At 48.0% G+C, this 72,089-nt stretch overlaps 1 long non-coding RNA gene across 1 annotated transcript; it reads right to left on the bottom strand.

Annotated features, from left to right (window-relative positions):
* Positions 1-17,627: 17,627 nt before the first annotated feature.
* Positions 17,628-54,074, bottom strand: LOC136792687 (uncharacterized). Its single transcript, XR_010836842.1, has 3 exons — positions 54,040-54,074; positions 47,953-48,011; positions 17,628-17,737 (listed from the first exon to the last, which is right to left on the bottom strand). It is a non-coding gene; the product is annotated as an uncharacterized lncRNA (long non-coding RNA).
* Positions 54,075-72,089: the final 18,015 nt, after the last annotated feature.

Genomic DNA, 72,089 nt, shown 5'->3' with positions numbered 1-72,089 from the left:
TGGCATACAGAATCTCATGTTTGGAAGAGGTAGGCTATGAAAAGAATTTTTCAGAAAAGGAGAAAACAAGAAAAAGAGAGAAGAATCTCTTCTGGGCATGTTGCTTCTGATGAGAATTACTTCTTTGCTCTCAGATTTTACAGTTACTGAACATTTCACGCTCTATTCTAATAAAACCGTGGATAAATCACCCTTAAGAAGAGAAAGAAAATAGCCTAACTAGAATAGCATGAACTAACGTTTTTAATACGGCTCTGTGAGGCTGTAGTGATACAAATGTGTGAGCGTAGTGGGCATGGCAATACCAATTTGCGTGTAAATAAATCTACTTAAAGGAAGAATTTTAACTATATCAACACATTACGGAAATGTTGACACGAATCAATGAGCTTCTTAATGCAAGAAATTCTATAAAACCTATTGATATTTAATTGGTTAGAATCTAGAGTTGCAAATTTAAAATTTTAAATTATACTATCTATTGAAAGATACCTATACTAGAAATGCATTATGATTTCTCTCAGTTTTCTGGGGTCTAAAAATATTATGTTTTGTCAAAGCAGAGTAGCTTATTTTGTAAATGAGCTAACTCTGAGATTTAAAAATAGGTACACCGTTTCAAATATTGTATTTGTATTTTAACAGCAAAAGAAAACCAGTATCTACTTCTTTTAAAAATCTATAAAAGTATTCTCCTGTATGCCTGAAACCTACAAATGCATCCTCTCATTTCATGAAGCATGTCTCTGTGCTTTAATTTTGGACCCATTTTATACAATGACAACCTTTCCGGGACAGTCACCTGGACACCTCAGCCACGAATGTGTTCTGTGTTTTAGCAAAACATCTGCTGGTGATTCTGGTGAAGCAACACATCAGTCAACCATTTGAATGTTTTAAATTCTTTATGGCACTTGACACAGAGCTGGGATATCAACTGAAACATGCTTACAAAACTTATGACACAGCCCAATTCTCTGGTCTGCAAATGGAGGCTCAAGATATGTAGTGGTATAACTTCAGCTCATCGATTTTTGCTGGAGTTGGAAATCTCTTCTACGAGATGACAGCTGAGAAGAGCCTTCCTCATTTACGCCCCGGGGCGCCCTGTGCAACCTCAGCCTGGAAGAACCTTCAGGACTGTTCAGGCGGTGAGCGTAGGCTGTTTGTGCTGCTGCTGATGACAGAGGTCACAGCCGTGGTCCAGACTGGGCAGAAGTGGGTCCATTTTCCTCTTTCAGATGGAAAGTTTGGGCCAAAGCAGAGAAAGCCATGAGTGCAGAGCCATGAACTTCTAGAAAAGGTACTGGTGTTGGGACAATGGTCTATAAAGAGCAACTCAGTGGCTTGTTTTCAAGGTCAACCTTTTCAGAATTTATTTTAAATTGTCTAGTGTTTCCATTTAAAACTGAAATTCACAAACACAGAGCCACTTTTCTGTCTCTCGTGAACACACCCTTTACAGCCTTGGGATGTGACTGGGAGAACCATGGTCCTTTGACTCCAAGGCCAGTCCCTCACTCTCCTTGGGGGCACAGTCAGCAGGAAGCCACCAGGCTCCCCTCCCCGGGTGCCCAGCATCAGCTGGAAGCAGAGGAAAGTAGCTGGATGGGTCATGTGGGTACTTAACTATATAGCAGAACTGAACATTAACACTAAAAATTAGCATAGGTGTCTTGTGTAAGTAAACAGAATCTTAATGTTTCTGGGACAGGGTAACTCTCAACATTAGCTGTCAGGGTACGGACAGAGGGGAAGCCAACGGTTTTGATGTTTTTGTTACCGTTGTTGCTTTTGTTCAGGTTTATGAATTTTTGTTCCATTCCTAAAAGGATGGAGGGGTCAAGGGCAGGTCCTTGGTTCAGGTAGGCCATCACCAGTTTGCTCCTTGCTGACCTACTTAGCTGTCCCAGCCTCACTTTTCCCCATCTGTAGCATTGGGCGATGGGATGCCTGCCTAGTGGGATGGCTCTGTGATCGATGGGCCAAGTGGAGTCTGCAGCTGCACACGCTCAAAGCATTGGCCCTTAGGGTCACTAAACCACATTGTCTAGAAGGCGTTGCTCTCTTCTTTTTTTTTTTTTTATTACTTTCAAATTTTTTATTTTAATAATATTCTTAGTTTTTTTAGTTTAGTGATTTTATCTTTTTATTATAATTATTTCTTTTTTTCTCCCTTTTCTTCTGAGCCATGTGGCTGACGGGGTCTTGGTGCTCCGACCTGGTATCAGGCCTGTGCCTCTGAGGTGGGAGAGCCGAGTTCAGGACATTGGTCCACCGGAGACCTCCCAGCTCCACGCAATATCAAATGGCAAAAGCTCACCCAGTGATCTCCATCTCAATGCTAAGACCCAGCTCCACTCAACGACCAGCAAGCTACAGTGCAGGATGCCCTATGCCAAACAACTAACAAGACAGCAACACAGCCCCACCCATTAGCAGAGAGGCTGCCTAAAATCATAATAAGGTCATAGACACCCCAAAACACACCACCGGACACGGTCCTGCTCACCAGAAAGACAAGATCCAGCCTCATCCACCAGAACACAGGCACCGGTCCCCTCCACCAGGAAGCCTACACAAGCCACTGAACCAACCTTACCTTCCGGGGGCAGACACCCAAAACAACAGGAACTATGAACCTGCAGCCTGTGAAAAGGAGACCCAAACAAAGGAAGTTAAGCAAAATGAGAAGACAGAGAAACACACAGCAGATGAAGGAGCAAGGTAAAAACCCACCAGACCAAACAAATGAAGAGGAAACAGGCAGTCTACCTGAAAAAGAATTCAGAATAATGATAGTAAAGATGATCCAAAATCCTGGAAATAGAATGGAGAAAATGCAAGAAACATTTAACAAGGACCTAGAAGAACTAAAGAGCAAACAAACAAGGATGAACAACACAATAAATGAAATTACAAATTCTCTAGAAGGAATCAATAGCAGAATAACTGAGGCAGAAGAACAGATAAGTGACTTGGACTATAAAATAGTGGAAATAACTACCACAGAGCAGAATAAAGAAAAAAGAATGAAAAGAATTGAGGACAGTCTCAGAGACCTCTGGGACAACATTAAATGCATCAACGTTCGAATTATAGGGGTCCCAGAAGAAGAAGAGAAAAAGAAAGGGGCTGAGAAAATATTTGAAGAGATTATAGTTGAAAACTTCCCTAACATGGGAAAGGAAATAGTCAATCAAGTCCAGGAAGCACAGAGGGTCCCATACAGGATAAATCCAAGGAGAAACAGGCCAAGACACATGTTAATCAAACTATCCAGGGCTTCCCTGGTGGCGCAGTGGTTGAGAGTCCGCCTGCCGATGCAGGGGACGCGGGTTCGTGCCCCGGTCCGGGAGGATCCCACATGCTGCGGAGCGACTGGGCCCGTGAGCCATGGCCGCTGAGCCTGCGCGTCCGGAGCCTGTGCTCCGCAACGGGAGAGGCCACAGCAGTGAGAGGCCCGTGTACCGCAAAAAAAAAAAAAAAAAAAAAAACTCTCCAAAATTAAATATAAAGAAAAAATATTAAAAGCAGCAAAGGAAAAACAACAAATAACACACAAGGGAATCCCCATAAGGTTAACAGCTGATCTTTCAGCAGAAACTCTGCAAGCCAGAAGGGAGAGGCAGGACATATTTAAAGTGATGAAAGGGAGAAACCTACAACCAAAATTATTCTACCCAGCAAGGATCTCACTCAGATTCGATAGAGAAACTAAAACCTTTACAGTCAAGCAAATGTTAAGAGAATACAGCACCACCAAACCAGCTTTACAACAAATGCTAAAGGAACTTCTCTAGGCAGGAAACACAAGAGAAGAAAAAGACCTACAAAGACAAACCCAAAACAATTAAGAAAATGGTAATAGGAACATACATATCAATAATTACCTTAAATGTAAATGGATTAAATGCTCCAACCACAAGACATAGACTGGCTGAATGGATGCAAAAACAAGACCCATATATATGCTGTCTACAAGAGACCCACTTCAGACTTAGGGACACGTATAGACTGAAAGTGAGGGGATGGAAAAAGTTATTCCATGCAAATGGAAATCAAAAGAAAGCTGGAGTAGCAATTCTCATATCAGACAAAATAGACTTTAAAATAAAAACTATTACAAGAGACAAAAAAGGACACTACCTAATGATCAAGGAATCAATCCAAGAAGATGTAACAATTGTAAATATTTATGCATCCAACATAGGAGCACCTCAACCCATAAGGCAGATGCTAACAGCCATAAAAGGGGAAATCAACAGTAACACAATAATAGTAGTGGACTTTAACACCCCACTTTCACCAGCGGACAATGGACAATGCAAAAGGAAAATAAATAAGGAAGGACAAAGCTTTAAATGACACATTAAACAAGATGGATTTAATTGATATTTATAGGACATTCCATCCAAAAACAACAGAATACAATTTCTTCTCAAGTGCTTATGGAACATTCTCCAGGATAGGTTTTATGTTGGGTCACAAAGCAAGCCTTGGTAAATTTAAGAAAATTGAAATCGTATCAAGTATCTTTTCCAGCCACAACACCATGAGACTAGACATCAATTACGGGGAAAAAAACTGTTAAAACTACAAACACACAGCAGCCAAACAATACACTACTGAATAACCAAGAGATCACTGAAGAAATCAAAGAGGAAATCAAAAAATACCTAGAAACAAATGATAATGAAAACACAATGACCCAAAACCTATGGGATGTAGCAAAAGCAGTTCTAAGAGGGACGTTTATAGCAATACAATCCTACCTCAAGAAACAAGAAAAATGTCAAATAAACAAGCTAACCTTACACCTAAAGCAATTAGAGAAAGAAGAACAAAAAAACTCCAAAGTTAGCAGAAGGCAAGTAATCATAAAATCAGATCAGAAATAAATGAAACAGAAATCAAGGAAACAATAGCAAAGATCAATAAAACTAAAAGCTGTATCTTTGAGAAGGTAAACAAAATTGATAAACCACTAGCCAGATTCATTAAGAAAAAAAGGGGGAAGACTCAAATCAACAGAATTAGAAATGAAAAAGGAGACGTAACAACGGACACTGCAGAAATACAAGGGATCATGAGAGATTACTACAAGCAACTCTATGCCAATAAAACGGACAACCTGCAAGAAATGGAAACATTCTTAGAAAAGCACAACCTTCTGAGACTGAACCAGGAAGAAAGAGAAAATTTGAACAGACCAATCACAAGCACTGAAATTGAGACTGTGATTAAAAATCTTCCAGCAAACAAAAGCCCAAGACCCGATGGCTTCACAGGCGAATTCTACCAAACATTGAGAGAAGAGCTAACACCTATCCTTCTCAAACTCTTCCAAAATATAGCAGAGGGAGGAACACTCCCAAACTCATTCTACGAGGCCACCATCACCCTGATACCAAAACCAGACAGGGCTTCCCTGGTGGCGCAGTAGGGCTTCCCTGGTGGCACAGTGGTTGAGAATCCGCCTGCCGATGCAGGAGACACGGGTTCGTGCCCTGGTCCGGGAGGATCCCACATGCCGCGGAGCGACTGGGCCCGTGAGCCATGGCCGCTGGGCCTGTGCGTCCGGAGCCTGTGCTCCGCAACGGGAGAGGCCACAACAGTGAGAGGCCCGCATAGCGCAAAAAAAAAAAAAAAACCAGACAAAGACGTCACAAAGAAAGAAAACTACAGGCCAATATCACTGATGAACATAGATGCAAAAATCCTCCATGAAATACTAGCAGACAGAATCCAACAGCACATTAAAAGGAGCATACACCATGATCAAGTGGGGTTTATCCCAGGAATACAAGAATTCTTCAATATCACAAACAAGCCAATTCAAAAATGGGCAGAAGACCTAAATAGACATTTCTCCAAAGAAGTTATACCGATTGCCAACAAACACATGAAAGGATGCTCAACATCATTAATCATTAGAGAAATGCAAATCAAAACTACAATGAGGTATCACCTCACACCAGTTAGAATGGGCATCATCAGAAAATCTACAAATGCTGGAGAGGGTGTGGAGAAAAGGGAACCCTCTTGCACTGTTGGTGGGAATGTAAATTGACACAGCCACTATGGAGAACAGTGTGGAGGTTCCTTAGAAAACTACAAATAGAGCTACCATACGACCCAGCAATCTCACTACTGGGCATATACCCTGAGAAAACCATAATTCAAAAAGAGTCATGTACCACAATGTTCATTGCAGTTCTGTTTACAATAGCCAGGACATGGAAGCAACCTAAGTGTCCATTGACAGACGAATGGATAAAGAAGATGTGGCACATATGTACAATGGAATGTTACTCAGCCATAAAAAGAAATGAAATTGAGTTATTTGTAGTGAGGTGGATGGACCTAGAGTCTTTCATACAGAGCGAAGTAAGTCAGAAAGAGAAAAACAAATACCGTATGCTAACACATGCATATGAAATCTAAAAAAGCGATACTGATGAACCTTGTGGCAGGACAGAAATAAAGACACAGAGGTAGAGAATGGACTTGAGGATATGGGGAGGGGGAAGGGTAAGCTGGGACAAAGTGAGAGAGCGGCAGGGACATATAAACACTACCAAACGTAAAACAGATAGCTAGTGGGAAGCAGCCGCACAGCACAGGGAGATCAGCTCGGTGCTCTGTGACCACCTAGAGGGGTGGGATAGGGAGGGTGGGAGGGAGGGAGACGCAAGAGGGAGGGGATATGGCGATATATGCACACATATAGCTGATTCACTTTGTTATACAGCAGAAACTAACACAACACTGTAAAGCAATTATACTCCAATAAAGATGTTAAAAAAAGAACAACAGAAGAGGGGGGTCTGTGCAGACCATGCAATCGAGTCCTCTGGATCCCACAGCCGCCCTGTGGCTCTGCCCCACGCCAGCCCTCACCACACTCACCAAACCCGCAGGAGCCTGGCGCTCACGCCGAGTCCATCTGACAGGTTTCCGGGCTCATCAAGCTGGACAAAGGGCCTCGTCTCACACTTTCCTCCCGTGCTGTCCGTCCTGCGTCTGTCTCTGTCTCAGGTGTGTGATGCAGTCCCTGGGAAGCTTGCATATCTCTCAGGAGCGATGTCATGCTCTACTCTTCTCTGCCTCTCCCTCCCGCCCCGGTACAGGCCTCACACACAGTGCGTTCTTAGCATCTTGAATTAATTTAAGTCATCAGTGTATCTACACCGCAAAAGGTTGACCTCTGGGCCACTTTGGTACTCTTCTTACATGTACACGTATGCATCTGGAAGGGCACATTCCCGTAAAGGGCAGAAAACTCATCACGGTTCCGACATTGATTTCTACCAGCTTGACCTGTGGTGGAGGGACCACCCGGTGGTCCTCGCGAGGGAAAAGCCCTGAAGTGCACCAGTGATGCTCCTCTCAGTGACCCTTATCACCAGTGACGTTGCAGCCAAGTTCACGGTCCTCTGCGTGACATAGAGGTCCAAGGGTTTCGCCCCAGACATGTATTTAACACCTAGGAAACCGGGTTAGATGGAATACTCAGTGGGTAGGTGTTGAAGATTTGCTTTGCACAGAATTCTTTTTTTTTTTTTTTCCGTACGCGGGCTTCTCACTGCCGTGGCCTCTCCCGTTGCGGAGCACAGGCTCCGGACGCGCAGGCTCAGCGGCCACGGCTCACGGGCCCAGCCGCTCCGCGGCACGTGGGATCTTCCCGGACTGGGGCACGAACCCGCGTCCCCTGCATCGGCAGGCGGACTCTCAACCGCTGCGCCACCGGGGAAGCCCTGCACAGAATTCTTGATGCTGGTCCTTATCAATCCCCCGAGGACTGTGCATACTGCTGCTGTGACTGGAAGAGTCCCTGTGCCCAGCTGGGGTGTGGACATTGAAGACTCAGGGCTGCACTGAGATAGTTCCCAGATGCTGGTTCCCTTTTGGGGCTGTGCGAATGCATAACTGTCTCTGTTGACTTGGTTTAGCCATCTGTAAAATGGGGTTTATCTCACCCAAGTCACTGTAAGGTCGTGTGGAATCCTTTAGGCGATGTTTCTGGAAAGCCCTGAGTAGACAACGCTGGCATTGGAGTGCCACGTCTGATCACCTGAAGGCAAGTTTAGGTTTGAGCCCTGGCACTGAATTTCTCAGCTCCTGAGTGTGGAGCCAACTTTAATGTTATTTTAGTGGAGTTGACTTTTTTAAGGAGTTAATTTAATTCTTGCTGTTTATGAAACCCTGCCTCTTATGCAAGCCAAATGTGCAGGCCTGAGGCAGAGGATGAGGTGGCAAAGGGACTTCCAAGAGAGGGACAGAACTTTCTGGAAAAGTTAGAACTGGCACCACTTGGGATGTCTGTGCCAGAGCATTGATTTTTCAGTTCTCCCTTCTCCGTTACTTCGCTCAGCGAGTGAGACTTCGTCTGTGTCTTCCTCATGTTCTGAGCCCACAGACTTCTTTAATGGACTCTACTCATGCCAATCAATGTGCAAAAGTTTCTAGTCCAGGAACTTATCCAATTCCAACCAAACAACAAGGAAAATGCAGCATGAATATTTTGGAGTTAAAGTAGAAACAAAAAGCGAAAGCTAATGATTCACAGGATTAATCGTAACTGCACATCATTTCCTCCTAAAAAGATCTCGTGTTCCTTTTGTGTGAAAGCAGAATATACACTAAAGTGAATTTTAAAATACTTTAAATGCAGTTTTGCATGAGTGATACTTGTCAAAGAGGGTTTTAAATACTTCAGGTTTTAAAACACTACATGAATCAACACATCTCTGCCGGTAGATCCACGGCACTGGCTGATAATGGATAGAATTCCATCTACGTGGCATAATGAGAAGAGAAGCTCAGCCTGGGAATGATCAGATCTTTTGCATTCCAGGGTCATTGCAAAGCAGGAAAAGAGGATTTTAAGCGGTCTGGAGTTACAGCGGAGTTTCCTTACACATTTCTTTATGTTTGCTTTCCTAATTTTTTTTTTTTTTTTTTTTCGGTACGCGGGCCTCTCACCGCTGTGGCCTCTCCCGTTGCGGAGCACAGGCTCCGGACGCACAGGCGCAGCGGCCACGGCTCACGGGCCCAGCCGCTCCGCGGCACGTGGGATCCTCCGGGACCGGGGCACGAACCCGCGTCCCCTGCATCGGCAGGCGGACTCTCAACCACTGCGCCACCAGGGAAGCCCTCCTAATTTTTTAATAACGATTGGTGGTTAGAATCCCGAAATGGAGGCATTAATAAGGGTGTGCAATATAGAATAGCAAAATTGAATTATTACAGTGCTAACAACTACCGTAATTATTTCAACTACGTTTTTAAAAATTCCACTTTACTATTTTCTGTTCTTATGAAAATAATGGATGGTATACCATTTAGTATCTTCCCCAACAACAACAAAAAAAAAGAAAATGAAAACAAAACACCACCACAGCCCTCAACAAAACAAAAAGTTACCACCTTTAGATCCAGAAAGGGGGAGTTTCCAGAAAAAGCTTGAGCGTCTGTGTCCATACAAGAGCTTTCAGATGGGAGGTTTGTATCGCGCCAGACAGATCAGTGAGATTGGCGGAGGGTAATGAATGCATCACTATCTGCTGGGCAGGCCTCCAAGATATTAATTCCTCTGTAATGAAGTTGGTAGAAGACTCTTTGCAATCTTGTTCCTATTTCCAGCGACTCCTCAGAGCTTGGAGATGTACTTCCGTCTGCAGGAAACAATGGCTCCCTCGAATTCCTCTGCCTCAGATCTAATTCCAAACAGGCAGCCCCTCCCTGGAGACCAAGCCCATCTCTTGTCACATCCGTGTCTAGGCTCTGGGTCGGGGGTCCGTGGGAGCCCCGCGGGCAGGGTCTCCTGCATGGCACCGGGGTGCTGAAATAGCAGCGTTTGACACATTTAAAACTTGCTGTTTGTGCAATCACTAAAAACTGCACCATTAGCTGGATTTTCAGATTGCATGAGTGCAGATCATTAAGTGTTATTACAGTATTAATTATTAGAAATGTCCTGTCCTGCCCAAATTAAATTGGGATAGTCAACGGCCTGCGAGTTCCCAATACCACGGATAATTTACCCAGAGATCTGCCACCCTGGATAAGGTGTCTTCACACGCATTTCGCATTCGTTCACATTAAGTACCAGTTGAAGATCCCAGAAGAAAGTGATACATCAGATCTGGCTATTTTCCAATGGCAACCTTGACACAGGAACTTTGGGGAAACGGGCAGGGACAATGTTGGTGCCTAAGTGACAACTTGATACCTAAGTGACCACTGGATGCCCGAACGAGAAGGTGGACCAGCTACAATCAGTATTTTCATGGTGATGCACCTTCTGGTTACTGCAGGGATCTCACGTGATTTCAGTGTCTCCTAATCTGTGCTGAGTTGATAAACATTTTTTTAAAAATGAAACGAGCGTCAATATTTAAAGCCAATCCATTCAAACCTGGATGAATATTTTTTAAACACCTCTGACTAAACACTACCATCAAGAAGCTGAGATTATCTCAATTGAACACCTAGATATTTAAAAATCATCCTTAGATCCGATTTAAAATGTTTTACTTAAAATCTAACACACTTACAAAATCAGTTTTTCAAGTTTAGTATAAAATATATAAAAGTTGTTTGAAGCATTAATTATATTAGTTCCAAATGGGCATCAACTTAAATACCAAAAAACTGGACAATGACAGAGCTATAAAATGGTATCTGTTCCTAAAAACAATGGTTATGAAGACAGTGTAGCCATACGGAGAGCAATTAGGTGACATTACTGGAAAATGTAATATCTAACATCAAAAGCTGTGTGGATGCAGCATGTTAAGATTACAATTAGGTACAGAAGTTGCACAGTAAAAATCTAAAACACCCAAAACTGTAAATATGATGGAGTGTACATATACATGTACACATACAGATGTGATGTAAATACGATACTTCAGCTTACATTAGAATAGATACTTCAGATTAGACAGGAAAGTATCTAACCTGAAATTTAATAAGGTTCAAGGTCTCCTTCTAAAATGAAAACCAAATATTCCCTCAAAACTCTACTCCTCTTAAAAACCTACTTTTGCTTAATTTAGAACAAAATCCTTTACAGTAAATCACTCTGTCTTTTCTATGAGTGAAAGCATTGCAGGATCTGAAGGAGGAGGCGGGAAGGGCCGGGTGCCGGAGCCCTGGGTCCGAGTCCCAGAGCTGCCCTCTGGGTTGTGCATAAACCAGACCGGTCAGTACTTCCCGAAGCTGTCCCAGCAGGGCCCAACCATCCCAAACAACAGCTTCTGTAAGTTCCTCTGATGGCATAGAGTAGTAATAGGTTACATTTTCTAAAGCTCTTTTAGTGTTGCACCTCTGCAGAGCCTCATCCAAGGGCAGGAACCACTATTATTTTCACAAGTAAGAGGCGTGAAGGTCCTAGAACTCACCCTTCTCCAAGGCCAGGCCCTTAAGGAACCACAGAGGGCCGACTTGGGCTTGTGCCTGAGGAGTCAACGCCCCTCTTCTTTGCAGGAATCCACCCAGGGCCTGCTTGAGGTCTCCCGAAAAGCACCAGTGGAAACCACCATAGACGCTACCAGACAAAGGAGCCCATCCATCACAGGATAGTGGCAGAAGCAAATCCTCATCAGTAAGAGCCCCCGGGGTTGACAGCCATTCATGCAGCGTGAAGCCTGGGGTCGTCCCTCCCAGTGACAGGCTCTGGCAGAAGCATTTCCGTCTCACACATTCAGAAACGAGTAGCCTTTCTAAGACCTTTGCTAGAGTTCGCTAACTCTGGGTGGGACCATCCGCATTACTAGACCAAGCACAGTAAGGACCTCGCACGGCACACGCGTCTCCCCCCCCCCATCTTTCGGCCCGATTCTCCTCCCAAGTCCGCATCTCGTTAGAGCCCGAGGTCCGGCCAGCAGAGGCCGTGTCCCACACTCTACGGCGAGCCCTGGCCCCTGGGCTGGGCCGATGGGACCCCAAATGTGTCCACTGCTGTGAGGGGCAGCTGTCACGTTAGCTCTGTTAGGGCCCAAATTTAGAGAAGCAGCATCAACACAGGAGTGGGGCTGCCCCCAACCCCTCTCGGCTCTGTGATGCCCAAGAGAATGTAGGGGTAAGTGGAGAAAGGAGGGGGCGGAGAGGCAGAGGAACAGAAGTCCCCAGGCCGAAAGTGGAGGACTCAAAGGAGAGCCCTCACCCTTCCCCTGGCGAGGCCCCGCCTGCCCCAGATCCACATCCTCGGGGCCGGCTTGACCCAGGAGCCCCCAGTTGGACTCTGGTGTCAGTGTCGCCAGCCAGGTCGCACTCCTGGGCTGAGGCTCTCAAGATCCACAAAGAGCCAGAGCAGCCCAGCCATCATCTCAGTCTGATCTAGTCCACTGGCCCTTCCGGAGACCGGTCGGTCAGACGCTGTGGTTGAAATTCTCGTAATACCAGGTGCACGTGGGCTGGAATAGCTTTTGGTCCGATCCAATTCCATCACCATCAGCAGCTCAACAATTACACCCCTTCTCTACAATTTCTAAAAGTGTTTTTGGATCGAGGGAAGAAGTACTGTTTTAATATTTTCACTCCAATGTTTGCAGTCTTGTCCCTTTCTCTTGTCAAGTCCAAGACGTTTTAGAAATCTATGTCTCCTGGTTGGTTTTCAGTTGCAGATTTTCAGACAGCGGAACAATATCCAATCTGCTGCTGTGAAGGTAGAAAAACACCTCCAGCAGCAAAAGTGTGTGTTCCCTCCCTCCCTCTACTCAACTCAATGAGGTGGTAACTTCCCAGCCCATACAGGCGATTTAAACGCAAACGCTATTAAGTACTCTGTTTCTTTCTGTTATTTCAAAAAATGGAGAAGAAATTAAACACAAAAACTCGTTAAAGCAAAGTTAAGATTACAAACTTGAGCACAAAGCAGTCAGTAAATGCAAATGCCAATGTTCTGATTGTAACAGTAACTGAAACGCACTTCACACGCTGGTCACATTGACTCTCTGTTTAAAGGTCTAATTAGAACTTCCAGCTCTTACGGGCGATATGGATGAATTCTTTTATTATGAGTACATTTCTCTCTTACAGCTTTACACCTTGAAGTAGTAAGCTCCTTGAAAGTAGGGATTTTCCTTTAATTCATTGTGGGTGTGGTATCAACCAGACGGTGCTGATGCAACAAAAATAATAACTGTAGGAACACACTCAGTTGGGCCAGGTGAGTGCGCTCTCACGGTAACCTCATGGCGACGTCTGTAACAGCACAGCTGCCCCATCACACACGGACGAACACAACTCGAAAACGTCGACACCTCCACATGTACTAAGGAGAGCAGCCTTCATCAGTCTAAAAAATCTCTTCCCAAATAATTTTAGGTTCAGTTTTAATTCCTGTTTGTTTTGGTTTTTGAGTTATTTTTTATTTAGATTTTATTAGGAAAAATTGTAGAACACTAGTCATGGGATTAGGAAAATAAATGGAATTAGAAAAAATATGCCCATATTCTAGAAAATCACTCATTTTTCTATTCTCATGTTTCCTTCCTATCTTCACTAATGCAATGTGTAATTTTGCACAGTTGAAAACTAATAGTACAAATATGCAGACTTTATTTTGATAGCTGCACTACACATCTATTTTTTTTGGTATGTTATTATTTGCCTAACTATTGCTCTACCCTTGGACATTTAAAAAATATTTTGAATAGTGCTGCATTGGGAATATCCTGCATTACCACTTTGTGACAGAATTTTCCCTTAGGTTTTTTTTTTGTTTTTTTTTGTTTTTTTTTTTTTTTTTTAGTTTAATATAATCCTTGAAACTCCTTATGAGCTTTCCATATTTCTTCAGAATAACATATAAATTGAAAGCACACTTCTAGCACAATCATAATTTATTACAATAAGTTAGCCACTTGACCGAAGATTCCAAAATTTCATAAAAAGCACATGTACAGCTGTCACCATTTTTTCAAATAGAACCAGAATATCCTCTATTTTTCTGATTTGTAGTAACTAATCTACTAAAAAGGTTATGAAACATTTATAGATCAAAAAATAAAAAGAGACTAAAGAATATATTGATACTTATTACAAACATGACAAATGATCCACAAATAAAAACACTTAAAACTAAATTCTAAAGATATAAACAGATAATTAGATGAAGTGAAAAGTTAATTGCAATAAAAATCTGAAAAGTGTTCATTCTCACAAATAGTGAAAGAAATGACAGCTGAAAATTTTTTTTAAAAAAGCATTTTTCACCTATTAGATTAAAAACTAATCTAACAATCAGTAAAGTTTAAGAAAACAGGCATGCTAGGGATTTGAATACGACTTTTAAAACAGTGATTCACATTCTAGTTATGCAGCTATATTGAGGAGTAGAGAGATAGATTGATAAACAGAGATAGAGATGATGAATGAATGGAGGGAGGGAGGGAAGGATGGATGGATGGATGGAGGGAGGGATGGATGGATGGGTGGATGGATGGATGGATTAAGTGGATGGATGGAGGGATGGATGGATGGAGGGAGGGAGGGATGGATGGATGGATGGACGGATGGATGGATGGAGGGAGGGAGGGAGGGAGGGGGATGGATTAAGTGGATGGATGGATGGATGGAGGGATGGATGGATGGGTGGCTGGATGGATGGGTGGATGGATGGATGGGTGGATGGATGGATGGAGGGATGGAGGGATGGAGGGAGGAATGGATGGAGGGAGGGATGGGTGGTTTGATGGAGAGATGGGTGGATGGATGAATGGAGGGATGATAGATAGGTAGGTAGGCAGATAGATAGGTAGATGGGTAGATAGATGATACATAGAGATAGATATTCACTTCAACAAAATTGATAATTGTAAAAAAGTGAAAATTGAACTTTTTCAGAGATAATAACATAATTATATATGTTCTTGTGAAAAGTTATTAGAAACCATTGTAGACACATGTATGACAGTTCTTAATGGCATAAGACAATGCTTGTTACAGTACATAATACTACTTGAAAAGAGCAAAATGTGAGTAAAATAACTTTGCATAGAAAAGACAAAAAGGAACATTTCAAATGGTAAGAGTAGATTTGTCAAGATAATGTAATTATGGATTTTTTTCTGATTTTTTTCACTTTTATGGCGTTTCTGTATTTTCAATAATGAGAAAATCTTGTTTTGACAACCTAAGAAAAGTTAGCTTATAAAGAAGATCATCCTACTACCTCCCCTCTTAAAGAAAATGTGGTGGTGACTTCATTTTTCTTTTCATCTCTGACAGTAATTCTTGCGTTGAAGTCCTGTGATCAAATGACTGGCATTTTATATCAATTAATTGGGAAAGATAACATTTATATTAAAAAGGTGCATAAACATATGTTTTATATAACAAGTAATAATAAAGAGCACACCCGTGAAACTTTAAGCAAGACAAATAATATAATATTATCACAGCATCTTAGCAACTAGTATGCACATCAGGTGTGAACTTGGTGTGCGTGTTCAGCTCCATATATTATGAGACCCTAGTAAATGCAGTACTGCCTGTAGGAGGCCTTCAGGCATCTCACGCATGAAGGGACCTGCCTCTGGTCCTCCAGCACTTCACTGCTGCTCCTACTGCGAGATTCATCACACAACCCAATCGCACGCCTCAACGGCACCTCCTCGTTAAACAGAGAGACCATGCACGTGTTGAAATCCCCCAATAGAGGAAAAAAGAATAAATAGTTCCTTGATCCTGCAACTCCTGATATCCACCTGTTTCTCTCATCCCCTCAGACAGATTTCCCAAGAGCCACAGGCAATGAATTTAAGTCTTCATCCTCCTCACCTTCTGGTCACTCTTCTTGCAATTCAATGGCCCTTAAACTTTTTGGTCTCGAGATCCCTTTGCACTCTTGACAATGACTGAGTACTTCAAAGGGATTGTATTATGCTTCATATATCTATATTTGCCATGCTAGAAATTAAAACTCATACATTTAAAATACTTAGTAACTCATTTTAAATAACAACAATAAACCTATTAGATGTTACGATAATTACCATTTTTATAAAAATAATTATTTCTCAAAAACAAAGAATAAATGATGACAAGAGTGACCTTGTTTTACATTTTTGCAAATCTAATGTCTGCTTAATAGGAGGTACATCCTGGCTTCTGCTTTTAATATGTTTTTTGGCTGAAGTATATGAAGAAAATGCAGACTCACAGATATGCAGTTGGAAAGAAAGAAGTATTTTAATAACTTTTCAGATAATTGTGCATATCTTTCTTTGGTAATATGCCAAAACTCAGTAATTGTTAATTTCTTAAAGATCGCTTGGAAGATGGAATCTAAAACCAGAGCGATGAATGCCTCATACATTGAACACTACTGGTCTCTCTTGCACTTTGAATGGATTTTCTGTTATTTTTTCTGTTATTATTTTATGTTATTTTCCAAACATAGACCCCATTCAATATGAAAACATCACTGTAATCAATGTCACTACCCATTTCATCAGAGACATTTTTGAGTCTGTTTTAATGGGTTATTCCTTTTTTTCCTACTTCCTATCACATTTCCTCCTTCTCTGTTGATCATTTTGTTTACATCCTGGAACTCGTGAATGTTGCTTTTGGGTGTCTGGGTTTGTTTTCTTCCTTTGAAGCTGACCTTTCCTGTAAAGGGGTCAGATGGTAAATATTTTAGACTCTGTGGGCCAGGTGATCTCAGTCTCGTTGTGCAAAATCAGCCACAGACGATGTGCACACAAACGGGTGCTGTGTGTGCCAATAAAGCTTTGTTTACAAAGCCAGGGGGTGGGGCCAGATTTAGCCATGGGGCCACGGTTTGCCAACACTCTTTAAAAGATGGTCAGCTTTGCTTCTACTTAGTTGGGCAACTAGTTACTTGTGCATTTGTTAGAGCAGCCCTTGCTCTGGGCATAGTGTGTACCCTTAACGCTAAGAGAGTTTCCTTGGGTGTCTACTGAATGTCCTAGGGATTAGCAAGTAGTTTCTGCCATGCTGGTTGGACCCAGAGTCCCTCCTGCCCGGTGTAAACTCTGGGAATGTCCAGTGTCCCCACCCCAGCCTCTTCGGGCTCATTCCTGGGCGTATGAAGCAGCGGTTGTCAGCAGAATCTCAAGGGGCCCCATACAATTTCTCAAGCTCTTCCTCTGCGTAACTCTGCTCTCCCCGAGCCCTGGCCCTGCCGGCTGCACAATCCTCAGCCCTGCGAACTTAGGGCTCTGTCTCCTCAGCTCTGAGCGGAATGTGCTTTGCTCGGTTTCCCTCCACTGAGCCGGGGCTCAGAAAGACCCCAGGCAGAGCAGGGCAGTTTGCGTGTCACCCTCAGGGGTGGCAGTTCTGGGCTCTTCACCATCCATCGTCTGTAAACAGGTGTGGACACGCCAAGTCCAGTTGGTGGATGTCCAGCGCTGAAGGCGGGCCCTTCCGCCCTCAGCCAACTAGGACTGCGCATGGAAATATTTCCATCTGAGGGGCATTTATTCAATCATTTCGTCATTTATCCAGAAGATGGTTTGTCTCTCCTCTGAACATAGATCTTGCAAAGTGCTGTGAGTTCTTGACATCGGGGAAATACAGGCTATTTGCAGTGACCAGCCCTGCGCACAGGGTAAATATTCCCTGGACCTGACTGCAGATTTCCCACGTGCTGGTTAGAGGAGATGGAAGAGCCCGCAGGATGAGAGGGTTAGAGAGACAGGGGAGAACGTTCCAGACAGCCGACATGGCGCTAGTCCAGGTGCAGAAGCATCTGGAACTAACAGAACGAGAAAATAAATGAACACATGAGAACGATGAGGACTTAGGTGGAAAATTACTGAAGGGCCTCAGACCAGCCCACACGGGGGTGATTCTCCTCGGCTCCCCTCCCCGCCTCCTCTCTCCCCCAACCTGCTTTAGTCACTTCCTGGTTTCTCTTGCCCTCCGCCCTTAAGTGGAGAGTTTTCTCAAAGGTTTGCTCCGAGCCTTCTTCTTTATTGGTGTTCTCAGCTCACAGTTTATGCCAGTGACTCCCCAGATCTATTTCTCCATCTCTAATTTCTACCCAAGGACAGAGTGTACATATTTTGGTCAACAGCCCTGGGGCAGGGGCCCCAAACGAGCCCCAGGTCAAAGCTGTCCTCTGCCCTCAGCAGCCCCTGGTCGTTACCGATGCCCCGTGCCCCACATCTGGGGTCGCAACCTCAGAGGTGCCTCAGTGGCTTTTTCTGCTGCCCAAACTCCACCCCTTATCGGCGACGGCATCCTCTTCCCGCTAGAAAACCTTCTCACGTCATCCTTGCCTTTCCTCATTACCGCCAACATTTTGGTTTACCCCCCTCCACCAAAAAGAGAGTGGAATATCTGAGAATGTTTTTCTTACTTCTGAAGGATTATACATGTTCCTAATTAGCCACCTGGAATATCTTTGTACATAAAATCCATTCCAAAAGAAGTATTTTTTATGTCACAAAATTTTCAATATGCACAGAGGGAAGAATTTCTGGGAAATCTGATGTGATGAAGAGAGAAGGGTCTAGAATGAAGGGCCGCAGGGAGGGACTTTTGCACTCACAGGCACCGATGCACATCTGTGAGCTGCTGGGGGAAACGACAGACAAAAGCATCAGTAATGCCCGTTGTAGGGCCTTTGCACCAGCGGGAAGCCATTGACCCGCTGACTACAGTCCTCGCAGTGTGCTGGAGCGACTCTACGTCTTAAATAATGGTCACAGTCACGGAACCAAAAAACTAAGACAATAAACAGTGTTTGTGTAATGCTGGTGAATGCACGATCCCACATGTGATGGACACACAAGTGTACAAATGTGCACACACACTTCTTCCATTGGAGCACGTAACAACTGTGTGCACACGTCAGCGTGTGCGTCTGCACGTCTGTGCGCACACACATCAGCGTGCGTCTGTGCGTACACACGTCAGCGTGTGTCTGCGTGTCTGTGCGTGCACACGTCAGCGTGCGTCTGCACATGCACCCGTCAGCGTGCGTCTGTGCGTCTGTGTGTGCACACGTCAGCGTGTGCGTCTGTGCGTACACACGTCAGTGTGCGTCTGTGCGTACACACGTCAGCGTGTGCGTCTGCGCGTCTGTGAGTACACACGTCAGTGTGTGCGTCTGCGTGTCTGTGCGTGCACACGTCAGCGTGCGTCTGCACGTGCACACGTCAGCGTGCGTCTGTGCGTCTGTGTGCACATGTCAGCGTGTGCGTCTGTGCGTACACACGTCAGTGTGCGTCTGTGCATACACACATCAGCGTGTGCGTCTGCGCGTCTGTGCGTACACACGTCAGCGTGCGTCTGTGCATACACACGTCAGCGTGCGTCTGTGCGTCTGTGTGTGCGCACGTCAGCGTGTGTGTGTCTACATGTATATGTGCCACATGCTGGGTCTCTGTCTATGTCTGTGTGTGTACCTGTGTGTGTCTGTGTGCACGTGTCTACCTGTGTGCACACCCGTGTGCATGTGCCTCGGGAAGTGGTGGTGAGGGCTGGCTCACGAGTACCTGAACTTGCTGACTTGTGTACCAATGCCTTGTGTGAAAATGTCTCCAGATAAAAGGGGAAAACAAGAGAGGACTGAAAAAGGAAGGAATTAGGCTTCGTACCATAGAAACAAGTCTCCTGCAGTACAAACACACCGTCCACCAGATGAGTAAAAGCCACAGCAGAGACTCTACCGCCTTTGGAAAGACCCATTTTTATTCTTCCCCTGTCCGCTCGCGCTGAGAGGCGGCGAGGGATCATTACGGCGGCGCAGCCGCACGGGGTGTTGCTCGTGCATCCGTGTGCTGCCTGAGTGAGTTGTGGTGTTTGGGTTGTAGACGGTGTTCAATCACCGAGGCTGCTTATGATGGATCAATGAACAGGAACTCATTACATCCTGACCAAAACTAGCCACAGGAAGGGACGCCCACTTAGGCGTATGGGGGCAAAATTATATATTGGTTTTTGCTGTTGTTTCATTTCACAAAACTGCAAAAGTCCAGGCAACGTTTTGTCAGTAAAAAACAATAAAGAATATGAAAAGCCCATCTTCACAGAACATTGGACATTGCAAAGCAACCCACAGCTATTATGGGATATATCAAAACTGACACGTAAAACTTTGGCTGGTGATTGAACCATATCTCACGGGGACAGCTCAGCCCCATCCCCTCCGCCCGGATGGAGCTGCACGTCCAGAAGGACCGGGGCCAGGGGTTTATGAGCTTAATTGAATTGGTGGTATTTGGGTGACTGAAAAAAATTGGTGACATCGCAAAACTGGTCATTAGATCTTCAGGAACAGAGAGACTGTTAACTCCACAGGGACCTAAAGGAATAGCGTGGATTAGAAGCGATGTTAATTTCGTTCACGCATCTTTTATAGAAAGCAGTAGTGCTTGCGAATCCATTGTTAATGTATTTGCTACTCGCGGTCTCTTACCTTTTACAAACCTAACGGACTGACACGCACCTTGGTTCTAATGTCATCAAAAATGCAAGTATTTCTTGAAAACAGGAAAATGACTCCTGCGTCTTCTCTCTGACTTACACCTTGATGGTATAAATTCTATGAGTTTTAATATCACTTTCTGTCTCTCTTATATTGCACCAATAACTGTGTGTGTGTAAAAACCGTAGCCAATTAAATCAGGAAGAAATAATTCATAACATTGTTGTTCCTGTGCTGCTCACAAGTACGAGACAAACGAATGCATGAAAAGCCAAATAGGGGTCAATCCTAAGCCACAGATGGGCCATAAAGCCCTATTATGCACAACTGACGCCCCCAGAATTCCCATCGGCGCACCTAAATAATATCGGATCGGGCTCTTCACGTGTATTATACTGCTGAACATCTGTTTCCAGGGTTCTGAGAGACTGTATTTAAAACCTAAGGGTTTGGTATTAAGGGAAATCATTAACACGTTTCTTGGCACCTAGCCAGCAGGGACAGGGCGTCACCTGAGGATGACAAGGTTTCTTCATCTCCCACGTCATCGTGAACGATGCCTGGAGCAATTCCGAAGCGTGGCTGTAAGAATACGCCCTTCCTCTGAAAGGCAGAGCTGGGCACAGGGATGACGGGGCGATCTCCCGTGCAGCTGGTGTGGAGCTGGACCCAAGGGCGCTGGAGGTCAGTGGAAACCCCAGTCATAAACTCACCATCACCTGGGGCTCTCCTAGTTCTTAAAACCAATCCTGTTGCATTCATAGGCAATCGAAATGTTTCAGTGAATTCTAAAAGCCGAAAAGATCTCCATTGACATCCCTCAGACACTTGCGGTAGAGGTTTACAACCGTGGTCCTGAAATCGATTTCCACTTCTCTGAGCAGGACCCCATCTCCCCTTAGTCTCGTTGGAGAAAAAGTGTCTAGATGGTTCAGGTATCGTTTTGGTCTCGGTTTTCTTTGACTGCACAGAGAAACTCACCCTCATGGGAGGTAAAACTTCTCAAGATGGAGCAGGAAGGAAGAGAGTGTGGCATAGACACTGGCTTTTCTCTCTCTCTTCCAACTGTTAGGCTGATTTAAATATGCAGGTGCCACCGCACGTATACGGATGCGTTGGGCCCCTCCGATACGACCGCTGCAGACTTCAGATACGATGCATTTCTTCTTGTTTTGTTTCCAGATTTATAAAGCATTTTTATTTTGGTTTTAACTTAGGGGAAACTCAAGAAGATACAGGGTAGTTGCTTATCCAGCACAGAAGTGGATTCCCTATTTAAACATTCTGGGAAGTGCTGTATGACAGGAAACGTCCCTCCAGGAAACAGCATAATGGGTCCCCAGCAGAAGCTCTGTGGAGAACGTTAGTAAATGAGAAGCACCCCCCAGTTTTTGTTTGTAGCTAGTGAGTACCACGAATGGCCTGTGCTTCCTCTTTCGTCCTGGGTATGGTTTGTCACTTGGCTCCGTTCTGAGGGCGTTTAGGCATTTACGTTGTGATTTGCATCCTGACTTCTCAGTGCCGAGGCAGGAAAGCGACAGGGAGCTCGGGTCCTGCAGGAGAGCATCATGGCCACAGAGAGTGATGGAATGATCTCATTTCAGCCCTTTTCTTAGACAACAGAGAGCGCTCTATGAAGATTGATACAGAAGTGCGGAGCTTCCTTGGCTGGACCATCAAATGGATTGATATTATTCTCCAGTGGAGGATGAAGACAGAGTAACCGTTATCAGACTCAATACACAGGCTGGTCAGGAGCGGGAAACCATCCCGCGTCACTGATTATAGGAACGTTTCATGACTGTCATGCGAGTTTAGTAGTGCAGTGTCGCGGGCAGGCTACTGGGCCAGAAATTCTCTATTTGTAAGAAAAGGAAAGGCTGCCTGTCAGCCCAGCGCCCAGAAAGGAGCCCCCGATAGATAAAAGGGCAGAGGACCAGGCTGGCGATTTGCAAGCCGCAGGAAGCTTGAACGCATTTGCATCTTGTTCATAGAACACGTGTGGCTCGATGCCAGGGGCTGGGGCCTCTGCGTGTTTAGCTCTCTGACAGGTACTTGCAGGGTGAGGAGACCTCGGTGCGGTCGGAGTGGTCGTCTGGGGGGAGGAGGAATCGCGTCTATTCTGAAAGACGGCTACGATGGGTCGACCCCTTACAGTTGCGTTTCATTCATTCTTCTCACACGTGGGTGAACACGCTCATACACACACAAGTGCGCAAGAAATGAACGCTCCTTCACTGTGAATGGAAAACTGAGGCTCACGGAGCAGCTCAGGGCACAAGGGGACACGCTGCCTCTGACGCCCGCTGGGGGAGGGGTAAGGTGGTCATTCCCCGCGTGGCGTGACCGGGGCCCCCCAGGGCCTGTCCCTGGCCCCCATCCTAACCAGCCAGGCCCCGATTCCCGCTTTTGATGCAGAGCGATCATTCTTTCATTTTCACCTCCTAACCCTTGTGACAGGCAGCTACCCCCCACGGAAAGCAGGCGGTGCGTGGGCTGTGTCACCTCCCAATGAAACAGCGTGACAGCGGGGGTCCTGATGCTACCGAACCGCTGTGGCCAGGCATATAAGCATCTTTTCTGTTTTCCAAGGAAGTGTGGGTGCAGGGAGAAAAGTCTTCCTGGGAACTCCCAGGACAGCAGTCCTGTGAGTCCCCAACACGTAGAGCAGACCCACATGCACGACCAACACTCGCCGAGTCAGTCATTATTTCCCAGGACGAGATCAAGAAAAACGCTGGCGGTCCGCGTGGAGGAGGCGGCGAGAGCGCAGGGGGAGGCTGATCCCGGGGCTGGGAGACTTCGCGCCGCAGAGAGCCGTGTGCGGAGCTGCTGAGATGGGCCCAGGGGGTCACGGCCCTCGTCCGACGCGTGCTGAGAAACGGAGCCCTACTGTCTGCCACGTGGACTCGAGATTGCAGGGTGGCCACAGCAGAGCATCGCGAGTGGGGGTGCGCTGGGCAGACGCGGACGCTGCGGGCGGAGGGCGTGGAGGCGGGGGGGCTTCAACCAGCTCTTGGGTGGCATCAGCCAGACCCGCCGAGGGACCCGGAGGACGGAGATGAGGGGAAGGCAAAGCGAGGTGACCAGGGACTGAGCAAGGGACTCTTGGAATTCTGGCCAATAACTGAGGGGCGGAGAGGGGCTTGTGGGCCTACAGGCCGGGAAGCAAGGGCAGCCCAGGCAGCATCCACTTGATCCCAGAAGCGAGACACCCGCCTCCACCAACTAAGAATAAACACACATCCTAGAGACGGTCATACAGAGAAAGAGAAAGATCCGATGATATCGCTTATATGCAGAATCTTAAAAAAAAAAAAAAAATGACACAAATGAACTTATCTACAAAACAGAAACAGACTCACAGACTTAGAGAACGAACTTATGGTTACCAGGGGCGAAGGGTGGGGAGGGATAGTTAGGGAGTTTCGGATTGACACGTACACACTGTTGTATTTGAAATGCTTAACCAACAAGGACCTACTGTCGAGCACAGGGAACTCTGCTCAAGATTCTGTAACAACTTACACGGGAAAAGAACTTGAAAAAGAAGAGATACGTGTACGTGTGTAACTGAATCACTCTGCTGTACACCTGAAACTAACACAACATTGGAAATCAACTACACTCCAATGTAAAACAAAAAGTTTTAAAAGTATATTAAAAAAAAAAAAAAAAGAAAACACGCACAGCTAAGCAAAATGTACAACTCCCTACCTGATACTCCAGGTTTTGGTAAACAGGACAAGTTGTGTACTTTCTGACAAACCGAAATCCAATTACTATAAGATAATTATAACCTTTGTTCCAATCAAGTCTAAACTTTCATCTACCAATTAGTATATGTGATGGAACTAAGCTCTCTGAGCTGGCATTTCCAACTAATTTCCACATGTTAAAACAAGGAAAATCAATGTGCAGCGTACTTCTACAATTAAATAATTAAAGGACAGAATTATTATAAGAAGAGACTTTTGACATTGAATGGAAATCAAGAACAGACTTCCAAATAATTGGGAAATGATTTTCCAGTTCTCTGGCACATTTTTGACAAAGATGGTTGTTCAGATGACGTGAGAAGCTGTAGGATTCTAATCCTGTTTGGTATAAATTTGGTGAACTGTGTCAATATTTTCATTCATGCCTTAAAATTTTCTGGGTGGCATTTAATTTAAAAAGACAACATTCTCTTTGGGTTTAAGATGTGATTTGATTTCATCAGACATTCTTTTTTTTCTTTTAACAGTACGCGGGCCTCTCACCGTCGAGGCCTCTCCCGTTGCGGAGCACAGGCTCCAGACGCGCAGGCTCAGCGGCCACGGCTCACGGGCCCAGCCGCTCCGCGGCACGTGGGATCCTCCCGGACCGGGGCACGAACCCGCGTCCCCTGCATCGGCAGGCGGACTCTCAACCACTGCGCCACGAGGGAAGCCCTAAACATTCTTTAAATTATTACTGCTTAAAAAAAAAGGAAAAAGTCCTCTTTATTTCCTTTAAGTTTTAGCAGTATTTCCATTATATAATTAATTCCTTTCGTGGAAATTCAGTTGTGTATATCCATTCATTTCTGCAAAAATATCTTTTTTCTCCCTACATCCTTGTAGAGTACTACAATGTACTTTTGGCTAGAAAGTATGGCTCGCCTCTAGAATACAGCAAAACACTCCACATACCAACAAAAATACAGATGATTTCTTCTTCAAAGATTTTCCAAAATTAGGTTTGCATTCATACAGCCAATACCGTATAATCAATATTTCTAAAGAGATTTGACTTCGAGAACAAATGAAGTGTGTTCTCTGGGGCAAAGCAGGTGAGTCCGATTTTAAACAACGGTGGTGGTTTATCTGTACGACGCTACAGCCTACGGGTGCCTGACCTAATGCCCTTTATAATTTGACATCGGTAATTTAGTTTGATACTGATTTCTAAAACGCATTGTAAAGGAGGATTTTCCTATTCACAACCTATAGAGTTATTTGCTTAACTGAGGCATATACTGAAATTTACCAAGTGAGTTTGTTAAATATCCAGATAGTCATAAAGTTTCATTGCACTGATGGATTCACCAGCACGAGTCTTCGTGCCGTATCTTACATCCGGCTCTGTTCCCGGATGTAGTGTCCGTTCCTCAAGCCACGGCGGACGGGCTCAAGCGTCGGCTGGACCCAGAAGGGAGGATGCCCGGCCGTGTTCCACGCTGACTTCGTTACGCTGCGTGTGGCCCCAACCTTCCCCCAGCACGAGACCCTGTCCTCTTGAATCAGCATCCTTGCCGGACCGCTCTGTTCCTCTCCCCCCAAAACCCCGGGGCAGACTTCTCTCCAGGCTCCCGGGACAGAGGGAAGTCCGCTCCTCCACTAACGTCTTCCCATCAAGGTTATGGCCGCCCGCTTATCCTTCCTTTCCCTCAAAGCCGGCCCTTTTCATTTAAAGACATTACTTTAGCTCTAGGAAAAGTAACCTAGAAGTTTATCCTTTTTGCTCTTTGCCTTCTTATTATAATAATTCTCTGGCTGAGTCAAGCAAGGGCCACGCATTCGGGAGCTTCAAAGAACACACCAAACTGAGGACTGCTAAACCCTGGGTCTGTCTCACCGTGTCTGGGGTGTCGTCTACTCGCCCCTTTAAGAATCTGTTTGCAGGAGGCGTCTTGTGTCCTGAGAGAAGAGGGAGTTGCGTTAACAAGGCACCGAGTAAAGGGGGCGAACGTTTTAGGGAAAGGAAGGCGACTGGGTGCCCCAGCCCCGCCCCGTGCACCCAAGTCCTAAGGAAAACCCAGCAGGCTTTTCCACGAGAAGAGAGACGCACAGGAGCATGGACGCTCCCCGGGTCCCGAGAATCTGGCAGCAGGAGGCCTGGGTGCAGGGCTCTGCACGACTCCAGGGCAGTGGAAGGCTGGGCTGGTCAGGGCGGCACTGCCAGCAGCCCGAGACCGGCACCGGCACAGAACGGCCCCAGGAGCACGGGGCGCGGGCCCTGCAGCCCTTCTTGCTCCGGCAGGGCGGCTGGTGGCCACTCACAGGGGACGGGGGGGGGGGGAGTGGGGCTCCCGGGAAAATCACTGACTGCGGGACGTCCCTGGGAGGAAACAGGCATCATCTGCGGGTGAACCAGGATCCCGGGCTCCAGCACAGTCGGCGCTGCCCGGGAAGCCAGGCCCACGGCAGGAGCGGGGCCGGGGGGTCCCAGGCTCTCCAGCCGTGTCCGCCGCCTTCCGGCCTCGGGGACTCAGCAGTCACAGCAAGGCCTGGAGCGGGCCTCACTGAGTCTGAGCGGGACACCCCTGGCGAAAGCGCAGAGCAGAAAAAGACAGCGATTCACAGAGCTGGGCTGTCACCAGCTGCGTCCCCAGCACCTCGCCAGGGCACCGGAAAACACGGAAGAAGTCAGGAGGTTTGGGGAACTGCCTTCGCTGACTCCCCTTGTGGCCCCCACGGTGATGAAATAATCCCCACCGACTCACCTAAGGCAGGTGTATTTATTGTATTTAACGTTTCAAACTGTGCAAGGGACCCTGGCAGGAAAAGCGTCACCTCCTCCAGGAGCGAGCAGGGCTCGTCACGGGCCAGGGAAGGTACGAGGGCGCACAGGCAGGGGCCGATGGCTGAGCGCCTCCATGGAATCGGGCCGCAAGAGAGTCCCGGGCCGACCTGGGTCACAGTTTCTGACCGAGGCCGCGCTGCCCCGCCGGGCACGTGGGAGCAAGTCAACTCCTAGGTGACTTCACAGGCCCCGGCGGGAGGGCACAGCCACCTGTGCCCACCCTGGGCGACGGTACCTAGAGAAGGCTGAGGTTCCCGGCTCCTAAGGCTGCTCCCCGGGCAGGGAGACTTGACCGCAGGAGAACCAGTCGGATGCGAACGTCGGACACGGGAAAGTTTTGCCGACTTGAATTATAGGAGGACTGAGGAAGAGGCGGAGCGGACTCCTTAGGGACTGGATCTTAACATTTCACGTCCTCTTAACCCTTCTGCAGTCAGGCGGGGTTTTGGACAACCCCTGCCCTCTGGGAATGCACTTACAGGTCCAAAGCCTGAAGATTAAGCCCTGGCTTTGCTGTGGGCTTTCCTGAGCTGCCAAGATGGAAGTCACGCGCAGCCAGCCGCGCTTGCTGTAGGGGACGTCGAGCTGGTGACACTTCACTGTCCGCTGCAGCCCTCCCGGGATCTCCTGGCTACACGGCTCTCTGCAACCCAGGAGTTCTTGGGGGAGATGCACAGCGTCCCCTCGAGGCAGGGCCGGGTCTGCCTCACTTCCCCAAACCCCTGTGTCCCCTGAGTGCCCGGCGGAGGGAGAGCACTTCACAGGGTCCTGTGCAGGGAGTGTCCAGCTAGTTAGCCAGCATGGGGTCCTCGTCCCTTTGCTGCAGCCTTGGGCTTAGCTGGACCCACGTGGATCCCCTACCTGCCCCCTGAGCTCTGGTTGGCTCGGCCGGGGGGCAGTCACTGACCTCACAGAGGTGGGAGCAGCTCTCCCATCCTCTGAGCCCCTGGGGTTCCTGGATCAGTCAGTGTTCTCCAGAGAAAGAGAACCCGTAGGGTGTACGTATGTACATGTGTCTATAAAAGGTGTATATATAAAAGGAGAGACAGCTAGATAGACAGAGATGGAGAGGGAGACCGTGGAGGCTGGAAGTCTGAAGTCTGTAGGACAGGCCGGCAGGCTGGAGACCCAGAAAAGAGCTGATTTGCTGCCCGAGTCAGAATCCACAGGGCACAGTTACAGTGGAAATAAAGATGGGAAGTAGCGTTTCTTGTGAAGCCACTGTGTGCCAAGCCCCCAGGGCACGGCGCCCTGGAAGGCCAGCTCCGATAGGGTTCATCCTACCGCCTGGCCCTGGAGCGGGTGGTGGGCTTGTCCAAGCCTCCATCCTCAACCTCGGGGTCTTCTGGGGGGAAGATGGAGGGAGGAGCCTGCAGAGCTCAGGGTACAGTGCATGACACAGCGGGCAACCGGCTGTCCTGTCCTCCCTTTACATTGTTTGAAGCTTCCCAGAACCTATAGAATAAATAGCATCACAGCCTCACTAAGAGCATGACCCTCAAAGCCCTCAAAGGAAAATGCAGCCCGGCAACCAGGGATGAGCGTCCTGACTTCAGACCCAGGCTGGTCACAGGGATGCCATCGACCACGGAGACAGGGCGGAGCCGTCCCCAGCGGGTCAGTAACCAGCTGCCACCCAGACAGGAGCCTCGGGAAATCACCGTGTTTACATCAGAACAGGAAGCGAGTCAGCGGGACTTCTGCCTGATATCTGCCGCCTCATGGAAAGGCACTTCCCAAACCAGCCTCCAAGAAGAAATGTGGCTGTCTGGGAATATTGCGAACTTTAAGAGTCATGAGAAGGGCCTCATCTTGGTCTTTGCAACAACAAAAATTAATCCGTAAGTTAAATTGGCCTTTAGCGAGCACCTTTCCTGCTGGGCGCGTGCTGGACAGAGGCTGCCTGGATGCAAATGCTGGATACAGAGGCTGCCTGGATGCAAATGCTGGATACTGAGGCTGCGTGGATGCAAATGCTGGATACAGAGGCTGCCTGGATGCAAATGCTGGATACTGAGGCTGCGTGGATGCAAATGCTGGATACTGAGGCTGCCTGGATGCAAATGCTGGATACTGAGGCTGCCTGGATGCAAATGCTGGATACAGAGGCTGCCTGGATGCAAATGAAAAAGGAAAAGCTTCAAGGAGATGCTGCTGTTCTTCATCCAGAAGAAACCTGAATTGGGGTCGGTTGTTTTCTGGTAAGACTTGAGAAAAGACTAAGTGTGAGTGGCCGATTTTGTGTCAGACTTGCACTGTTCCGCACGATAAATACAGTTTCTCCTTCCCATCGCTGCTACCTGCCCGGCTGGTTTCCTCCACACTCGTGGGACACGGTTTCAGTGCAGCCCTGGGAGTGGACGTGAGTGACCGGTGGCCGGCTTTGTCCCCGCAGAGCACAGATGTTACAGAGACAGGTATGAGCCAACCCTGGGTTTAGGTGAATATCACTGATTCTGGAATGGGAAACTAACAAGACTATTAAGAATCAGGTGGGTGCCAGCAGTGGTTTTCCAAGGCAAAATAGTGCTGGGTTCTGCACATATGCACCAAAGAGGTATTGGACCAGGTCGGGGGTAACTAGAAGGGATGCCAAAGAACAGAGAAGCTTTGCTAAGCCAAGGAAACTTTCAAGACAGGTATTGATCTAAAGCAGGCGGAGGAGTGTCGTTTTCTCAGCCGATCACAGCTAATTGGGAAGTCCCGGAGGAGGCTCGAGCCCCCGGCACTGGGCACCGGGCAGGGCGCATGTTTCTGAGAGAACTCAGGCCTGTAAAGTTCCGTGCGGCTGAAAGAGTAGGTGCAGAGGAAGTGTATGCATCAGTCAATACACAAACACGTGACTCAAGACAGAGAGTTGTGTTTGCTCAGGATGGCGGGTGCAGTGGGTTGAAGTGTGTCCCCAAAAAAGGCACGTTGACATCTCAGCCCCAGTTCTTATGAATGTGAGATTATTTGGAATAGGGTTTTTGCAAATAATCGAGTGAAGCTGAGATCCTTTTTTGATTCCCAGGGCCCTAAATCCAATGTCTGAGTCCTTATTAGAAGCAGGAAATTTGGAGACATACAAGGGATGGTGTGATGAGGGAGGGAGATGTTGCAGCCACGCTACCACAAGGCAAAGGGTGTCAAGGACCCTGGAAACTGGAGAGCCTGGAGGATCCTCCCCTAGAGACTTGGAGCCCCGCCAGTGCCTTGATCTCAGACTTCCGGCCTACGGAGCCACAAGAGAAAAGACGTCTATGGGGTAAAGCCCCTTGGTTTGCGGTAATTTATCACGACGTCCCGCACGAACGCGTGAAGGGACCTCCACCATCAGCCTGTTTCTTCAGAAGGCGCCAGGCTGTTTCCTCTGTTCTTTGTAAGGAATCGATGTACCCATTTCACAGAATCAGTGCAGAGGCAGCGGCCCTTCCCCCGGCCAGCGAGTAACTCGACTCCGTGTCCCCTTGGGCGAGATTCAACGCCGCTGGGAACGTCAGGACTAGAAGCTGACCGGACCCATCTGTGTCCTCGACCTCACGCCACAGGACCTAACACGTCTCTGTATCCATGTGGGATGACTCGGGATCACGGCAGCTTCTTGCAGTGACACTCCTGCTGGTTCAAGGACTGAACGGGAGTCCTTCAACCTCCCCGTTGGACCCCTCTTGGTGAAACCTGACACCACATGGTGACTCTCGAGAAATATGGGCCACCGCACCATTCCCATTTAAGACAGAAAAGAAAAAGAAGAAAAAGGAAAGAAATAGAAGCAATCTGGTCTCAAGGGACCTCGCTGGGAGGATATTTTCCGTGGGAGACAAGCCACTATCCGTCTCCCCTTTACAGAGTGTCAGGGCTGCTTGGCTTGATGGTGATGTGATGCCCCCGGGTTGCTTCCCCACGTCCACTGAAAATGAGTGATGGCGCGGGACAGCCATCGCACGCGGCTGGGCCTGTGGCGGGAGCTTGGCTGGCCTGGCCCTTGGAACAAAAATGAAAAAAAAAAACCCAACTGTTTTAAAAATAATGGAGCTCCCTGGGAAAAATATACTTCATGACTCGCTTTGTGGGAACTATTTATTTCTGTCTGTTAGTGAAAGGGGTTTATCACGCCTGGTGCCTTTCTCCACACCAAAACCCAAACCTTGCAATCTATACAGAGGAAAAAACTCACTGAAATACAGGTGCATACATATATACATTTATAAACAGACGCATGTATACAGACACATGTACATACACACAAATACCTACACACACATGTACATACGCCCACATATACACACACAGATATATATATATACATACACAGATGTACACGCATATACTTATAGACATAAATACACACATATACATGCACAATACATATAAACGTACACGTACGTACACCTGCACACACACATATGTACACAGATGTACATGCATATATGTACACACATCCACATGCACACACACATGTGATTGCTCGGCTGTTTATGCATGTTTACAGGCTCAGCGCCCTGCTCCTCCCGGGGGCACGGAGTGTGAACTGACTCTGGGTACCAGCAACACCTGTAGGGATTTGAAGCCACGAACTCTGAACACAGCTGAGCCTATTCTAACGTCAACCTTTGCTCCCAAGCCTCCTTCCGGGACCAGGCAGTGGAGCAGGATGGAGCCAGGGGGCGGGGCAGGTGAGGCTTGGGGGGGCAGGGGCCCTGCCTCGTCAAGCCAGGAGCACAGGTGGGGACAGGGGATGGATTTGCCTTCGTCGGTTGTCGACCGGACCAGGCACTGTGGCGGTCTTGTCCCACTTCTGAACGTGAAGAATCTGAGGTCCCCGAGGGTAAGGATGCTGCCCTGGGGCACAGGGCCGCAGGCGTGAGGAAAGCAGGCCAGCAGCGGGCGCTGCCTGTGGGGTGACAGGGAGCTGCCGGCTCGGCCATAGTCCCTGTGGCCGAGGGCAGGGCAGGGCGTGGCGCAGAGGGCCAGGCTGCGGAGCTCAGCTCCAGCCCCTCCTAGTGAAGGGCACCGGGCAGCGGCCCCTCCCCGTGGGCCCAGAGGTGACGCTCACACCCAACTCCTACGACTGTCATATGAAGTGCCACCAAGTGTGTTTGCCTCGCCGGCACAGAAGCCAGCCCTGTATCCCAGCCTGGACCAGACTTCTGTTGTCACCACAAAGAAGAGGGCTGGGGCCCTGTGAAATTTTCACAAGAGGCACGTGTGTGTGTGTGTGTGTGTGTACGCGTGCGTGTGTGTATGAGAGAGACAGACAGACAGAGACAGACAGACAGAGAGCTCACAGCTGGGGGGGGGGGGGGGCGGCCTCCTCCTGAGACAGTCTTATCTGGTTGGAATGTCCTCCTCCCCTCTCCCCAGGGAGAGAAGGAGGCAGCCCTTGGAAACACACGCTTATCTCCTCAAATACCTTGTTTTGTGTTCGAGACGAGTGTCTCCGAAGTGACGCACAGCCATTCTGACGTCAGTTCTACACGACAGAGGAAGCAAAGTGTCGTGACGCGGTGTCACGCCAACACCGATCCAGCCAAGTAAGCAGGCGTCCCTTGGCGCCTGGGCCACCTGCAGGGCTGATGCTGGCGGCCGGGGAGGCCTGGCCCATCGCATGCTTATTTTCTGTTCACCTCTCAGCTGACATCAGGGCACGTAACTCCCCACAGAGCCCTGCGGACTAAATGTCTGTCCGCCACGTGTGGACCACAGAGCAAGTCCCAGAGCTGTGAGTGTGCAGAGCTGAGAAATTCACGTTGAATTCTAAGGACAGGGATCTCACCCTGCATCCTATTATTTTTTGAGTATAAAAGGACTATTCCAGCCCGGCACACTTAGCCTCATTGGCAAAATTTTAAAATATGTCGTTTGGACTTGGGGTCGAGAAGGTGGCGTGAGCATAGGCATTTACTCCCTTCCCTCCTGAAACCCGTATTAAATTGGTAGAAAACACGTAAAAGTGCATTTCAAGCTCCCACAGAGAGAACAGGAGACCTGGGGGTTGAAAAGAGTCCCCGGGAGCTCAGGGAGCGGGGCGTGGGTGGAGGGCAGGGGTGGGGGGCACAGGGGCGCAAGCAGGGTGGCGGCAGCGCCCGAGCTCCAGAGCGGCCCCAGCTCCCGAGGAGGAGGGAGACAGAATGTCTGCAGGTGGAGTTTCCCTTTGACATCCCATCGCCTTCTCACACCCAGCGCAGCAGCTCTGCACACACCCAGCCCCTTTCTGTCGTGCTCAATTATCAGCTCAAGGTCACCGGTTAGAAGACCGGCAGCCCTGCTTCTTTGGAGCTGCTCCGGGTCCCCGTGGGCCCATAGCCAGGGGTCTACTTCCACCTGAAGGCTCCTGGGAAGTCGGCTTCCCGGCTGATCCAGGTTGTCAGCAGGAAGTGCTTTGTGGGTGTAGGACTGGGGTTTCTGTTTCCTTGCTGCCTGTCACTGGGGGTCGCTCTCACCTGTGCCCCTGGTGCATGGCCCCCTGACTCCTGAAATCTGGTGCCAGCAGGTGAGTCCTGCTCAAACCAAGAATCTCTCCTGCCTCCCCCTCCACCTCACCTTGCTGACCCCTCCACCCCCCTGCCACTTGTAAGGGCCCACGGGACTCCACTGGGTGCCCCCCAGCCCCGGCTCATCTGGAAGTCCAGATCCCTAGTCACACCTCTGCATCCCTTTGCACACAATACCACTCTTCCTGGCTCCAGGATTAGTGGGGACACTATGCCAGGCCCCAGGATTAACAGGGATACTATCCGCAACTCCAGGATTAGCAGGAAGAGCTCTGAGGGGCCTCACACACCCACTCAGTAGCCAGGCATTTACTCCCCAGGGGAAAAAATCTTCAAATAAATTGAACACAATCTGTCTGGAGATGCACTTCTGGCATCTAGAAGTTCTAAAGCATGGAAGCGACGATTACCAGTGGGGAAGCTCGTGCATGTACATAGAACCCTCAGCCAGCTTTTCCAGTTGCTCTGTGCTCTTAATGAACAGGCAGGAAAGGTTTACCAGGTATTTGTAGAGGAAAGAAAATAATCAAAGGATAGTGGAAATAACTCCTCCAGCTGATGTATGCGTACCTCTGTTTGGAAAGCGACTGTGATGTGTTGGCCCTACATGTGGGTTTTCAAAGAAACAAGCAATTAAAATATTTCAAAATTTCAGTACAAGAATAGAGTCCAAAAGCTCCCCAAGAAAAAGAGAAAATGGTCGCTACAAAAGAATGAATCAGACCATCACTAAATTTCTCTTCATAAACAAAATCTTAGGTAACTGCTTTCAAAATTCTAGAAGAGATGTGCTTTCAACCTAGAGCTCCATACCCAGCTGAACTATCCATCAAGTGTAAGGCAACTTCTCAGGAGGACAACCAGGAATGCACACCTTCCTGCTCCAGGAAGACAAGGCAATGGAGAAACTAAGAAGAAAACTTAGACGGTTGCTAAGGATGGATTCGGCCCAGCATGGCACCTTCGTCACAGGCCCAGAGAACAAGCCAGATCAGGGCAGGGGTCAGAGCCTTCGAAGAGAACCTTGAACAACAGAGGTGGACTCAGAGGAGTGGGTGATGCCGATCGAGTTAGAGACTTTGGAAAGAAAGAGGGAGAGGGGAAAGAGGCTCACATGAGAGCACAAAGTGACTTAAAAAGAAGAAAGGCAATTAAGTAGAGCTCCACATCCCATTGCTCAGGGGGTCCCACGCCAAGGGTGGTCTGTGCACGGGGTAACCAGAGCAGACACGTGACCAGAGCACCTGCAACTCCAGAAAAGCCGCCGAGCTGGGGTGGGTGCCTCCTCATGCTGCCCAGAACAGCACTTCACATCCACAGCATGAAAGATTTCCACCGATTTCAACCTTTAGAACCCATCTATCAACAAAGATTAGAAACTTCAAATGCAGTTAGAGGGAAAAGAGTAGATGAATGTTGTCAACGCTTACAGCTGAAAGGTAAACTAACAGAGGATAGAAGTCAGGGAGTAGAAGTAGGGAAGGCTGACCGAGAAGAACGAGGGTTCTGAGACCACTTTCTTATGAAGTAAGCAGTCCATCACTGAGAAAACAGGAAATGGATGAAGACACGCATTCCACAGGGTTACGAAGGAAGTGCTGTAACCACGGTGGGAAGGTCATAGCAGAAAAACCATCCTCAAAGTCAAAAAGGGCAAATCAACCAGTAATTCCATACGTTATGTATTAAAATCTTAACGTAAGCTTCAGAGTGGATCCTTCGGGAGCAGACGAGGCGTAGGAGTTGGGGCTCTTTTTCTCATTATGTCCTTCCCTTACTATTTAATCTAGCGAGCCATGTACAGACATTGTTTCAGCACGATCAAACAATATACACATTTTTAAATGCATGAAACTTTTATTGAGAAGCCACACTAATTTTTACAATGGAAGTAAGTCAGCAGATTGTTTTAAATTGGAAGCCACTTTTAATCCCATCTTCAAAATGTAAATCATTTAAACAAATCAAAAATATGAAATACTGCTTCTCCTTTTCTTGGTGCCAGTTGAAATTCTTTCTCTCTCATTCTCCCTCTCTCTCTCAACACACACACACACGAACTTTTTAAATAAAAAAAATCAGTAGTCATTATCCGCATGAATTCAATGAGAAAATGTAAAACTGACACTTCTTATTGTCACCCGAGGCAAAACGATGTAGACCCACATTTGTAGATCTGCTTAACTTAACATATCAATATTAGTGTCAAATGGAAGTAAGGGCAGATAATTTTAGAGAGTTGTTATTACATGACATTCAAAATCATATGCTGTGTTCTGCAACACTCAAAGAAAGATAAAAATGAAAAATGAAGTTAATGAAAAGTTATTGCCTTACTGAAGACTGCAGAATCAGGCACTTTACATGAAAATAAAATCTTTTTAGAACACTAAAGCTTACAGAAAATAATAATCTAAGAGTGAATCGTCCTAATGGAACTCTCTCCATCTCATGTCCACAAATAGTCTTCCCAGCTGAATCAGAACTCTTTATTTTTATCATCACACATGATTTATAAATACAAATTTCTGAAGAGCTAGCATGATGGCTGTCGTGGAGGAAGGTGGGGACTGGCTACCAGCTGGACTCAGATGTCCGTTTGCACACCACTGCCAGAACGAGATGTCTGCGTCACCTCCCGTAACAGGTCCGGCGTCTAATCACGCATGTGTGGGTTTAGGCAGGTGTCACGGCAGAAGCGAGCTTTCCGGTTGCTCTTGTTGTAACCGGAACTCACCCTTGTGTCAACAGCCTGCCAGTTTCATGGTTCTCCGTGTACTGATCTCCTTAGAGACGACACGCAGAGCATTAAAGCTCTAAGGATTTACTTCACCCTTCGTCGAAATTTGAACTCAAGGTGTGAATCTGCAGCACGTCCTTCAACACGGCGTAAGCGGTGTGGTGGTCTTGGAGGGCTCATGATACACGACACGCACCCACAGGAAGTCTGTGCCTTTCTAGAACCGTCTACCTTGGACTGTTCAGTGGCCGAATCAGTTTCTCTGGCCGTCTTAATATTAGCATCCAGCTTCTGAAAAGAAGCCCTTTTCATCTCAAACCCTTCATTTTCAGAGACTGTTTCCCTGGCTCACAGAGTGAGTTCCATGGTCCTTGGCTGGGTGTTTGACTTGCCTTCGGTCTCATGTTTATCCGCCTAACTCCATCTTATTCAGAATGTGGTCAGATGATTCCAAACAACGTCCTGGCTTCTGCGTGCAGCCCCTGTGATGCTGCTTTTGTGATTCTCGCCCTTTGATGACAACAAAATGAGGTCCCATTTTAAGTGCTCACCTTTGATGGAGGATCCCCTTCCCGCCCTGCTGTCCTCATGACCAGAGTTTCGCCCACCCTGTCACGGTGCCGGCAATTTCCTCCTGAACTCGGGGGGGTCGGCCTCACACACACTCACGGCAGCCCCGGGCATCCTCTGCGGCCCAGGCCCTGGTGCACATAGCCCTGCATTGGACAGAGCTGGTGTGTGACTTCAGGCCGGAGCCTCAGAGGGCGGAGGTCCCCATGCCTATAGCCGCCGTATTCCCGAACACAGAAGACCTTGCCTTTTCTGGGGGAGTGGGGCAATGGATGCGGTGGTTAGGAGACCCCACGGGCCGTGGTCTGCAGACGTGGAGGAGGAAGGACCAGAAACAGGAGGGTTAGTGCGTGAAGCGGGCCGTGGCTGGGAGACGCCCGGGCTCACACACACGTGCGCGTGCACACACGCTCACACGCCGCGTAGCTCCCACCTCTGCTTTTCCTAACACTGAGACTTTTCAGAGGAATTGGCTTTTCATCCTCTCTCTCTTCTCGCTCTCGCTCCAGTGTCTCTGGATGTGGTGCCCCTTACTTTTGCTCAGTTTTGTGGATGTATAAGTTGCGTGCAAGAAAACCATAAAAGCGCAAATTCAAAGCATAAAATCCGATGATTTCTGACAAGTGGAAAGGGCTGTGCAGCCCCCCTCCCAAGTAGAGAATATGTCCAGAAACCGCCCCCCCAAATCCCTTCGATCCTGGGGTCCTCACTGTCTAGGCCGAAGCTTTGTCCTTACTGGGATTTCATGATAAGCAGTCTTTCTGGCCTCTTTCATTAAACATGATGCACGCTGTTGCATATATCAGGGATCTTTTTTTCCTCCTTATTGCCAAATAGTATTCCATGGTATGGGTATACCAAACTTTGTTCATCAGTTTTCTAGTTGACACACATTGTTTGATGACTATTTGGGCTCTGTGGCCAAATGTGTTTATTTCTTTGGGGTCAATACCTAAAAATGGCATTTCTGTATCATGTGAAAATATATATCTCAGTTAATAACAAACTGCCAAGCCATCTTCCCAAATGGAGGCACCATCTTGCACCCTCACCAGCAGCGTGAGAGCAGTGGTGGCCCCATGTCCTCGCCAGCACCTGCTAGGGTCACTCTTTTGTACTCACCATTCTGGAGGCTGTGTGGTGGTGTCCTTGTGGTTTTGATTTGTCTCACCCTGATGTCTCATGATGCTAATCATATTTTCGTGCACTTCTATCACGTTGTTGCTTATGTTACATTGTTTACACGTGCTTTCATTGGCTTTTTGGTTTTGTTCTTTTATAATTCTAGGTACAAGTGCTTTTTCAGATCCATTTTTGAAAAACATTTCTCCTAGACTTCAAATTTCCTTTTTGTTTTCTCAACTGTTTTTTTTTTTTGAAAAGTTTTTAATTTTGATAAAATCCAATTTCTTTTTTTTTCTTTCATAATTTGTGAATTGTGTGTCTTATTTAAGAAACTTGTGTCTAATCTTTGCTTAAAGTTTTAAGATTTTCTCCTAATTTTTTCTAGAAATTTACATTTTTAGTTTTAATATTAGGTTCTGGACCCATTTTGAGCATTTTCAGTATACTTTTGTATAATATCAGGTAAGGATCAAATATATAGTATACATAATATATTACACACATATTATATACAAAAAATATATGTTACACTTATATGTAATGTATATTACTTATTATTATATATTTTTATAAAGATAACCAATTGCTGTAGCACCATTTGCCCAAAAGAGCATCCTTTTCTCATTAAATTGACTGGGTACCTTTGGCAAAGATCAGTTGGTCCTACACATGTCAGTTTATTCTGTATTATTCTGTTCCAAGGATCTAAATTTCTATCTCTGTGCAATGCAATACTATCTTGATTATGGTAGTTTTACAATAAATCTTGAAATCAGGTAGTATCAAACTTCTCCAGCTTTGTTGGTCTTTTTTAAAAAATGGTTTGGTTGGTTATTCTAGGTCCCTTGCATTTTCATGTAAATTTAAGAATAAGCTTTTCGATTTTTACCAAAAAAAAAAAAAACCCCAAAACGCTTAGGATTTTTTCCTGGGTTCGTCCAGGAAAAAAGAAAATAACTTAGTATTTGTGAGTATCTGAAGGTAGTAGAGGATTTTTCAGTTTTTACCTTTCTGCAAACATCACCATCATTCCGCCCTTCTTCCTGGCAGACAGCAGGTGAGGACAGTTCTCTCCCCCCAGAAATTTCCACTCTCTTCTGTGCTGTGGTTCAGCTCTGGGCTGAACGTCTTATTTCTAAGTATGAAAGCTTTCTCTTCTCTGGGCCTGCTTTTCAAAGCTTCTGCACTTTGATTACAATACAGCTAAATGCATGTTTCTTCTGATATATCCTGTTTGGAATTCATTGGGCCTCTCAAATCTGAGGATTGGTGTCTTTCATTAATTCAGGGAAATTTTAACTGTGTCTCTCAGATTATTGCCTCTCTCTCATTTTCTCTGTATTCTCCTCCAGGAATTTTCATCAGGCATGTATTTAACTTTCTCACTCTATGCTAGTCCATGTTTTTAAATCTGTCTTGCATATTCTCTATTTTTTTTTTAATTTCTTTTTCCCCTTCTGTTGCTTTCAGCTCTATCTTCCAGCTCACTTCTCTCTTCAGATTTGGTTAATTGTTCTTTAATTGCTCATTCATTTAATCCATGAATGAGTTTCTAATTTAAATTCTATCTTATGAGTTTTATCTGATTTTTTTTTTTTCAAAACTGCTTTGTCCTTTTCATCAGCCTCTCATTGCTTCTTTTTTTTTAGGACCCTATTTTTTTCTTTTAAACATACTAACCGCACTCACTTTGTAGTCTGTACTTGATAATTCCAATACCTGTGTTCTTGCTGGGTCTTCATCTTCACGGTTCTGCTGGCTGTTCCCCACGGTGCCGAGCTCTACGGTGCAGAGCGACTTTGGTTCGGGATCCTTGTTTCTCCGAACTACTTCTGTGCAAAGTTACGGAAGCCTCGGTCCAAGTTAATTCCCCGAGAAAATCTCCACTTCTTCTCACTACCAAAGTAAGACAATGAAAACCAAAATTTTTAGCTTGAAATTTTTCCCACAGTTCTGTGGGTTTTTATCCCAGACCCCAGTGGGACCGCCCCTCTCAGCAGCGGCAGTGTTTTCCCCGCACAGCCTCCGTGTGGATCAGCCTCCAACTCTGCGGGCAGGGAATAAAGGTCTCTCATCGCTGTGGATTTCCTCTTTCTTCTCACTTCTGGCCTCTGAGGATTTCCCTTTTCTGATCCCCCAACGATGCGTTTAAAAAGACTGTTAAAATCTGGAGTTTTTAGCAGTAACGTAGCACAGTTACCATGCCGCCAGCCCTGCCTTGACTTCAGTCGCCATTACACGTCTGAACTTCTGTACCAGAAAGTGGCTTCTTTCCCCCATCCTCCCACCGCCCTGCTGCCCACAGGTCCGAACTTCCTACTCGTTCAAAGTGAGAAGTTGCCAAGCAGCTGTACAACTTACACTCATAAGTCATGGCCTTTACTTGTTTGTGATGTTCTGGGTTCCCGTAAGGCTTTATTAAAGGAAAGTGTTAGCTGTGAATAGAAGATTTTCAAAACCTCACCCCTCCTGTGGAACTGCCGACCTCAAAATGTATTTTGGGAGCTGCATGACTTCAAGATCATTGTTCACCCTCTTCCTGCACAGAGAAGACAATGTAGCTTTAAAAAATTCCTATGATTCCCATGTATAAACAAAACATTCAAGTTAATACTGAAGAAATTCTGTTGGACGGAGCAGAAGGTTCCAGTAAGGCAGAATTTAGATTCTATAACAAATCTGTCTGAGAATCAAAACCATAAAAACAAGTTTCTGTTTTGACGCTCTGCTGGGAAGACTTGAGTTTTACGCCCCATCAGTGATGTCTGCACCTGAGCGCTTCCTTGGCATGTGGTGTGTTTGGCCACAGCGTACGGACATGTGTGGAGCAAGTGTCCCCTTGCAGAAGGAGCCCAGGCCGTGTGGGCTGCCGGGGGCAGGGCCGTGGGCGGGCTGGGGAACCGAGACCCGGGAGACGTCGCTAACGCAACAGGCTGACGCAGGTGTAGAGCGGGCACGTCTCTGATTTAATTAATCAAACCTCAACAGAGAGAAACTGCTTGGCATTTGTGGGTGCGGCCTTGACAAGACAGGCCCCCGTCCTGATAGGACAGTTGCGGCGAGGTCTTAGTGACATATTTACCCTGCTGGTTTCCAAGCGATGACATCTTGGAACTAATTACGTGAAGTAAACGATGACCTTTTAAAATTACCTGGATTCAAAAAATATGATTATTGCTTAGTGGAGAGTCATAAGGTTTATTTGGTTTATTTGTCGGGGGGGGGTTGTTTGATAATTTCTTATCTAATTAGCTGAACACTTGTGGGTACTTTTGTGATATGAATTTAAATTTTAATTTAAGGCTCAAACCCCCATCTCTCAGCCTCTTTGATTCATTCACAGTAAATAATTAAGAACTAGCCACACCTAATGGAAGCAAATAGTATTCATTGAGAGTGATTAATCCAGCTAAGAATTTACAAAACTAGCACACGACCATTGCATTCTCATCCCAGAAGGAGGGCAGATTTAACTGTTCTCAAGGTTAGTCTCAAAGTTACCCTGGCTCTCTTTCTAGTTGTGACAATGTATGTATTTCCAGCCTAAGGATGGGGTACTGGTAGGTGGCCATCGCATTTCTAAAATCTTGGAAATATATTATCTTTGAGATGAACGGGTGTTGTTTTGGCTTGTTCATTGCTTATTATGTGTTTTGGGGAAGAAGTTATAGAAACAGATCTGACCCCGTGCTAGGTGTAGATCTTCATGTTTTCCTCTGAAGACTTCCGATGCTCTGCCTGTAGCTTCCGAGTCTACCAGCAATTTCCATGATGCTGTTCTCCACTTGGGTAATGAAACGGTGAGAGTACGAGGCCTGATTTGGGCACGGAGAGAGCACTGCTAGAGTTTCACACCGGCTGCTTCCAGCGTAACGGCGCCGGCGTCTCGGCCAGCGGCATCTTTGTGGCAATGAGGCCAGTGCAAAGCAGCGCAGAGGATCAGTAGGCTCTTTGGAACAGGAGAGGTCTGGCACGGCGCTTATTAAAATGTAGGGACCGAATTAGCTCTACCTACGACATAGCTCTCATCCATCACATCATTCATTTCGCTTCTCTGTAATGTTAATGAGATATGAAAAGCCTTTTCTCTACTTGCAAGGTATCAGCATAGTAACATTAATGACACAGAATCAGCTCCAGTGAATGGGAGAGAAAGGGTTCACCTACACTATAATTGATAATTGGCCGACTCAGGGGACCTAAGTCTTTTTGCAAGAAAACTGGAGCAGTTCAAGCTTTCAAATATGTTCCTTTCAAGCTCCCATTGTCACGGAGAAGGTCTGAAAGAATCCGTTTGCATCTAATTCAGACTTCAGTATTCCAGTCTGAAAAGACTCAGAGAAGAAAAGAAAGAAGGGAGAAAAAAAAAACCCTCCAGCTTCTATAAGGCCCGCGTGTGACACTGGGATTTGTTGGCATAAAAATGCCCCTGTGACAGACATCATTATATCATTGCAGGAAGGAAAGAGATGAATAGGTCCCCCAAATATTTCTGGCAGAGCCCCCAACTGATGCAGTGCGCACCTCGTCCCCTGAGTGTCTCCCGGCTTTCTGGGCTAATGCAGGGCTCAAGGGGGGGACCTGCTGGGTACCACTTTATTTTAAGCTCCCATCAATGGGTGCTTAACTACTACTAATTTAGAACAGTGGCCCGGGGAACTATATTTGTGAGTCACACACACATCAAACGATTCCATTGTGATTGGTTTTATTGCGGTGACGCCAGGACAGTGGAGTTTTATTGAAGGAGCCGCGAGAAGTGGGCTGCGGGCTGCGTGCTTGGCTCGGCCGGGCCGGCTATGGGAGCGAAGCCTTCCCGGGGACCCGGAGCCAGGCTGCACTGGCCCAAATGCCCAGGTGTTGACCTGGATCGCTGAATTCTCTTTTTCCTGCTAAGTTTAGCCTCCCAGGCGTCCCAGTCAGCGATGGATGGCCCCGGGCCACGTCCGTGGGATTCCGATGCGGTGTCTTCACTGCAGGTGGGTCTGGAGTCATCGTCTGCCAGGGTCCCAGCCGTAGGCACAGAACTCATTCCCCTGTGCCCACTGTGTCCGGGACACCTGAGCTGCAGGACCGCTGTGCCGAGGCCGTGTCCCTGGGCCCACCCCCAGTCCCACGAGTGCGCCCGCGCTGGGCAAAGCCACGTTCTATGCCTCCTCTTGTCCGCAGTCCTCTGGCCCGTGTGGGTGAAGGGCCCCGCCACCACCCCGTGATACAGGGCAGGCCCTCCCTGTCGTCAAGCTCCTGTGGGGGGGGGCGCGGTGCAGAGCCCCTTGATGCCCTCTGTGAGGATGGTGAAATAGCACACAGGAGTAGCTCGGTAGATGGAGTGTGACGCGCGAAGGATTTAGTACAGGATTCTTGGTGGAATGACTGCACCTTCAAATGCTCCTCCAGATGTTGGGATGAAGCCATCTCGTCTTTGCTTTGGGGGCGCTGAGGGATGTGAAGACGCCGAGCAGGAGGGAGGTCACCCGAAAAGCTGTCGAAGCCACGGGAAGGCAGCCCCACATGCGGGGACAGGCTGCCGGCTGGGACGCGCCGGGCACCTCAGGCGCCTTCGCGTGATGGCTGGCCCGGCGCTGTCCGTCTCCCGGCCCCTCTCGGCCCCTCGTCCAGCAGTGAACATCGCCATGTTTCCTTCGTATCCACTGGCTTTGCACGTCCCGCCATGAGACCCTTGGCTTCTCGGGTTAATTTGGTGCAGATGAGGAACCAGGCAACGCACGTAGGGTGAGCTGACATAACAGGGACCCGTGAACGTCGGTATCCACGGCCCCACTTCTCTGTGTCTGTCCATCCGCGGCCACAGGCTTTACACGGGCTCACACCAGTGTCTAAAACTTGATCTGCCACCACGCCGTCGCTCCAACACGGGGACCTGGCCCCAGCCACCCCCCAGCCCCGTATACAGTACGGCAGCATCAGAGTCATCAGCTGAGAGGGCCTGGGAGCAGTGACACACCTGGCGCCCAGATCTGGGTTTCTGATTGGACTGTCCAGCAACAGGAACCAGCGTTGTCGAGACGCCTCATCCCAGAACCGGGGCAGGAAAAGCTCGAGAGGACCTGGAGCAGCTTGTCAGACCACAAAGCACAAATGTGCTCGACACCAGAACCCACAGTAGGGTAAGTCGAGGGCAAGAGGAGCTACTGAAGGGAATCCCAACGGCTAAAGTGCAACAATTTTTTTTATTTTTTATTTTTTATTTTTTGCGGTGCACGGGCCTCTCACTGCTGTGGCCCCTCCCGTTGCGGAGCACAGGCTCCGGACGCGCAGGCTCAGCGGCCACGGCTCACGGGCCCAGCCGCTCCGCGGCACGTGGGATCCTCCCGGACCGGGGCACGAACCCGTGTCTCCTGCATCGGCAGGCGGATTCTCAACCACTGCGCCACCAGGGAAGCCCAAAAGTGCAACAATTTTTAAAATTTATTTTATTATAGTTGATTTACAATGTTGTATTAGTTTCCGTTTTACAGCAAAGTGATTCATATATATGTATATATTCTTTTTCCTTATGGTTTATTATAGGATACTGAATATAGTTCTCTGTGCTATACAGAGACCTTGCTGTTTATTCTACGGACCTCGTTGTTATTGTTGTTTATTCTGTGTGTAACTGTTTGCATCTACTAACCTTGCTGTTTATTCTATGTGTAATAGTTTACACAGACTATTTGACACATGGGTTAGGCTGGGGATTCTGGGTAGAAGACACAGGGGTAAAGTGTCATTCCAGCCACGTCATGCCGGGCACATCCTGTGTAATAGTTTATTATGCATAGAACCTCTGTGTAATCGTTTGCATCTACTAACCCCAAACTCCCAATCCTTCCCTCCCCCACCCCACCCCCCCTTGGCAACCACCAGTCTGTTTTCTACGTCTGTGAGTCTGTTTCTCTTTCTTACATATGTTCATTTCTGTTGTATTTTTAGATGCCTCATGTAAGTGATATGATATTCGTCTTTCTCTGTCTGACTTACTTCATTTAGTATGACAATCTCTAGGTCCATCCGTGTTGCTGCAAGTGGCATTATTTCATTCTTTTTTATGGCTGAGTAATATTCCGTTGTATATATGGGCCACATCTTCTTTATCCATTCATCTGTTGATGGACACATGGAAGCTTGCTTCCATGTCCTGCCTATTGCGAATAGTGCTGCTATGAACATAGGGGTGCATGTGCCTTTCCAAATTATTGTTTTCTCTGGATATATCCCAGGAGTGGGATTGCTGGATCATATGGTAACTCTATTTTTAGTTTTTAAGGAACCTCCATACTGTTCTCCATAGTAGCTGTATCAATTTACATTCCCACCAACAGTTTAGGGGGGTTCCCTTTTTTCCATACCCTCTCCAGCATTTGTTATTGGTAGTTTTTTGGTGATGGCCATTCTGACAGGTGTGAGGTGATACCTTATTGCAGTTTTGATTTGCATTTCTCTAATGATTAGCAACGTTAAGCATCTTTTTATGTGCCTATTGGCCTTCTGCATGTCTCCTTTCAAAGCCAGAACATTTGAACTAGAAAATAAATAAAATACTGTTGGATTACCACTCAACAAATAAATACCCATGGGTCATACTGATTAAAATAAATGATTGAGTTTTTAAAAAAGGAGGAGAAGAGACAGATGTCCCAGGCAGAAGAACTCTGTAATTGGCGCAGACCCTCCGTTCTCAGGAGGAAGAGCACAGCCTCAGTCCTCAAGCAGGTTTGCTCTGCTTTCTGATGGGTTAGCAGGACGCACACCATCTCCAGTGGCAGCCAATGGCACATCAACAGTGAAAGTCACCTTGGCAGGATGTGCCCGGCATGATGTGGCTTGAATGACACTTTACCTCTGTGTCTTCTACCCAGAATCCCCAGCCTAATCATGAGAAAAATACTGTACAAAATTCCTGATCACTCTTATTTGATGTTATCGTCAACAGCAAAAATAAGGAAATTCTGAGAAACTGTCACAGAGCAAAAGAGTGTGGAGCTCTGCGCAGGATCCTGGGACAAAAAGAAAGGATATTAGGTAAAAACTATGGAAATTTGAAGAAAGCATGGTCTTTAATTCACAATAATGTATCAACGTTGATGCATTAACTGGGACCGCGGCACCATATAATGTAAGATGGTAACAACATGCAGGGCTGCTATGGGGTATTTGGCAGCTCTCAGTACTTCTTCCACTGTTTCTGTCAAACTAGAATTATTCAAAAAATTTAAAAAAAATTTTCAAGTTAGCTATAGGACACATGGAGGGCCTCATATACTAGGTAAAGAGGTTTGGGTGTAGGAATTCTGAGCAGATCAACATGATAAAAATAACCCACCAGGAAGCCTTGACAGTGGCGTGCAGGATGGATTGGGGCTCAGGTGGGTAGAAGCCAGGACCCCCTCTCGAGCTGCACTGTCAGACCCTGAACTGGCACCAGTTTGTGTCAGGGGCTTTCAGCGGACAAGGCTGAAACCCTCCACGCCTCAGGTTCCAATCTCGGCTAACGGTTTGAAGACTGATGTAGAAGAGAACCATTCGGGTGCATGGGTACCCTAGTTCATGACAGTATAACTTAAATTCAAATTCACTGTCGTATAAAATGTAGGGCTAAGATCAAGAAAAACTGTAAATGTTCAAAATGAATTTTTGGATGTCTTCAGGAAGGTATGGTGGTACGAATTCACGGAGTCATGTCTCAGTTGCTGTGTGCCTGGAGCCCACATGGAGACCATGAATTAGGTCAAACCCCTGACTTACAGGTGAGAAAGCGGTGGTTCATTGTTACACGGCCAGGTAGGGGGAGCTGAACGCTCACAGTCTGGACACGGCCCCCTTTCATGTCCTAGCATCCAACATCTCGGAAATCCCTTCCTTTTTTCTCATATTCTTTAAGCCGCTTGCAATTTTGAATAGGGTTTTAATATACTACCAAGGTGACAGAAAATTAAGAAATCATCACCTTGCTTTTCGAAGAGCTCCACCTCCTCTGTGAATTTGTTGGTGACCACGAGGAATCTACGTAATTGGTTTCAAAACAAATTCACCTTTGTTTCTACTCTCAATCACCAACCACCTGGCAATAGAACTGCTATGGGAGTCAGTATGGCTTTTTGTTCAGAAGGTATAAAGTCTTCACAGATTCCTGAGAACATTCAAAAGCAAAGATGAAGAAGTTTGTGTTTGCAGGAGTTTCTACGAAATCTCTTTGAAGCACTGTAGATACGTGCACGGAAAACCTCTCTCCTCCGCATAACCATCTCCTTGTCAAACGTCTGCGCACAGAGAGCACAGCTTTCTGCACTTCCAAGTGTCATTTCTCCCGCTAAATTTGGCCAAAGGGATCTGGAATCTGATGGCTAAATATATGGACATTCGGGGGAAAAAATGAACTTGGATTTTAGTTTTATAGCCCAAATAATTTTTAGCTGAAGAAAATAATAGAAATGAACAACAGACATAAAACTTTAGCCTGTGTAAATTAAATGGTTCTGCTGCATTAACTTCATAAAGCCATAATCCTCTCCCCCATAAACTATTACACGCACGGCAACATATCTGATTTATGGGGTGTGGAATCGATGGGAAAAAATTAATGCTTGAAAAACATATTAGAGACATTATTGAACAGATTTTAATTGAGATTTGATTTCAATGCCCCTTATCCACATGATTAATGGGCCCTACCCTCCACGCTGCAGCCAGCAGAGTCTTTAATATGACAATTAAGTATCTGTCTTTAGGCTTATGTAACCCTCACCCCCAACCGGGCCACTTCATCTGTACAGTGTGGCTTTTGTGCAGATTAAATCGAGACTCAATTTTCTCTATTTTCCAGCACTTACTTATGTTTTATGACAAGCACTAAATCAATTTTATGCTATTATTGATTTTTTCTTAAATGGACACAAACCATTTCGCCTTTTGCCCTTCTCCTGCTCTCTGTCTTTCCGTCCTCACTGTATGCTTGATCTGCAGCCCGCAGAGGAAAGGTCCATTGCTTCCTGAGATTTCCACAGGGCGAGCCGATTCATTCTGTTTTTACAACATCAGAATTGACAAACTTAACCTGGAATTCTATCAAAACTTACCTATGGCTGTGAGCGGCTGCGGGCTGGGAGGTGTCGGCATTCTTTTTTTCCTTTTCTTCCTGAAGCAAACAAACAAAAAAGCCTCAAGGTTAATTTGCTTCCCTGTAAGTTCTGGCACGGTTTCTCCTATAATATTGCCTAAATTTTTTGAGCAGAAGCTTAAGCTATAATTTTTCTAACATCCTTGAAGTCTAATTAATATAGCAAGAGGGAGAATCTATTTCATTGCTTGCAGGGAAAGGGCATTATCTACAAGGTGCAATAACTCCTTTGAGATGCCTGGCGACAGCTAGTTGTATGCAATGCAATTAAGAAGCTCCCAGATCTTTGGGGCTTTATCCTCTATGACCTATGGCAAAAATTAACTGCCGCCTAGGGTGAAAGAAGTAAGAATAGGTACATAATTTGTAATCAGATAGAATTTTTTCTGAGTGAAGAATTATACAGGAAGAAAAACAGCCAGCAGTACAGCCTGGTCTAAAGGTCCCACATTTATTTGGCGGCTCAACTGCTTGTCTTTGAAAATATAATCATACTTGAGTGCAAATGCCTGTTTTCTTTATATGTGATTGAAAGACACACAAATAAGGACACTTATTGCACTCCATATACATATCATTAACACAGTTTATGTATTTTATTCAGAAAGGTTAATAGCTAACCTAACACAGATATGAAGACAGCATGCCTTTTCTTTTACATCTGTAAAAATATATAAATAGTATAGTTAATGCTTGCAACAAAATTTTGACGACAATAAAATTCGCAAATCAAAATGATGCAGAAATCAAGTGCTTGCTTTTGTTTTTTATTTTATTTGTATTTTTATTTATTTATTTATTTTTGGCTACATTGGGTCTTCATTGCCACGCACGGGCTTTCTCTTGTTGTTGCGAGCAGGGGCTACTCTTCGTTGCGGTGCACGGGCTTCTCATTGAGGTGGCTTCTCCTGTTGTGGAGCACGGGCTCTCGGCGCAGGAGCTTCAGTAGTTGTGGCTCGTGGGCTCAATAGTTGTGGCTCGCGGGCTCTAGAGCGCAGGCTCAGTAGTTGTGGCGCACAGGCTTAGTTGCTCCGCGGCATGTGGGATCTCCCCGGACCAGGGATCGAACCCGTGTCCCCTGCATTGGCAGGTGGATTCCTAACCACTGTGCCACCAGGGAAGTCCTCGGTATCGTCATATGATGCATTTTTTTTAAAGAAAAAGAATGCAGTGTCCAGGAATCACATTTTCTTGAATTCGTCGGGTTCTGCTTTTTTTTCTATCGAAGTATTCTCAACAATATTACTGAAAAGTAGTATAAAATGTCCTGTGATTAATTTTAGGTCAGCAAGCCAGGGCAATGTTCATTAATACATAGGTTTAAAAAAGAACACTGTTTACGTATTCTCCACGGAATACTCCACGATGAATTCGTGGTAAGTGTTTAGACACCCAAAGTTTCTCTCAGGTTGAAGTGTACTGGATGTTTGAGCTCCGGTGGCTTGTTCTGCAGACATCGGCCCTCAGCTCCCTGTGGTCGGTGGCTGACCGGTGCAAGGGGGACAGTGTCAGCAGAGTGAGGCCACCAGGAGGCTGAGCGCCCTACCCCCCATGGGCTCCCCTGGGGGAGACACGTTTCAGTAGCACTGATGTCAACTTTCACGCTATGAGAGGCTCCCTTCTTGGCCTTCGGGCTCCACTTTCCCCTGAGCTGGGGGTAACGGGGAAACATCATACGTCAGCACTCATCCCCCGTCGTGATGAGAAAACTCTCTGATGAGCAGGAGCCCTTGGAGAGGATCACATGGGGGGAGGCCGCACAGACCACGTTTGTGCCAAATAAGACGAAGGGCCCCCTGCCTGCCTGCGTGACAGCACGGAAGACAAGGGCTGGCCTAGGAAAGTGGGCAACAGATGAGCAAATATAAGTCACTGAAGGAAAATTCTAAAGCCTGGGGAGGATGAAGATCTTTTCCACTTTTCCTGGAAGCAGCTCTGTCGACTCAATGTCCTGCAGGCGTTTCCCCTCCTGAGAGCCGGGCTCACCTGTCTCTCCGGCCAGGTGTATCAGCCTGGGCGCATTTTAGGGGGCTGTCGTGTGCATCCCGGGTGTTCGACAGTGTCCCCGACCTCCACGCACCAGGTGCCAGAAGCCCCTCCCAAGCGCCAACGACCGAAAAGCTCTAGCAGCCGCCAAGCATCCCGGGGGCGCGGAATCACCCCACACTGGGGCCTCTGCTCTACAGGGAGCCCTTTGGCCTCATCAGCTCAGCAGCCCTGCTCCCCGTAAAACCCGCGCCCCCGCGCAGGGCAAGGACCGTTGCCAGTGGCGTTCAAGAAGGAAGCCTGCCGTTACACAGCGCTTACCTAACGTTCTCTCTAGGTCTGCGTGAATGATTTCACTTACACTTTATAAACTTCAAATACAGCACAATCGATCAAGGTTGGCTTGTGTTCAGTTGATCTGTCCAGGGAACCTGTTACAGAATTTCAAAAAGGAGACCATCCCTCACTCTTTGAATTGCTATGCAATTGTTCTAACAGCAGCAGACCGCACTCATCCTGAACCTCAGTGACAGCTCTCTCAATCTAAGGAATGCCTTCCGCCAAGTACCTCACCTCTCGCCCCCTACGCTGTGTGGAACAGCCGGGCCTCCCTCGATTTCACTCAACACGGGCAGCGGCCCGGGCGCCGGGCGCCGGGCCAGTGAACCTATGCGGTACCGTGCAACCAGCTTGTTCACTAGTTGATGCTGCGGAGTGAAAAATGCCTGACTCGGAACCAAGGAGCCCGGAGCGTGAGTGGCCCCTGGAACCGGCACCCTTGCCACCTTCACCCCCTCGGGGAGGCTGGCCAGCCTCCCCTGCTCAGATCGTGACCCTAAAATCAAAGAGTCCCTCCCGGGTCTGCGGGTCCCCAGCCCCTCCTTTCCCAGCTCTGCAGATGAGCTCAGTGAAGAACCGCAGTACTAGTTACTCTTATTCCACCAGGGTTTAAAATGGGAGTGAGTTTGTCTGAATAGAACTACAGTCGGAATAATTGATATATTACTAAAAAAAGAGTTAGTGATTGAAAAATCTCATACCAGGCCAAGTTTTCGTTGCATAAACCGAAACACAAAGGTAGTGCTAAGTAAACAATAGGTACTTAAAGGTAAAGATTCACAATCCTTTCTCCAAACTTTCATTGAATGTCTATCGTTCAATCATAAAAAGACAAAAATACCTGTCTTCATGCTGCTTAAATTCTGATAAAAGGAGACAAATGATAAACAGAACAAAGAAGGAAAATATTGACAATATTAGATGGTGATAATACTGTCAGTACTTAGAGAAATCCCAGGCGGGGAGGAGGGTTAGAGATGGGCCTGTCCATTGTCACAGCCAATCTTCTCATTAGACGAATGAAGTACTAGAACCCTCGAATTGAAGCGTGCTTCCTGTTAAAGAAATACAAGTGTTGAAACTGCGTTCACCCATGTGTAATAGCACGTAACTAAAATTGGCCTGGTGAGTCACGCTGAGAGCGGACCAGAGACAGATAATAGGTTTATTCTTCAATGAATAACCTCCCTTGCAAGAATCTCCAACTTCACACAAACCCTCTGGGTCTCCACCTTCTCTGTGCCTTCCATCAATAGCCCGACTCAGGTGGGACGATCTCCTGGCCGCAAAGGACACAGAGCAGATTGGGGGTTTGCATGCAGTCAAGGGCAAGGCCTGCGGGACCCCGGGGAGGTGGCCCCAGGCAGCCCCGGTCAGTATCTTCGCGGGGCCACGGGGAAAGCCCCGCTCCCTGGCAGGCCGGCCGCCTGGCGGGAACCTCGGAGGGCAGGCGACCCCCATCGCTGTGGCCCTATGGCTCTGCCGCCCCGGCCCTGGGGTCCGCCTTCCCCTCCTGGCCCCTCCCAGCCCAGCGGGTCCCCTCTGCTCGCCCCGCCTTGCCCAGCCCCGCAGCGCGCGCGGTCCTGTGGCTCTGGAACCAAACCTGTCTGCAGGTGACGCCTGATCTGATCGCAGAGGAGGCCCCCGCCTCGTTGGTTCCCAGACAGGACGTCCCCTCCCCCTTACGTGGCCACCTCTGAGGGGCCTTTGCGATCGGCCGTATAAACACAGGCCATGGAAGCCATTCTCTGGCCACCCACTGCCAGGGGCCCCCGGCCGGGCAACAACTCCGTGCGGTTGTCCCAAGTGTGGCGCGGGGCCTGCGAACACCGTGGCGGGGTGGGCTTGACAGGCATAAGGGGGCGTCCCGAGACCCTGCCCCGGGCCAGCGGGAGGGTGGCAGCCTGGGCCTCCTCCACGTGGCCCGCCTGGCCCCCAGGGGCGGCAGGGCGGCCAACCCGGGGGCTGCTCGGGGCCGCACGTCGCGCAGAGAAGCCGCTCCGTGCCCGGGAGCTGCGGTGACAGAGAAGACACCTTAACTCAGCGCGGGCCCCCCTTCGGAGTGCAGCTGGAACGGGAAGCTGGCGGCCCGGCCCTTAGAAACGTCTGGAGAAATTACCGCGCGCTCCCTGTAGAGGCATCCAGCCGCCGGCCCGGCCCGGCCTCTCAGCGCAGGGATAATACGCTCCTATCAGTTTTAATAGCCCCGTGCTGGATTCAGGAGGTATTATGGATTGTACAGCAAGCATATTGTCATTAAATTAAATTTTCAGAACATTCCCCAGCTCATCACAAATACCACAGAGAGTCATCATAATCGGTTCTCAACACATGTGTAATTGCCTTCAGCTGGCGTTTTTTACAGTTGACATTGCTCAGCAGTGATAAGGTGATTGGCGATTTGAATACACAGCTTGTTTCATCGCCGCCGTAATTGAAATATGGTGTGTGTGAGCAGAAGATTACATTAAGACCTGGGATAATCACCTGACAGGAGAGTAATTGAGTCTGCAATCTGCCACTGGGTCTCTCAGGGAGGCTGGGAATGAGCAGCAGCCGTTAGCGCCTTGCACCGCCGCCGCCTGGCTCCGCAGCAGAGCGCGGCCGGCAGCCCCGCATCCCGGCATCCCCGCATCCCCGCATCCCCGCATCCCCGCATCCCGGCATCCCAGCATCCCCGCATCCCGGCATCCCCACATTCCCGCATCCCCGCATCCCGGCATCCCTGCATCTCAGAATCACCACATCCCCGCATCCCGGCATCCCAGCATCCCCGCATCCCCGCATCCCGGCATCCCCGCATCCCCGCATCCCCGCATCCCCGCATCCGGGCATCCCCGCATCCCCGCATCTCAGAATCACCACATCCCCGCATCCCGGCATCCCGGCATCCCCGCATCCCCGCATCCCGGCATCCCCGCATCCCTGCATCTCAGAATCACCACATCCCCGCATCCCGGCATCCCCGCATCCCGGCATCCCGGCATCCCCGCATCCCCGCATCCCGGCATCCCCGCATCCCGGCATCCCCGCATCCCGGCATCCCCGCATCCCTGCATCTCAGAATCACCACATCCCCGCATCCCGGCATCCCCACATCCCGGCATCCCCGCATCCCCGCATCCCGGCATCCCCGCATCCCGGCATCCCCGCATCCCGGCATCCCCGCATCCCCGCATCCCGGCATCCCCACATCCCGGCATCCCCGCATCCCCGCATCCCGGCATCCCCGCATCCCGGCATCCCCACATCCCGGCATCCCCGCATCCCCGCATCCCGGCATCCCCGCATCCCGGCATCCCCGCATCCCAGCATCACCACATCCCCACATTCTTTCATCCCCGCATCCCCACATCCCAGCATCCCCACATCCCAGACATCCCCACATCCCGGCATCCCCGCACCACGGGCACCCAGCCGCAACGTCGAGGCCCTGTCTACACAAAGGAGGGGAGGGTGAAACCGAACAGTGGAAGAGTAAAGTGGAGCCGGCCTCCTCGGGAAGAGTGGACAGGTTCTAGAAGAGAGGCGCCACCTCCTGTGGAAGCTTCCCTCTGTGTTCTCTTCCCGGCCTGGAGGAGAGGGAGTCGGTGTGGGGGGGTACAGCTGTCTCTCTCCATCCCCCCATCTCCATCTCTGTCTCTCTCCACCACCCTGTCTCCATCTCTGTCTCTCTTGTCTTCATCAGCCTCCTTCCTTCTGTCCGCGGACCCTGCCTCACCCCGTCTGCTTCTCGAGGGACACACAGCTCCCGCCTCAGCTTTACCGGGTACCCAGGCCATCTCAGGAGGACTGACTGGAAGAACTCAGAAAGCACTCCTGCCCTGGAGTCCCTGGGAACCAGATGCGCGCGCATGCACGCAGACACGCCCACGCACGCACGCACACGCCCACGCACGCACGCACACACACACGTCACTGCTGGAGAAGGCAGGGCCGACAGCTCCACTATCCAGGCCTGGGAGGCAAAAACATCATTTCTCCATGGGCTGTGCCTGGTCATGCCAGGCTCGGTATCATCACCTTCTGGTGGAAAGTCTCCCGCCAAGCGATCTACCCCGTCGTGTGCTGAGCGAGGGCGTGCGGGATAAAGAGCTCGTCTCTCCCCGGCTTCAGCTAACCTACATCACGCACTCTATCTCCTGAGCTATGCTGGAACAAAACCTGAAGACATTTGCAAAGAGAGCGCTTATGCATTGCTACATATTAAATTTAGATAATAATGTCCATTTCAATATTATTGACAAGCAACGGGCATGCAGAAGCTCTGTCACTGTTTTATTTTTCATAGCTAAAAAAAAAATCTGAGCAGTTTGTATTACAAAATCTCCCCTAACCCCACATGTAACTTTTTAAAATTGGAAATACCATTTTACTTAAAAAGCTGACTTCACCATTTAAAAATGCACTGAAACAGAGGAAATAAAAAATTAGAGCCTGGGTGCAGAGTTCCAGCAGGTCTTTCCTGCACCACAGGACTAGGGGAGCCAGAGACACGCAGCGAAGGGACAGAGGCGGGAAAGGGGTCCCAATGTCGGCACTGTGCTCCCCGGGCCTCCCCAGAGTGTTGGCTCTCTGGGAGGGGAAGCAAATCGCACAGGCAAAGAGCCTTACTCTGATGTGGGCAGTGGTACCATTTCCTGGAAAGGCTTTGGGAGCCCTTGAGATGAAGTCCTCTTCTAAGCAAGGACTCAGCGTAGAGCAGGAAGGTTAAACAGATGCCGGAGGATGCAGCAGCCCCAGCTGGGCCCCCGAGGAACCACAGCCGGAGCGTGGCTGAGGGCTCCCAGGTCCCCTCTGCCCTCGCTCCCCCGCCCACGTCCCTGTCCCCACGGATGCGTGTCACTGAGGACCTGCCGCGAGTACCTCCGTGGGTATAAACGTTGGCCGTGCGCTCTTACATGGCTTATTTAGTTTTTATCCATCCCCACCATGTCTCTCTCTCACAGATCCCGGTCTGCACACCTATGCCTGCTATATACATCTTTTTGGCTACATTAAACGGATGATAAGGGAGAAGTGGAAAAGCTGATCCAACAAAAATTCATAGGAAAATAAATTCATAATATTCCTTACTAGAACAAGACTAAATCTTCTGACCTGTAAATTCACGGCAGAGGAAAAGCGGTGTAAAGATTCCCTATTGACCGCAGAGAATAACAGCCGACGTTCACCGAGCTTTAATTATGTGCCAGACACGGTTCCAGACGTACCGCTGAGATCAGCTCCTGAGCCCTGACCGGCCCCCACACGTGGGTACTGTCACTGGCCCGACACACAGGTGGGCAGACTCACCAACACAGGGGTCCCCCAACGCCCCCAGATGCTTAAGAGCCTGCGGAAGGGCTAGGTGTGAACCCACATCTGCGCCTCCGAGTGCCTGCTGTATACGCCAGCTGTATACACCCACGGCAGGGCCCTCCCAGGAGGGGAAGGGGACCCCCTTGCTTCACCCAGTCGTGGCTTTTACATCCATCATTTCATTTAATCCTCTTCAGAAACACGCAGTCATGTATTTCCATAAAACTCCCGTGGAGAGTGAGACTCAGGAAGGGAAGCCAAACAGCAGCTCGAACCTGCTCCTTGGTGGCAGAGGGCAGCTTGGGAACAAGCCCATGGCCAACCTCACGTCCTTCCTGGGCAGAAATCAGGGCACTCTGTTCTGAGTAAGTTTCCTTCCAGAAGAAACTTCGTTCAAACTCTGACTGCATATGTTCTAAGAAATTTGAATGCTGGTGGGTTCAAAACTCTGCAACTCACAGAGGTTTTCACAAGTTTGGCAACTTTGTCTACCCAACCAACCATATTTATTAACGAAAACTCCATTCGGTTTCTCCATTCTATTAAGCAAAGATGTACAATTGCGAATGCGCTCTTACTATCAGCAAGCGACTAGAGATGGCCACTTCGAATTAGCGTTACAATTAAAACCAAGATATTACTACCTCAGTAAGCTCTCCAAGACTACGAATGCAAATTTCCATTCCTTTTCTGAGAAAAGTAAGGTGTCGCTTGGGTGCACATCTGTATCATCAGGGACCCTCTCAGGACTGCGGGCGTCAGGCCAGGTATTCAGAACTGACCCATCGGAGAGGAGGTTTTGATGGGGGAGCCCTGGCCGGTTGGAAGGACGTCACCAAGGCTGTACTCACAGAGAGACAAGGGTTCTCAGGGAGCTTCAAAACGAATAGTCTAGGCCCAGACAGAACCAATTCCTGCCTAGAAGGACCACACATGCACACGCCTCCAGGACGAAGCCATGTGTGAAAAAGCCCAGAAAGTGACCGCCCATGACGCTAACGTGTCAAATTATTCATTCATGGATTTGCAGAGGTAGCAGTCTTTCCAGGCGTCCTGCAGTCGCCTCTCCAAACCATATAGCTTCTCCTGAGTCCAGCCACCAAGAAACCTCCTAACTTGGCCACCCGGTTTCTCTGGATCTTGGTTTTTTCCAGCAAAATGGGTCCCTTAGTGGTAACAGTCTCGCAGGGCTGTGAGGGGCTCCACGCATGGTGATACCTCTAACGTGATAGACGCGCCATTCCTCACGCAGAGGACGTGCAGGTATCAGCTGTGGCTGTGATGTCCCAGCAGCCTCAGATTTTTTAAATTTAATTTTTGTTTTATACTAAAGTCTAGTTACTTTACCATGTTGTGTCAGTTTCAGGTGTAAAGCAAAGTGATTCAGTCATACGAATACATGTATCCACTCTTTTTTAGATTCTTTTCCCATATAGGCCATTACAATGACAGCGTATCGAGTAGAGTTCCCTGTGCGATACAGTAGGTCCTTGTTAAGTATCTATTTTATATACAGTGGTGTCTACATGTCAATCCCAATCTCCCCACTTATCCCTCCCCCCACTTTCCTCTTTGGTAACCAAAGTTTGTTTTCTACACCCGTGACTCTCTTTCTGTTTTGTAAACAGGCTCCTTTGTACCATTTTATTAGATTCCACCTGTGAGTGATATCATATGGTCTTTGTCTTGCTCTGTCTGACCTACTTCACTTAGTGTGATCACCTCCAGGCCCAGTCATGTCGCTGCAGATGGCATCATTCTTTCGTTCTTTTTTATTTATTTTATTTATTTTTTTTTTGCGGTACGCGGGCCTCTCACTGCTGTGGCCTCTCCCATTGCGGAGCACAGGCTGAGGACGCGCAGGCTCAGCGGCCGTGGCTCACAGGCCCAGCCGCTCCGCAGCACGTGGGATCCTCCCGGACCGGGGCACGAACCCGTGTCCCCTGCATCGGCAGGCGGACCCTCAACCACTGCGCCACCAGGGAAGCCCCTCTTTCGTTCTTTTTTAAGGCTGAGCGATATCCTCAGATTTTCTTATTGGCTCAGAGAAGTCAGCTCCTCCACCTTATTTGTTCCAAAGACAAAGGAAAGAAAGTGCCTTCCCACGGCCTTGACCGTAAGTTCCCTGCAGGTTAGAGGCTGGAGGCCCGCCAGCCCCAGCAGCCGGGGCAGTCTGCGCGCACGCGCACGCCCTCCGGAAGCTCAGAGACAGCGGGCGCTGCGGGCCGCGGCCGGGCGGCAACGGGGGGGTCTCGGGCCCAGGGCCCCCGTCCCTCCTGCTCCCACGTGGTCCCGAGGACGCCGCGCAACACGTTGAGGCTGTTGACTCAGCCAAAACATGGAGATAATCACACCCTCCCCGTCTGTCTTTTTCCCAGGTTGGTGGTGAAGATTTTGAAGCGTGGACACGATTATTCGAACCCCCGTGAAAAGCATCAGCTGCGGCGTGAATGCAAATCACCGCTACGACGACTGCTGGTCGTTACTGGGCTTCTCGGCCCCACGCCCATTTCGTGTTCAGCTCCGAGCAGGAGGCTGAGAACGCGTGAACCAGCACAAAGCTGTTTACTGAAAGGAGATCCTTGTGCTGGTAAAACAGACGACCGCCGAGTCTGAGAGGTCCCGTCGGGCCCGCGGGGCCTGCTCCGATCAGCGCGAGCGCCGTCCTGGGCCGACGTTGACCTTGGAGGGAAGCCCGGCCCCTGTGCACCCGAAGTGCAGGTACTGATGGGAAAATCCCAGGGGAGCTTAAGAAGCCGTGTCTCCTCCTTGAGTCAGAAGCCACGGGCCTTTCCGGTAGCCGCTGTGTCCAGCCGAGGGTGGCGCTACTTCTGACTGAGCGGATTGAGAAACTCGTTAACCCAGACCTCACGCCGCGGGGAGGCCTGGACAACTTCGAACCCCGACGCCAGCAACCAGAGCTGAGGGCGGAGAGGAAACCGGGACGCCCCCGGATGCTTACAGCCTGGGACATGGAATAGGACCCCAAACTGATTCCATGTCTAGAAGGAAACATAAAAATAAGAGCTTGGGTTACTCCTCTTCTGATGGGGTTCCCTCCCCCATACATTACTCCGTTAAACACGTTCTTCAGGACTCGAAAGGCCCTGATGCATTTTTCTGAGAAGCCGACAGTCACAACTTTACTTTGACCGTAAAGGAGCAAAGTTGTACAACATACAAAATATACAGTAGCGCTGTGTGACACTGTCAATATCATTTATGGCACAATTTTACTCCAAGGGAGAAGTGTCATAAAAGAGAAATAACTCCTATCGACTGCCCTAAAATGACTTATGTCATGAATAAGTCAGATTTCTGAAAGAGAACCAATAAAGTCCTAGCAAATACAATTTTTCCCACTAAATAATCACCCTGACCTTTTCGGGTAACGTCAGCCTCCTAGAAATGAAATGCCGGTCTTGAAGAAACAGTAAAATGAGTCCGTTCTTGAAGGTGAATCGCAGCCTACGTCTCAGACGGGGTTGGGAAGAGCCGGTGACCCTGAGGTTGGACACTTAGGTGACGCAGGCGTCTTATAAGGACCGGGGATCGCTCAGTTTTTTCATAACTAGGTGGCCACCAGTATATCTAGTAAGACACGTTTTAATCTATTCTCCACAGGTGGATTTATGGCCAGCACACCCACACTGCCAAGCCCCTGTGCACACGCATGCACACGTGTGTACACACGTGCAGGAGGCACACGTGCAGCCTTCTGACCTCTCGTCTGATGCTCAAGGCTGGCTGGGAGGTGAGCTATCGCTAAGCTGGCTTCCTCCTGAAGAACCTGGGGTCTCTGTTTGCAAAAAGGAATCTCGTATCCATCCTGGCTCTGACAGTTCTTTATGGCCAGCCCATCACTCTTATGGAGCGAGTGTGTGTCCACCTGGATTCAGGGTAAAATGTGTGAGAAGTCCTGCTCGTAGCTTCACCCCAGACCTCCTAAGTGGATAGTTTAACCACAGCCAACCAGGCAGCTGCTGTTTCTGTAATTACTGTATGGGAGTGTAGCACTAGCACACAGGACTTTGTGGTTTCATGTGTGTGTGAGTGAGTGTGTGTGTGTGTGTGTGTGTGCATGTATATATAACATGAATTATTTGAAATATTTGAAAATTCAATGGCTATTAGAAAAACTGTCAGGAACTTCCAGATTTAGTGACTAAATAAATAAGTTTTCTTACAAGAGAAAACTCAAAGTCCTCAATGCTTAATTCAAGGCATGTGAATTCACCACCCAGGAACAAAACGCTCACTTTCCCATTGTCCCGTCTGGAGAAGCTTGGGAGGGAGAGACTTCAAGAGACCTTCAGCTTTTTTTTAAAGCAGACAATCAACTTTCCAAGCGAGTCGTACTTTGTATTTTTAGTTTTTATTTTACATTATATTTTGTGTCTAATTTTGCGATAATTATTGTCTGCTATGTTTATTACACAAAGAATGTGACGATCGTGATAAATGTAAAATTTGAATTGAAGCCGTGGAGACACAATTGCAGTCTTATGTCTTCCTCACACTTGCTGGATTTTGTCTTTAGTGCACAAAGACAAAAGCGATAATAAAAACAAACTAAGGTTCATAAAGATAAGTCCTTGCTAGTGGTAAACGTATTTTATTTTGTTTTGCCAGCTTGGTTTACAATCTCAAATCAGTCTTCAATTAAAATTACTAAATCTGAAGAGCATCTTTGAATCTTTCTTCCATTACTTGGTGATGTTTCAGGACTGACTATACATCTTCCAGAATAAGTGCTGGTCCGTCCATTTAGAGAGCATTAGAGGGAAGCCCGGCTGAACTTAAGTCGTGTTTGAAAGGCAGTGCTTTTCAAATGCATCTTGTAAAATTATGAGATAGTCACCAATATAAGTGAAAACCGGTTTACAGATTGAATCTGAAATCACAGCTTCAGTTTTCTTCGCAGCACCTTGTCTGCAGCTGAAGACGTGGACAGCGCCTTGTGGAGCCCAGCTCGCTGGACCTCCCCGCCAAGGGTGCCTGCCTGAGAGCCACCAGCTCAGGCGACCTGTGTCCCCTGCACGTGGTGGACACCGGCATGGTCATCAAGGCAACACTCGAATCAGGACACAAACCTTAGTAATGTTTCCTCTTACTTGAAATATTCACATCACGTTTTAGCACTGAGACAATCGACCAACTTTGGTGTGAAAAACTAAATGATAAAATCACCAGGCCGGTATGTTGCCAATTACCCTGACAGATGGGCGGTTTGAATGTTACACCGTAATACAAGTTTCACCACAGGCAGCGCCACCTTGACAGCAATGGCCTTTGTGATGGCTAGTTTTGACTATTCAGTGGAGAAGGAGAACATTCCGGCAAAAGCTTCTATGGGATTCCTGTTTTGGTTTTGTCTTGCCTTAGGCTTTGTGCCACCAGAGCAAACGTCACTGCAAACATCACTCCGTCGTTTCCTGCAAAGGGCATGTAAAGTGCTCCACCCCTGAGAGACGGTCATGTGATTTTGGACGAGGTAATATTTTTTCCTCGGAGTCACAACTGTGTCCATGCAGTTCAGTTGCTAATGTAATTTTCTTTCTTTCTTTCTTTTTTTTTTTTTGCAGAACAAAGAAAGCCACAATCCACATTCTCATCCTTCACATAATTTAAACCACCGCGTTAAGGTAAAAGTGACATGGACTGGTCTTTCGCCATGTTCTTCTCTGGACACTGTTGTCAAACTCTAAGGGGCAGTGATGGCAGGAAGGCTGTCCACCCCGTGCCGGCCGCGCTGACACAGTGTTGCCGTGTCAGTTGCTTCAGCGACTCCAACAGCTGCTCGAGCGCTGCCTTGTTTTGAAGTATATTATCCTTTTCAGACTTACACTGTGTCCTGCTACGTCTTCCCTATGACACTCAGCTCTTTACTTCACGTGGAACAGAACTGCGTGTCTGGTTGTGTTTACACAGTGGGTTTAAGCTTTACTGCAACTTCTCAGGGAAAAGAGAAGCGTCTGAAGTGTTTCACTGTCTAAAAAATAATTAACTACTCAGGGGACATTTCTCGCTATCAAAGGTACATTTCCTTGATTGAAAAAGAACCTCTGATCATTCTTTTACGTCCTCGGGTTACTTAGATTGAGTGTATTTAGCATGTTGCCTGCGTCTCACCTACAGTCACCTGCTGCGTGGGAGGAGGACCTCCCCTTCCCAGGGCGCGGCATCAGGTAAGGTGAAGATGCACCTCCCCAAACATCTAAGCACGCCGCATAAAATGGCCAACCTGCCTGTGCGCAGATGACCCACCTGCATACAAGGGGGTGATATCAGGAGATAAAGAGTCTACGGACCCTCGGGGGTAAGCGTGCAATGAGCTCTGCGTGTGTCATGGGCGTGGCAGGCAAGGGAGGAGGGGCTTGGGAGTGACAGGACGTGTACAGGTGGGTCGGGAGGTACAGGTGGAACTACGGTTCAAAAAGGAGTAATTCCTTAATATTCGTGTGTACAAAAGAAATCCAGCCATCCAGCACTGGGAGAGCGCTTTGCTTTGGAACTGGTAACTGCAGCACATGTTCCTTGGGGACCGAGTTCATGTCACATGGAGTGTATGAATTGATACATACATAATACATACGTATATAAGCTAATGAATTTATCTTAATTTATATTAATCAGGGTATATTAATTTCTATTAATCAGGGTACCTCGCCAGTTACACTGGTTGGGAATTTGGAGGGACTTTCCCTGAAAATAAGTCTACACTGAGCTTGTCACGGTGATGCCACAGGACACCAAAGACCAAGAGACGGTCCTCAAAGCAACCTGAGAAAAAGATGAGGTCCTGCACAGGAACAATATTTGACATATGGCTGAGTTCTCAACGGCAGCAATAAAAGCAGAAGACGGGTGCATGGCATTTTCAAAATGCTGAGAAAAATGTACCACGCACCTGGAATCACCAGCTGAATTATCATTCACAAGCAAGGGTGAATCATGACAATATTAATACTTACACCATTTACAATATGCTTTGAATGTGCAGACAGCGTCCCAAGTGTTCACACATATGAAATCTTTTAATCCTCACAGGAACCCCAATGAGAGAGGCATTATTCATGTCCCCACCTTACAGACAACAAAATTTAACTACAAAGGCCTTAAATAATTGCCCAAAGTTCATATATCTGGTAGGACTGAAGATAGTTTACCAGTAACACCCTCCCAAAGAAGAAAACTCCCAAAGGATATATTTTATGGAAAAGAAAATTGATTCCAAGGAAATAAAAGAAGGTTAAAAAAAAAAGAATGGTGATCAAAAAATCTTCATAAATGTGCGGGTTCATCTTGGTGAGCTCTAACTATATGAAACAATATGACAAGCAGGATGACTGATTTCAGAGTATACGTACTAAAATACTAGTCATTAATAAGATTTAGCACCAGAGGGCTGATCAGAGTTAAAGAATTCTAAGGACTCATATTGATGAGAGGAAGTAGAAATATTGCTAATACTTAGAACAGGTGGAGGCAGGAGTGCTTCTGAAACATTTATGGTACATCACTACACAAATAAGAACATCCTGTGTAAAGATAATACATCTTTATACACCATATTATCTTGGAAATATAATGGAGATAATGGAGAAAGATATCATGGACAAGAAATTCTAATTTTACAAAAAGCTTGTGGACTATAGTAATAGGCGACAGATATTGATATTAAAAATGGTAGCTGGGCTTCCCTGGTGGCGCAGTGGTTGACAGTCCGCCTGCCGATGCAGGGGACACGGGTTCATGCCCCAGTCTGGGAAGATCCCACATGCTTCGGAGCGGCTGGGCCCGTGAGCCATGGCCGCTGGGCCTGCGCGTCTGGAGCCTGTGCTCCGCAATGGGAGAGGCCACAACAGTGAGAGGCCCGTGTACCACAAAAAAAAAAAAAAAAAAAAAAAAAGCTATAAAAATGGTGGTAGCTAATGCTCTGATGATAATCATTTTGTACCTTATAAGTGTATCAAAGCAACATGTTTGTACACAAACTTACACAGTGTTATGTGTATGTTATATCTCAGTAAAGCTAGGGGAGGGAGAAAATTTTTTTAAATGGTCACAATCTAACGATAATGAAACACTTCACTAGAAAGATGACATAATTTTAAAGTTTCAATTACATAATAACTTCAAATATATAAAGAAAAACAATAGAATTACAAGAAAACATTGAAAAATCTATAATCACAGTGGCATAATTTAACACTTTTTTGTTGATAATTCATAGATGCAATAGACCAAAGAATGGTATTTATAGAGAAGGTATAAACACATTTATCAGACTTGATTTGATGGGCATACCTAGAACACTGTCCACAATACTTGGAAAAATACACATTCTTTTCAGGCACATATAGAATACGTATAAAACTGATCATGTATCCAGCAATCCCACTCCTGGGCATATATCCAGACAAAACTCTGATTCAAAAAGATACATGCACCCACTATGTTCATAGCAGCACTATTTACAATAGCCAAGACATGGAAACAACCTAAATGTCCATCAACAGATGAATGGATAAAGAAGATGTGGTACATATATACAATGGAATATTACTCAGCCATAAAAAAGAACAAAATAATGTCATTTGCAGCAACATGGATGCAACTAGAGATTATCATACTAAGTGAAGTAAGTCAGAGAAAGACAAATACCGTATGATATCACTTACATGTGGAATCTAAAAGATGATACAAATGAACTTATCTATGAAACAGACACAGCCTCACTGACATAGAGAACAGACTTGTGGTTGCCAAGGGGGAGGGGAGGGGGGAGGGAGGGACTGGGAGTTTGGGATCAGCAGATGCAAACTATTATATACAGGATGGATAAACCACAAGGTCCTCCCGTATAGCACAGGGAACTTTATTCAGTATCCTTGATAAACCCTGACGGAAAAGAAAATGAAAAAGAATGTATACATATGTATAATTGAGTCTCTTTGTGGTACAGCGGAAATTAACACAACATTGTAAATCAACTACACTGCAATTTAAAAAATATTGAGGGACTTCCCTGGTGGTCCAGTGGTTAAGACTCCACACTCCCAATGCAGGGAGCGTGGGTTCAATCCCTGGTCGGGGAACTAAGATCCTACATGCCGCAGCTAAAATACATATATATGGAAAAGAAAAATGGGATAAAATTGTAATTAGGTGGGTTCACTGAACAATGTTTTTAGAATTTCAGCAAAATCTTAACTCTGGAGGGAGCTCCTCATCTACCCCAGTTTTCAGATGGAGAAACTGAGGCATAGACAGAAGATGTGATTCACAAAATGAGGAAACTTGGAAACAAGAGGGAGACTTACCACGTCCACAGCACTCAGCCTCCGGGGCACGTTCTGTCTTTACATTCCTGACCAGTTTAATCCTCAAAGAGTACGTGAAGCGGACTCTGCTTCCTCCTCATTTTTGCAGATGAGGAAACTCCAAGACGTCTCTGCAAGCGGTAAGGCTGGGATTCAAACCCGGGTGGACTGGGAGTCTTTACCCATCGGCCTCCTTACACTACAGTCCCTTCCTTTCCTTTTCATGGAAATGAAAACCCTGGAATGTACTTTGAGGAGCAAATACTGTAAAGTGACAGGAGTGAAATGATGGATTTATTTCACCAGTTCGACAAAAGTCTCAATGAGGTAAAATATCAAACTCTTTTTGTCATTGCACAATCCAATAAAAAGAGAAACGAAGGCAAGTTTTAACTGGTTGTGACAGCGATGTCGAGCCAGCCTGGAACACACAGAGAAAAGTGTTCACATAGGATTTATCCTCAGCACCATCTGGAAGACCTCAGTGCGATTTATTTCCAAGTCAGAAAAAGATAGAAGGAGCATCATGGATCTTTGCCAAGCTCAGAAAGATGAGCTGGGCCGCTTAGTTTACTCTCCCACGCAGTGCTTTCTCTGTGTAAGACACACTCTTTCTTCTGGAAGGACCTTCAAGTAGCTGGACACAGCTGCTGGGCAAAGGAGCTTCCTGTGGAGAATGGCACCAGCCAAGAGGTAGTTCCAGCGAGGGCACAGGCTTCTCAAACCCACAGCTGCCCTCAGAGGCGGAGCTGGTGGTGGGCAGCTCTCCGGATTCCCAAAACACCAGCCTTGTGAGAGAACTTGTGTGCAACTCGGATTTTATACAAGGGGTGACGGATCTGTCTTCTTGCCATTTTACTGTCATTTACATCTTGCTAGGTGACTTCTAATCTGGGGACATCCCCCAAATTCAGAAATATCCTGCCACCCTGAAGACAGCCGTGGGGGCCACGTGTAAGATGGCTGAGCCGGAGGGACGGTTCGCCAGCACACGTGGACACAGACGCAAGAACTGCTTTTGTCTCCTAATTATCCATTCGTAGTAACAATAAAGTAAAAAATAATGACGATGATGACGTATCAGCCAGGGAAACAAGCCACTCTCTAGCAACTTGAGAGACACGGGATGTGATACAGGAGGCTGTTTGCCGGGTGTTACGACGTCTGTAAGAGAACGGGCTGCAGAGAACGCGGACGCCCTGCGTGGGCTCCGCCGGCACCTGCGGCTGGGCACGCTGCCCGCTAAGCGCCTTGTCCCAGAAGAGAAGCAACTTCCAGCCACCGGACTCTGAAAACATCCCCTGCCGCCGCCCTCCCTGTGGACTGCGGGTTCCCGCCACCCCTGCACGGCCGTGGCCGTGGCCGTGGCCGGCCCCTGCCCACTGGTGGCAGAGGCAGGGAGCCCGTCCCCTCCTCCTGCCTCCTGAGCCCCCACCAGTGGCTCCTCTTGAGTGGCCTCCTAAGAAGCGGCCAAGTGGCAGGAACCGGGTGAGGGAATTTGCCGGCCCCCAGCCAGCAGGGGCGGGCGGCACAGCCGGGGCGGGCGCGGGGCTGAGACACAACAGGGGGTGAGCTGGCACCTGTTCGGCGCTCGCTGAGCGGCGAGAGCAGCACGGGCTTGATTTCCTTCCGTCCTCAAAGCAGCCCCGGGGGCCGGCGCCGTGCTCTCTCCAGTCTCGCGACCAGGAAGCTGAGGCACGAAGCTGCAGGGCCACCCGCGCGCTCAGCTGAAGCGCACCGCCAGCCGCCCTCCCCTACGTGTTTGTGTCTTTGTTTTCCAGTCGGGACAGAACCATTCACCTGGCACCGGATCTTGGGTTCTGACAGTATTCTCCAACAGAACGGGAAAAATGGATGGTTGTAGGGCCGGGCCGAGATGAGCTGGAGTATCAGAAAGCAGGGAAGTGGGGCTTCCCCGGGGGCGCAGCGGTTGAGAGTCCGCCTGCCGATGCGGGGCACACGGGTTCGAGCCCTGGTCCGGGAAGATCCCACGTGCCGCGGAGCAAGTAAGCCCGTGCGCCACAACTACTGAGCCCGCGTGCCATAACTACTGAAGCCTGCGCGCCCAGAGCCCGTGCTCCGCGACAAGAGAAGCCACCGCAATGAGAAGCCCGCGCACCGCAACTAGAGAAAGCCCACGCGTGGCAACAAAGACCCAATGTAGCCAAAAATAAATAAATGAAATAAATTTTAAAAAAAGAAAGCAGGGAAGTGTTTACAAAATGCTGTGGGTAGGAGAAGTCAAAGAGGCAAAGGAACCAAGGGAAAGACTGAGTAACAAAATAAACAGTACTGGAGTATAGGCTAACACATGTACTGAACACCCACGGATCCATTCTGATAGAACAGATGACAGAATAAGTGTGCTGGTGGAGAGAAGAGCAAATCTGTGCAGGGTCCCAAACCATGTCTCTAGGTGCTCTGTCCCCGAGGTACCGGAGACTCGTTTATTCACTCCTCCATGCAGGCAGCACACAACTTCCTTCCAAAGAACGCGGTACGGAAATCGGGGAGAATCAGGGTGGCTTTACAGCCGGGAGCCCGACAGACACCGCAGCCAGGTGACCAAGGTCAACACCAACAGGGCCGTTGTGCTGAGAACGTCACCCTTGATGTGAGATGAGGACGGGGCATTTTAGCTGTGTCTCATCGTGAGAGGACCAGCAGGCAAATCCCCAAAGGGGGGCATCCACAAACGACCTGGCCGTCCCTTTCAAAACCGTCAAGGTCATCAATCACAAGGAAACCTGAGAACCTGTCTCAGCCCAGGGAAGCCTGAGGAGCTGTGACAATGAAATGCCCTGGGGGGTCCTGGATGGGACCCCGGGGCAGAAGAAAAGATTTCAGGTAACAGCTATGGAGCTGTAAATAAAGTACAGACTTTAGTTAATAACAATGTATCACTATTGGTCCACCAACCCTAGCCGCTGTGCCCCGATAACGTAAATGTTAATAACAGGGGAACTCTCTGTACCATCTTTGCAACTTTTCTGTAACTAAGAATATTCTAAAATAAAAAGTTTATTTTTATAAACTTAAATACTGAATTTCACCCTGAACTAATGGAGACTCCAGGATGACCCACATTTTTAATTGGTAATGGAGAAAGGTGAGCTCTCCACTCTACCTAAAAATGACCTGCTTCCTTCCACATGAAGAAATGAGAAGAACCCAGACCTGCCCAGGCGCGTAAACAAGCCTCCGGGCCGGCCTGCACGCACCACTCCTTGTGCCCTCAGGAGGGCTCTTGTCTGCGAGGCTGCAGGTTGGCCGGAGGTGGGGCTAGGACGGGGGCCCGGGGAGCCCTTGATGGGCCTCTTCCTCCCAAACAAGAGCGTGCACTGCTGCTCAGCCCACCTCTGCGTCCTCAGTCCCTCCCGCCCTGGCGCGGATGGGGGAGACTTGGGCAGCTGGGTCGTCTGATGAAAGCGCAGGAGAAGGAAGCGTTTTAGGATGACAAACAACCATCACTATCTCAAAAAAGGAGCCTCTGTGGAAATCCTGGGTGCTGCCCCAGAGCCCTCCCTGCGCCCCGGATGCCCGCTCTGGGGTGTGCGTGGGGTGCAGCTTATGAAACAGGACGGGCGTCCATGTAGGTTACACACGTAACAGGTAACAATGTGTCATTTGGGTCCAATTGTTTTGAGTGAGTAAGACTGAGGAACACAGAGGCGTCGCCCAAGCTTCTGACACGTGGGCATTTTACGTTTCAAACAAACACAAGTTTTAAGAGGACGGATGGAAAATGGAAGGATATAGCTGTTCTTTTCATGAGTCAAGTGTCTGAGCAGTGAGAATCGGGGACACCTCTGAGTCGGTAACTGCTTCCTTTTAATTACATTTTATTTTTATGATAACAACGTCTTTGAGTGGTTTTCCCTCCTCTTTGGATGACGGACTTCTCGGTATAACGTGGACATGACTGGCACCCCCCCCACCCCTTCCCCCCTCCCCCCTTTCTGAGCTGCGATACGCGCCCATGGTGTGACGGTCCCGTCACCCGATGCGCGTTGAGTGAATTATTCATCATTTACAGAACTGAGGAGATGAAGAGCTCAGGTGGACGCCCTGGAGTTTAGAGGCTTGTCAGGTGTGGGTTCTCAACCGAGTGGGTGCCTTGGTCCTGTAGGTCTGACCAGTTCACCCAACATCGAGCCCTTGGCCCAGCCTGGGATCGGGTGTCATTACCTGGCAGGAACGCTAATCCTCCCCATGAAATAAGACGAACTCACTCTTCCCGACCATTAGCTCCATTGCATCCCCTCAAATAAGAAGAGACTAAAGATCCCCAAATGCCCCAAAGTTATTCTCCAAAGCCCAGGAAGCCGATGACTTCTCCCAGGTCAATCACCATTGAAGGTCGCCTGTCCTATCTGGCAATATTTGCTCAGTAACTAATAAAGATCAGCCCACAGTTATTTATATTAGGTTATCATCTCTCCAGGGTGAAGCTTAATCCATTTTGCAATGTTTTTCCCAACAAGACAACATGAGTTTCTCTGTCTGAAAATGAATTAAGTGCGCGGTTTCTAAATATGGGATCTGACATTGTTCCTGTTACAAAAAGCAATTTATTCCCCAAAAGGCTTACACTTCAAAGGTTATATAAAAAGGTTCAAATATCAATGCTATCCATTTTTCAATTACTGGGCTTCCTAACACCACTAGCTTTTGGACAGATAAGCAGTGGTATCAGTTTTCTTATTCAACATCTTATAGGTTTCCAATTCCACAGCACAGAGAAAGCAAATTTATTGTAATACATTTAGCTGCTTTGGAAACAGGAGTATCCAGCCTGTTTCCTCCAAGACTATAGAAGGTATCAAATAGCATCTTAAAGGGATATTTATGAAGTGCTACATTCTAATGATTGCAATTGTAGATACAGCTTCAAGTGTCTACCTATAAACAGGCTCATATGGGAAAAAAAAAGGGGGTACGGTGGCTGGGGAAAACTATTTGCAACATATGAAAATTAAGGAGCCCTGAAAACAATCCAAGCATCTCCTAAGAGATAATCTGCAGACACTTGTATTTTCCTGAGAGGGAAGGAAACAACCCTCCAGGTTTCTGTTGTGCCAGGAGATAAAAGGAAATAATGTCATTCATATGTTCTGTTTGACGATTAAAAAGAAGTGGTTGGATTATCTGTGAAGGATTAGATGGTAAGAAGGTATAATGCCCTGATACTCAGGGAAAAATAATATTTTTGATGCCAACCCAAACAGGCCATACAAGATGTTTTATGACTGGATAATAAAGACAGAATGTTCTAATTTATACATGTGTGTTGCTTCTTTTCAGCAGCAAGACAAAACTTTCAAAGCTAAAAGAAGTCACTTTCTCCGACTAGGAGATAATAGTGCTAGCATGGAACCGCGGAGGCGGGAGGCTGCTGACAGGGGCTGGAGCGTGAAAGCAGACCAGGCCCAGGCCAGCTCAGGACAGCCTCGCCCGCAGACGGCGAGTCTTCACCAGGGTCAGATACACAGGCTGGGGCAGCGGCCAGGGCGACTGCCAGGTCTCCGATCGGCCTTCGGGGAGCCCTGAGCCACCCGCCCAGCCACCGTGGACCCAGGGGGCATCTGTCCCCAAAGGCAGACAGAGTTTAACTAACCTCCCCAACAGGCCACAGGCACAGAGGTCCCACCTTTAGGACGTTCCGGTGTCAGATGCCGAGAGACAAGGGGATTCGTGGTGGCCACAGAATGTGAAGAGACGCAGAGCAGGGAAGGGAGATCAGGACACGAGCCACAGCAGCCGCGCTGATGATGGGGCAGCAGCTACGGGGCAGCCGAGGCCAAGAGGAGACGTCAGCCAGGCCCCCTGGGCTTGGTGGCAGGAGAGCCACAGAGCAGGGACAGAGGGAAATGCCTCAGGAATAAGAAGAGTTTGACACCCCCCGGGCCTGGATGCAGAATTGGGGGCCCCTCTCCCAAGGCTATTAAGAGTTTGGAGCCTTGACAGCAGCGCACTGAAAGTGCAGGATCTCCGCAAGCCCAGGCCCCGAACACGCGGCCTCAGGGGGTGCAGTCCCTCTCCTCTCCTTCAGGGGGCGCTCTCCCCGTGTGTCTGGGTCCAGACCCGCCTCCTTACACGAACAGTGATCGGTTATGGTTATACCCACCATAACCCAGGAGGACCTCATGTAGCTTACTAACATCGACAGAGACCCTATTTCCAAGCAAGGCCACATCCACAGGTACTGGGGAGTCAGCATGCAGACATAGCTCTGGGGGATGCGGTCCAACCACACGAGGTCAGGGGTGGACATCCGGACATCTGGTACCCCGGGTACCAGACCACCAGGTACCCACAGGGTGCAGTGGCCGCGGCGTTCCATGCTCACAGGTAAAGCAATGATTCTCACTGTTCTCAGGCTTGTACCAAGGGTTCAGTGAGTCAACCAGCAAAGCAAATGCGTTTCCAATGCCGAGAAGCCAGAACCTGCTGGGACCCAGGATGCTGCTGGAAAGAGACAGTCCTGGTGTGCTCGTCTGCCTGGAGAATCAGGAGAGGCTGGCGTGGGGAGATGCCAGCAGGGACGAGCCTTCCTTCCGGGGTCCGTAAAGCCTCTACCTTCAGCCAGAACGCATATGCCTCCTGCTTTGCCCCTCACGCCCCCCGCTACGAGAACGCGCGCCTGACTCCTCTCCCCTCGCCAGCCCCCCTCGAGGCTGGAATCCCCACTCCTCTCCCCTTCTCTTCCGTAAACTGAGCATCTTTTTATTTTCCAGAAATCTTTCTCATACGTCGGGCATGTTTTCCAAACACGTGCCCGTCCCAGTTTACCTCTTTCTTTGCTGTTTCCTTTCCCTGGAAAAGGATTTGTTTTCTGTAACCAGCTGTGAAGCCAGCCCATGATTCCCCCGTCCAGATAGTTAGCTTACGGCGTCTCAGAAAAAAAACATATTGGGGAGAACTTTCCTTAGTTGAATGTTTAGCCACTCATCTGAGAGCTCATTGTCACTTTCCTCCGTTTTAGGGGTCGAATTGTGTCCCCAGAAAGAGACCGGTGGAAGTCCTAAACTCGAATATACCTCAGAACATGGCCTTATCTGGAAATAGGGTCATCGCAGATGCAATCTGTTAGGGTGAGAGGTCATGATGGAGACGGGCGGGTCCCCGATACAACGTGGCTGGT

The sequence above is a fragment of the Kogia breviceps genome, chromosome 15, assembly GCF_026419965.1.
Source record: "Kogia breviceps isolate mKogBre1 chromosome 15, mKogBre1 haplotype 1, whole genome shotgun sequence".
Taxonomy (NCBI): domain Eukaryota; kingdom Metazoa; phylum Chordata; class Mammalia; order Artiodactyla; family Physeteridae; genus Kogia; species Kogia breviceps.
The sequence above is the reverse complement of the archived record's forward strand: the minus strand, read 5'-3'. Positions and strand labels throughout refer to the sequence as shown.